This window comes from Heterodontus francisci, chromosome 3 (assembly GCF_036365525.1).
Source record: "Heterodontus francisci isolate sHetFra1 chromosome 3, sHetFra1.hap1, whole genome shotgun sequence".
NCBI lineage: Eukaryota > Metazoa > Chordata > Chondrichthyes > Heterodontiformes > Heterodontidae > Heterodontus > Heterodontus francisci.
Genome location: NC_090373.1, coordinates 106,264,767 through 106,336,855, shown reverse-complemented (window position 1 = coordinate 106,336,855; position 72,089 = coordinate 106,264,767). Strand labels below are relative to the sequence as shown.

The following is a 72,089-nucleotide window of genomic DNA, read 5'->3' as shown; positions in this document are numbered from 1 at the left end:
TGACCATCCCGTCTATATCTTCCTTAACCTAAGACACTCCACCTCACTGTTAACCACTTGGTCAATCTTTGTGTCATCCGCGAACTTACTGATCCTACCCCCCACATAGTCATCTATGTCGTTTATATAAATGACAAACAATAGGAGACCCAGCACAGATCCCTGTGGTATGCCACTGGACACTAGCTTCCAGTCACTAAACAGCTGTCTGTCATCACTCTCTGTCTCCTACAGCTAAGCCAATTTTGAATCCACCTTATCAAGTTACCTTGTATCCCAGTACAGCACAGGAACAGGCCATTCAGCCCTCCAAGCCTGTGCTGATCTTGATGCCTGTCTAAACTAAAACCTTCTGCACTTCCGGGGACAGTATCCCTCTATTCCCATCCTATTCATGTATTTGTCAAGATGCCTCTTAAACGTCGCTATCGTACCTGCTTCCACCACCTCCCCCGGCAGCAAGTTCCAGGCACTCACCACCCTCTATGTAAAGAACTTGCCTCGCACATCCCCTCTAAACTTTGCCCCTCGCACCTTAAACCTATGTCCCCTAGTAACTGACTCTTCCACCCTGGGAAAAAGCTTCTGACTATCCACTCTGTCCATGCCTCTCATAACTTTGTAAACCTCTATCATGTCGCTCCTCCTCCGTCGTTCCAGTGAAAACAATCCGTGTTTATCCAACCTCTCCTCATAGCTAATGCCCTCCAGACCAGGCAACATCCTGGCAAACCTCTTCTGTACCCTCTCCAAAGCCTCCACGTCCTTCTGGTAGTGTGGCGACCAGAATTGCACACAATATTCTAAGTGTGGTCAAACTAAAGTTCTGTACAGCTGCAGCATGACTTGCCAATTTTTATACTCTATGCCCTGACCGATGAAGGCAACCATGCCTTCAGAAAGGTGTAGGTTTATTTACCTTAAAACTCTAATTCAGCTAAAGCTACTACGAATAACATGACGTGATCAGGCTAGCATGCACACATGATAAACACACGTGCAGATAGAGACAGAAAAGGAGAAAGAATAAAGGGGAAACATTTGAAGCAATAGCTGGAGTTCATTTACTGTTTTGAGTTTGATGTAGAGTCTTTGATTGCAGTTAAATCTTGCCATTTCGTTGGGGCCCAGTGCACGCTTTCAAACTTGTTTCGATGTTGGAGTCTTCTCTCTTGAGGTTTAAATGGCTTCAGTGGATCTGGAAATTCGTGAGAGAGAGAGAGAGCCAGGGAGAGAGAAGTTCCTTCTATTTTGTTTTCAAAGTGGTCTCTGTCTTCAAACAGTAATGCAAGCACAATTCAAACCTCCAAGTTGGCCAGCAGGTTAGTAATATGACTAAGTTTTTTCAACAAACTCTCCTGGGTTTTTTGAGGATTTTCCATCTTACCAGATACTCTCAGTGGGGGGTGGATGGAATGCTGGCTTGTTCCACATTAAATGTCTGGTGATCAAAATTCATTTGGATTAATTGGATCAGGGAGCAGCTCTATTGTCTCTCCAGGCAACTGTCTCTTGGTATGCAAATGTTCCCAGCCACTGCTGTTATCTCTTTAAACAAGCCATCTTTTCAGTCCACAACAGTTTAAAATTCATATTCATATGACAAAATTAATATGCATCATTCTTGGCAGGTGGGGACTTCATGACAATAGTACCATTTAATTTAGATTGCCTCTCATTCTTCCTACCAAAGTAAATCACTTCACACTTCTCTGTATTGCATTTTATCTGCCATGTGTCTTCCCATTTCACCAGTCTGTGTCCTCCTGAAGTTTGTTACTATCCTGCTCACTGTTTACTACATTTGCCAGTTTCCTGATCAACATTGATCCCTCAACCATTCCAAGAAATGGACTAATTGACCCCTCATGTCCTTGCTACACATTTGCTGTTTTCATTCATATCAGTCACTGAACTTCAGCCATAACTGATTGTACAAAATACTTCAAAACATTTTGATCCAGTGAGGTACTATATAAATGTTATCATAGATATGGTGTAAGGTCTGGTGTGGTCCTGCTTAATTATATTGTTCAAGGTAAATGGTTAATTATGTTAAAAATAAATAGCTGAAGAGCATTGTTCAATTAAGGATATTAAGTGAATATCGAGAGAGCCTGCTGGATGCCAGGGGGTTCGGTGAACAGAAGGCAGAGATGTGTAATGCTGCACTCTGTGAATAAAGTGATTATCAAGAAAAGGATCTGCATCTAGTTTTGTTTTTCACTGTTTGGCTTGGATCCATTTGACATGGTGTATGCATTTTTTTATATGTTCATGAAAGTAAAAGTGTGATCTATACAGAAGTTTGATTTCTCAGTATACTGGAACACAATGCATAAGTTTAGTAAATCTGGCAATGAACTGTCAACTGCAGAAATCTATTCTAAGGAGCATAACAGCTTCTACTTTATTTATTTTAGATATTGTGCAATTTGTATCATTCTGCTATCATAAACCAATGGTCCTAATAAAAATGCATCTGCTGTTTTCAAAGAACAAGGAGAACTCTGACACCCACAATAGGTGCTCACAAACCACACACCTGAGCACCAATTGTCACCACCAAGACTTGAAGCAGGAGCTAGCACAGCTGCACACACTACAGAAATTATATGTAGCAATGAGGATGAGAAAGCGTATATTAAGGCAGTATTGAGTGAAGAGTTGCAGTGGTGGTGGTTGATGATGAGCTAGCTGGTACAATGAAGAGATTCAGAAAACTGCATTCACTCAATGAGTTGAATGAGAATACAGACTTTGGAGGCTGTTACAATATCAGTACTTTAACATGAAGCCACATGCTTTCACATGTATCACAATGAAAGGCAGTCTGAATTAAAGGCCTGCTCAGGTCTGCAAACGAAACCCGATCCAAGCCCGACAGAACCACATCCGACCCGAGCCCGACCCGGCTCCAGTCCTTTCATTTTTTTTCCGCATCCGACCCGACCCGACCACCAGAATAAAGTTGATTGTATTAAAGAGGTTGTGCTCTACCTTGGATGGAATCGCTCACTGCAGACTAGTGCGGAGTGTTTCCCGCCTTGATGTCCTGGCTGTCATTGTGTCAGATCCAGCCCGACCCGACCTGAGTTTGAAGGCCGGACCCGGAAGAGTGAACCGACCTGACCCAAACCCGACACATGTCATCGGGTTCAGGTTGAGTAGCAATGCTCTAGTCTGAATACTGTGCAGAATAATATTCCATTATATATTATTTTCTCCCACAAATAATTGTACGGGGCACTGATGTGAATGCTCCAGTGTGCCATGGATCCCATGGCAACATCTGTAGTAACTGTAGTAGAGATCATAGTAATTTAGGTTATAATTAAAATTGGACCATTGCATGAAAGTTCTCTCTGCTGCTATGGAAGCTTTCAAGATCAAACTCTTAAAATACAGTCACGGGTGGCTTGAAATCACTTGGAGAACAATTAGAGGAAAGGATTGAGTCTCCATTGTATTTGCTTCTCAGGTCAGTGAGTATTTTAAAAGGATGTCTTCATGTGTAGTGCAGCCAGTTGGCATAATGCCAACTGCTGCTTTGTGCCAACATGTACCTATATACAAGGGGAAGTAGAGACTGCCTGTGAAATCAATAAATTCACACAGCTACAACAAAAGAGGTTCCTAACACTGAAATAGGCCAATTCAGGTTAAAGACTAACAGAGGGCTTACATTATGACATGACACTCACGACTTGACTACGCAATTTTCTACTAGTGGTACGCTCTTGGGTATGGGAATTCATACTAGCAAAGAATGTAGAGACATGGAAAATGTTATGATGTGCAAGGGGCAAATACAGCAGTAGGTACGCTGATTAGCCGACAATAGGAACCAATCAGGCATGCTTATTTACATGAGTATCATTGTCATCCTTCAAACTTCACTTCCCTCCAAACTCATCAAAAAGGTCTCCAGATGCAAGGGCACTGGAAGAAGCTGTCATAGAAACTTGTGCCTGGACTCCACCTGCCAGCTCACATCAGTGGTGATGAGGAAGGCATGGAAAAGAAAGAAGAAAAAATTTGCATCTATAATGTGCTAGACATCTCAAAATACTTCATAGCCAATGAAGAACAGCAGCAGTATTGTCCTCTTTTGGCCACTCGTGCACTAGTCAGAAACAATGTCAAGGTCAAGGTTTGGATGGACTCCTCCATTGACCATGTTTGGGCATGCATTGCCTCTGGCATCTCTGCCAGATGTTGCTACACCTTGCTCTGCAGCTCCAGTATTCCCTTGTTGCTGCCGAAACAAAAGGCACTTCGTGAGCCTGGGGCTCAACAAGGTTCTGGCCTCCGACTGTCAGAGCGCTGGGCTATCACTGCCTCCGTCAGCTGCTCGGGTGCATGTGTGCTGTGTTCACAAGATTCTGTGCCCAGATATAAAACCACCGAGGTGCAAGTCTCTGCGGTGGTGAAGGGTGGAGGAGAATGAGGTGCCAATGGACCCTCTGAGGTTCCTTCCTTCCCCTCAGAGGTGGCAGGATCTGCAGCATTATCAACAGGTATCCAGTTTGGCACAGCTTGACCTGCATGACAGAACAAAGAAATGTAAGCATCACGGGCCTGCCAACCCTCCATGGCACACACACCCCTACAATGCAGATCTGTGGGCACCGGATGCCTGATGAGCAGCATGGCTACAATGTTGCAGATACAGTGTTGTGCCCCATGTAGACCTTACTTGCTTGGGAGGATGCCCCCGTCTCTCTGTCCAAAATGGTCCTTCCATCCAGCTCCATGGCCTCCTCCTCCATTGGCATTAGGACATATAGCACTGGTAGCCCACCTCCAGTCTTCGCCCCCTATGATTATGTGCAATCTTCTCCTGCAGATGGAGATGTTGGACCCCTAGCGACATCAATTCCAACACATAGGCTGCTGGCAGTCCTGTTGCCACCGATGGGGACACACGGACCCTCCTTCATGTGTTCCCTTCCCAGGGATTTTACGTGATTCAAATATTACAGGGGGCTTATTTTAAGGGCCACCGTGACAGGCCGCTGACAGATATGTTGCATCCCTTGTCCCTTTGCTCACGTCTGGGGAGTTGATCGCTCTCTTCCCAAGGCAACGTCCTACTTCAACAGATGGAAGGCCCAAGAGGATAAAGGGATTAAATAATACTCACTTTCCCTTCCTCTCCCTGACAGCCTGTAGTAGCACCTGGAGGGAGGCATCTGAAAAGTGTGGGGCCGCACAGGGTCTCCTGCCAGCCATCTTTAATCATGCAATGTCACCTCCTCCTCTTCCAGGCCTTCCCAATGCAGAGTTCAATGCAGGACGGGCAGCCCTTTAAAAAGGTTGCCAGCACCCGCCAAGACGTTACCTGATGCCGTGTTCCCTGCCTCTGGGTCGGACTCTGACCACACAATCCGTCCACAGCTCATTAGTCTTAATTGGTCAGCCACTGCTGAATCGGCCACTCCATGCCCCAAATTCCTTGCACTTATATTAAAAAAACTGATCAAATTGAGTAGATGTAGTAAAATGATTTGTAGAAGTGCTTGATGCTTGAAAATATCGTGTGAAAAAGCAATGAGTTGCATCCTGAAGCTCTCAGCTCCAAAGTTAATTAATTCACTGTCCTTATTCCTGCTGGATCACCCATTTAATTTAATTTAATGAATTAGTCTCTGAGATAAGTATGAAAAGATCAGCCCTAAAAACATTTAGCCTGACATAACATTGCGACATAAAAATGTCAGTTTTTGGAAAACAATGTTAGAGATTAATTGTACCATAAAAGTTAAACACGATGACATCATGGATCCCGATACCCTCTAAATCCTGGGCGTGTCACAGAAAATTGCCACATTTGATTATTTGATACAGGACCCTTTGCCTCCGGAGAAGTGAGCATACACATTGACAAACCATTATCTTTATTAAAATATCAAATGTGTGAACATTTTCCAGTAATGTATATAGCTGGATGCATTGAATACAATTCATGACTTAACAATCAACAATAATTAATTCATAACACACATCACATGGAGTTATGCAGTCAGAACACTTACTGGTTATTTATTATATTCAGTGACTCATTACTGCATATCTATTATTTAATGCAATAAATATTTCAGGTCATCTCATGATTCTGCAGCATATCTTACAGTCAAAGTATTCATTTCCTGGGGTAGGTCAAGGTACGCACTATCAAAAAAAATTCAATTTCCTTTCTGCTATTTTAATTTTATAAGTACATTGTATTTTATTTTAATCAAAATGACAATATGTTCCATGTTGTAGAAGACCTGTAAACTAATGTGGTTCCTGTTGTAAATTGCTATATACCTGCAAGCCTCGTGCTCATTTTTAACCCTTCCCCCTATGATGTTCATGTTTTACATCAATCTTGCTGTGTAATCATTTCTATGTAATTGGAGTTTTCCCATGTCCATTCACATGCGCATTTTGGCTACTGTTCAGGACTCAAGCCCATCACTTCCTTTTGCTTTTTACTGTTCTTCTTTCCTCTTTATCCTCCGAGGCCCTTCTTTCCTGTTGTCAAGCCTCCTTTCATCACCTGTCAACCAAGCTTCTGTCAAGGGCATGATGTTGGCGCAATCATCCAGAATAATCTATTGGGTACTCTGTGTCTGTATCCCCGCGCCCCGCAACCCCCCAACCCTGCCAAATCCAAACCACAACTCTTCACCATTCCTCGATCTTCCTGTTCTCTTGCTGCTGTCCCAGGCTTGGCTCCCTCTTAAATAATCCAACAGCTTCCCTCTGTGCCTCTCCTGGAATCCTCCGAAGGGCCCATTGAGGCAGTCATTACTTCTTCCTTACAGGTGGCAACCCCAACTACGCAATTCTACTCTCTCACCGGCCTTCCCACCCAGTATGCATGCTTGGGGCTAATCTTAAAATTTAAGGTGATATTTCAGAATACACAGAATAGATACATTCTAACAAGAAGGAAAAATACCAAGGGGAGGACCCACCATCCATGGTTAACTAAAAAAATTAAATATAGTATCAAAATGAAAGAAAAAGCACATAATTGTGCAAAGATGGGTCATAGGTCAGAAGATTGGACAGAATATAAAGAACAGCAAAGAATAACTAAAAGATTAATAAGGAGGGAAAAATTAGAGTACAAGAGAAAGCTAACTAAAATATAAAAACAGATAGTAAGAGTTTTGATAGATAATTTAAAAAGGAGTTAATAAAGTGAGTGTTGGTTCCGTAAAAAGTGAGTCTGTGGAATTAAAAAGAGAAAATAAGGAGATGGCAGATGAATTGAACAGATATTTTGCATCAGTCTTCACGATAGAGGATACAAGAAACATCCCAGAAATAGTTGTAAATCAGGAAATGGAAGGGAGGGAGGAACTCAAGAAAATTACAATTACCAGGAAAGTGGTACTGAGCAAATTGTTGGATTTGCAGGCTATATGGGTCCCCGGGTCCTGGTGAAATTCATCCTAGGGTCTTAAAAGAAGAGGTTAGTGAGATAGTTAATGCATTAGTTATAATTTTCCAAAATTCCCTAGATTCGGGAAAGGTTCCAGTAGATTGGAAAAAAGCCAATGTAGCTCATTTATTCAAAAGGGTGGGAGACAGAAAGCAGGAAACAACAGGCCAGTTAGCTGAACAATAGTCAGAGGGAACATTTTAGAATCTTTATTAAAGATGCTATAGCAGTGCACTTAGAAAAAATCAAGGCAATCAGGCAGGGTCAACATGGTTTTGTGAAAGGGAAATCATGTTTAATCAATTTATTGGAGTTCTTTGAAGAAGTAACATTGCTGTGGATGAAGCAGAAATGGTGGATGTACTGTACTTAAGATTTCTAGAAGGCATTTGATAAGGTGCCACATCAAAGGTTATTGCAGAAAATAAAAGCTCATGGTGTAGGGGGTAACATTTTGGCATGGACAAAAGATTGGCTAGCTAACAGGAAACAGAGTGTAGACATAAATGGGTCATTTTCTGGTGAGCAAGATGTAATGAGTGGTGTGTCACAGGAATCAGTGCTGGAGCCTCAAGTTTTTACAATTTATATAAATGACTTAGATGAAGGGATCGAACGTATTGTTGCTAAATTTGCTGATGACACAAAGATAGGTAAGAAAAGGCGACATAAGGAGGGTACAAAGGGATACAGATTGGTTAAATGAGTGGGAAAAGATCTGGCAAATGGAGTATAATGTGGGAAAATATGAAATTGTTCATTTGGTCAGGAAGAATAAAAAGGAAGCATAATGGTAAGATAATGCAGAGCTCTGAGATGCAGAGGGATCTGGGTGTCCTAGTGCATAAATCGCAAAAGGTTATTATGCAGGTACAGCACATAATTAGGAAAGCTAATAGAATGTTATCATTTATTGTGAGGGGAATTGAATGCAAAAGTAGGGAGGTTATGCTTCAGTTATACAGAGCACTGGTGAGACCACATCTGGGGTACTATGTACAGTATTGGTCTCCTTATTTAAGGAAAGATGGAAATGCATTGGAAGCAGTTCAGAGAAGGTTTACTAGACTAATACCTGGAATGGGTGGGCTATCCTATGAGGAAAGCTTGGACAGACTAGGCTTGTATCCTCTGGAGTTTAGAAGAGTAAGAGGTGACTTCACTGAAACATATAAGATCTTGAGGGGTCTTGACAGGATGGATATGGAAAGGATGTTTCCCCTTGTGGGAGCATCTAGAACTAGGCGTCACTATTTAAAAATAAGGGGTTGCCCATTTAAGACAGAGATGAGGAGAATTTTTTTCTCTCAGAGGGTCATGAGTTTTTGAACTCTCTTCTTCAAAAGGCAGTGGAAGCAGAATCTTTGAAAAATTTTAAGGCAGAGGTAGATAGATTATTGATAAGCAAGGGGGTGAAAGGTTATTGGGGGTAGGCAGGAATGTGGAGTTGAGGGTAACCAGCCATGATCTTATTGAATGGCAGAACAGGCTCTAGGGGCTGAGTTTCCTACTCCTGCTCTTAATTTGTATGTTTGTATGCCCTGCACAATTTTGTACATCTCATCAAATCTCCCCTCAGCTTCCTCTGTTCCAAGGAAAACAACCCCAGCTTATCCAATCTTTCCTCAAAGATGCAATTTTCCAGTCCTGGCAATGTCTTCGTAAGTCTCTGCTTTACCCTCTCTCATGCAATTACATCCTTTCTGTAATGAGGTGACCAGAAATGCACACATTACTCAAGTTGTGGCCTAACTAATGTTTTATGTAGTTCCAGCATAACTTTTACATTCTGTGCCTTGGCTAATAAAGGAAAGGATTCCATTTGCCTTCTTAACCACCTTATCAACTTGTCCTGCTACCTTCAGGGATCTGTAGACATACACTCCAAGGTCCCTCACTTCCTCTACACCTCTCAGTATCCTTTCATTTATTGTGTATTCCTTTGCCTTGTTTGGCCTCCTCAAATGCATCACCTCACACTTCTCTGAGTTAAATTCCATTTGCCACTTTTTTGACCACCTGAGCAGTCCCTTGATATCGTCCTGCAGTCTACAGCTATCCTTCTCAGAGGCACCAACGACATGGTATCTGCACTGAATTACCAGAAAAGTGTAGTGAGTGAAACAAAGGCCTGTACGTCACTTTCGTAAACTTCACCAAGACAATCAACACTGTGAGCAGAGATGGAATTTGGAAAATCCTTGAAAAACTTGGACAGCCACTTAGGTTCCGGGCCATGGTGAAGCAGTTTTCTGAAAATCAATACGGACAAGTCAAGCACAAAAGCAACCTCTCGAGTCCCTTCTGAATTTCCAATGACGTGAGGCAGTGATTTGTGCTAGCCCTGACCTTATTCACCATCTTTTTCAGCATGATGCTGCAGCAGGTAATGAAAGACCTTAAGGAAGGAGTTTACATACACTTCTGGACTGATGGAGGCCTTTTCAACCTTAGGCTCACACAAAGACACAAGAAATACTCATCCATGAACTTCTTTTCGCCGATGACTGTGCTCTCCTGGCCCACAGTCAGTCAGATCTGCAACGTATAGCAACACGTTTTTCCGAGGTGGCATAACTCTTCGGACTAAATATCAGTTTAAAGAAAACTGAAGTCCTGCATCAGCCTGCACCCCGAGAAGAATATAGACCACCGAGCATTGCCATCGAGCGAACACAGCTGAATGCCGTCAAGCAACTTACTTATTTGAGGAGCATCATCTCGTTTGATGGCACCATAGACAAGGAAGTGGACAATAGGCTTTCAAAAGCAAACAGAACATTTGGCAGACTGTACAAATGAGTGTGGAGCAACCACAGCCTCAGAGCACAGACCAAACTCAAAATGTATAAAGCCATAGTCCTCACCACCTTTCTGTATGCCGCCACCATCATGTATGCTTTCTAGAGCTTCTCCAAAAACGGTGCCTTAGCAACATCCTCAAGGTCCGCTGGCAGGACCCGCATCACAAACATTGAAGTCCTGGAAACAGCCAACATCACCAGCATTTAGGCCATCCTCCTGCAAGGCCAACTGCGTTGGGCAGGTCACGTTGCCCAGATGGATGACGGTTGCCTGCCCAAGATCGTGTTGTACGGAGACCTGAACACTGGTAAATGGAAACGTTTCCAGAGATTACTACCACTGAGGTCCTGCTTTTTAATGTCTTACCTAGCTCCCTAAAATCTGCTTTCAGGACCTCATCCCTCTCTACCTACGTCGTTCGTACCAATGTGAATCACGACCTGCAGCTGCTCTGTGATAGATGAGCAAATCTGCAGGGAAATCACAGAGATGTATATGAACCATAGAGTGGTGATATTCAGTGGCTTTAATTCCCCAAATATTGATTGAGATAGTGTTAGAATAAAGGGTAAGGAGGGAGAATAATTTCTGAAATGTGTTCAAGAGAACTTCTTTGACCTGTATGTTCTCAGTCCAACTAAGAAGAAGGCATTGCTGGATCTAGTGCTGAGGAATGACGTAGGCCAAGTGGACCAAGTGTCTATGGAGGAAAATTTGGTTAAGACTGACTGTTGTATCATAAGGTTTAGATTAGTTATCCAGAAGAGCAAGGAACAGTCTAAAGTAAAACTTCTAAGTTGGAAGAGGGCTAACTTCAATATGATGAGAAAGGATCTGGCCAAGGTGAAATGGAAGCTGCCTATTTCCACTTCCATAGCACACCTGTCTCCTCCACTGCCTCAGTTCATCGGCTGTTGAAACACTGATCCGTGCTTTTGTTACTTCTGGACTCAACTATTCCAATTCTGTCCTTGCTGCCTCCCATCTTGCACCATCCATAAGTTTGTAACAAGTCCTGTTTACCCAACTGTGTTTGCTAGCCTCACAGTCCCATGACACTTCAGTTTTAAAATTCTCATCATTTTCAAATGCTTAATGGCCTCATCTCTCTTGACCTCTGTACCCTCCTCCAACCCTACAACCCTTCAAGATCTCAGCACGCCTCAAGTTCTGGCCTCTTGTGCATCCCAGATTGCTCCATCATTGGCGGCCTTCAGCTGAAGCCCTGAGCTCTGAAATTCCATCCCTAAACCTCTCCACCTCTCTAACTCTCTCTCCTCCTTTAAGACACTCCCTAAAACCTATCTCTTTGACCAAGCTTTTGGTCACCTGTCCTAATATCTCCTTAGGTGACTCATGTCAAATTTTGTTTGATAATAACAGTCCTGAGAAGCACATTGGGACATTTTACTACATTAAAGGTGCTATATAAATGCAAATTGTTGTTGTTGTTTACCTATGATTTCACAAGACAAGAAGATTTGCATAATTTAACCAGTATATCAAAAAGCAGAAAAGTATAATGCATAGATCTATATAGAATATGTACCAAAAGCATACATGCAAAATGCATTCAATGAGCATCCTTAACCAACTAGTAGATGAACAATTTATTGCTAGTGTATTATAATTGTTTTGGATAAATATCCATTTCAAAGGGCCCTGTCATAATTTTTCTAATGATAAACAAGAATAATAAAAAATAAAGATTGCAGATTGGAGATAAAATATGCATAAAACTGAAAACAATTTTTAAAATTATATTGTTCCTAGATGTCAAAAACATTTTACCATCTTAACTGTGGTTGTTGATACAATTTGAATTGGTGGATTTTCATTTTGGTTTTCTGGCTTTAGGTTGTTTATTGGTTGCTAAGAGACTGTTTTCTTACTTAACACATGACTTCTAGTCACAGGGATATAAAAAGGAAACAATAATTTTCAGCTTAAAAATGTAGAACACGCTGGGATACCCATAGAAAATTGAAAATACTCCTCTAAATATTGTTCACAATCCATGCTATCTCCTGGCTGAGTCTCATAACCAAATGATTGCCATGGCAACATGCTCTACAACTTCTAAACTAAGTATGTCGGCATCCAATAGTGATAAGCAGCTAAACACAGGCCCAGGGCCTGAAAGCCTGCAGTTTGTATAAACGCTGAATAGAAACTCTTACAACAACTAGTCTCCCTGTTTCACACAAATAGAAAGCAAAACCAGCAAACTTTAGAAATCTGAAATGAATCAGAGAATATGTAGAGAGAGCAGGCAAATGAACATTTCAGCTGTAGATCATTTATCAGAACGAGGAAAAATAAGTAAATTGTTCATTTGCAATTTTTACATTTGACACATTACTTGCCTGTTCTCTTCAAATATACTGACTGACTTACTCAATGGTTCCAACATTTTCTGTATTTATCTCTAGTTTGGTGATCTTTGTCACTTTTCATTTCTCTTCCCACCAAGTCTTCCCACAAAAGCCACAGCTATCAGGAAAAGTTAAATGTGATGATCTGGAGGCCAGGGAGTAGGTGTGCGATATTTTGCTATGGAAACCACCAGAAGGGCACTTACATACGTGTGCACTGAGTCACCAAAAGCAATATTGAAGGACACTGACTGCATGGATGCATGAAGGTCTGAAAATATCAGCACACATTACACACGTACGGAATCCAAGTTCTTCCCCAGAGAGAAGGGCAGCTTCTGCACATGAAAGGTAAATTTATGGGCTGATTTATTTTCTTCAGTTTTTTTTAATGTATTTATTCTGGTTTCTTAGGGGCAGCTAGTAGAGTAATGGGAAACCAACCGAAAGGACACCGAAAGGAGTGTGAACATTATTCTTGATCTGTGGTTTGATTGATTACTCTATGGTGTCAGCTGCTTGTTGGTTGTACTATATTGGCACAAAAAATAAAGGCAATGCAAAATTTGTTTTTCAGAGAATGCTCTGTCCTGCATGGACAAATCAAGCATTTTCCCACAGATTGGATGGATTCCAGGTGCACAACATGTGCAAACAATAACATTGTACTCATGGTTTCACTTGAACTTGAAATTCTATCATTCATAGACCTGTATTCTCTTAGTCTGTTACATCATTACAAGTACTCATTGTAATTCATTCTACATGTATTATACGAACATACCAACTGATGGTTCATTGTGAGATTTTGAACTGATGGACCCTACTTGAACTTCAGCATGATCATTACAGAAAGGACACAAGTGCTTTCATTGGTAAAATAGGTATAAAAATGAATAAGAACTTGTAAAGATCGCCTAAAGCGATTATCAGTTACACAGTTCATTTATTATCTGACAAATATGTAACATAGCTGTATAAGTGTCTTTGAATATCTACCAGTTTTAACAAAAAGCATAACTTACCTCGAACAATTAGTCCAGTAGGTTTCTTGGCTGGAAGTTTCTTTGCTGGCAGTTTTACTAGTTCTGGAGCTGGTGTGACTGCAAGAGCTGCCTGATGTCCTGGAGTGGAAAGATGCATCCATTAAATAGAAATAAAGGAACTGTTGAGATTGTGATCACAATTTTTAAAAACACTTTGGAAGGCTGTTTACATTATTACATAATTCAAAGTTCAACCTCAGTATTATACTGGAGAAGCACAATAACCCTCCTGCAACTACAATGAATGTTGCACTATGCTTCACTATATCTAATTACCATAAATGACTCATCTTCTATTTTAGTTTTTACATTGAACAATATTGTGATGATGCAAAGCATTCAAACAGAGGCAATTGGTACAGGTAATTTTTACAATTTAGATCAATGACTTAGATAAGGGCATGGTAGCTAAATTTGCAAATGATACAAAGATAGGTAGGAAAGCATGTTGTGAAGAGGACATAAGGAGGTTGCAGACCATTATAGATAGGTTAAGTGAGTGGGCAAATATCTGGCAGATGAAGTATAATGTGGGAAAATGTGAAGTTGTTCACTTTGGCAGGAAGAATAAAAAAGCCGAGTATTACAGATGCAGAGAATGACTGCAGAATTCTGAGGTGCAGAGGGATCTAAGTGTTCTAGTGCATGAGTCACAAAAAGTTAGTATGCAGGTACAGCAATTAATAAAAAAAGCTAATGGAATGCTATCCTTTATTATGAGAGGATTTGAAAATAAATGTAAGGATGTTATGCTTCAGTTATACAGGGCATTGGTGAGACCACATCTCGAATACTATGTGCAGTTTTGGTCTCCTTATTTAAGGAGGGATGTGAATGTGTTGGGGGTAGTTCGAAGGAGATTTACTAGATTGATACCTATAATGAGCGGGTTGTCTTATGAGGAAAGGTTGGACAGACTGGGCTTGTTTTCATTGGAGTTTAGAAGAGTGAGGGGAGACTTGATTGAAGTATATAAGATCCTGAACAGTCTTGACAAGGTGGATGTGGAAAGGATGTTTCCTCTTGTGGGTGAGTCCGGAAGTAGGGGGCACTGTTTTAAAATTAGGGGTCACCCTTTTAGGACAGAGATGAGGAGAAATTTTTTCTCTCAGAGGGTTGTGCGACTTTGAACTCTCTGCCTCAGAAAGTGTAAGAGGTGGGGTCATTGAATATTTTAAAAGTGGAGATAGATATATTCTGGTTAGGCAAGGGAATCAAAAGTTATCAGGAGGTGGATCGGAGTGTGGAATTCAAAACACAAACAAATCAGCCATGATCTTATTCAATGGTGCAGGCTCAAGGGGCTGAATGGCCTACTTCTGCTCCTAATTCGTATGTTCGTAATGTGTGTAAACAGGTTGTGGTTTTGGTAAACAGGTTAAAATGCACAAAATAAGAAATTACCATAAAAGTATTGAGTTCTGGAAAGTCCACAAAAACTAAGAGGGCAGAATTTGATAGCTTGTGAGGGTCAATGACAAAAGTATATTAAGTATGCCATGCAGAGAAAGTGAATGACTCAGTTATTTATGACATTTTGAGAGCAAAATTGGATAGCTCCATAAGTAAGCGCGGGGATCACAAACCACAATTAACCTGCACTCAGTCCTTCCAATGCAAGCAGCTCGCAAATTTTGTGCTGCCTGCTCATTTAAATGATAGTAGCATGCAGCCCATGTTGAATGCACTGTTGAGTTGCTGCATAACTCAAAAAAGGGCCCACGCTTGTGCGAGGCTCGCACCCCTTAAAGCGAGTTGCATTACTTATGCCATCCTGTTTAGGAGAGATGCATTCTGGCTACATTAAGTGCTGGAAGTGGCTGGAAAAAAATATGACCTGCAAGAAAAGTGACGAATGACGCAACAGGGCAAATGGCATTCTCCAAGGATCTCTAACACAACACTGGACGTATTACTGGAGGGGGTGCAACGTCCTCCAGACAAACTTTGGGAAGGCAGTGAAGCAGATACCCATCGGGGTCAATGCAAGCAATGCAGCCCCAAGGGCCTGGCTGTAATGCAGGGGGAGATGGTGGTGTAGTGGTAATGTCATAGAACTAATCTCGAGGCCCAGGCTAATGACCCTGGGGACATGGGTTCAAATTCCACCACAGCAGCTGGTGGAATTTAAATTCAGTTAATTAATAAATTTAATTCATTAATTAAAATCTGGAATTGAAAGCTCTTCTCAGTAACAGGGCCATAAAACTATCACTGATTATCATAAAAAACCCATCTGTTTCACTATTGGCCTTTAGGGAAGGAAATCTGATGTCCTTAACTGGTCCGGCCTACATGTGACTCCACACCTACAGCAATGTGGGTGACTCATAACTGCTCTCTGAAATGGCCGAGCAAGCCACTCAGTTGTCCAGGGCAATTAGGGATAGGCAACATATGCTGGCTTTGCCAGCAATGCCCATATTGCATGAAACAATATAAAAGTTTAATGACTTTACGCAAGTGGGTCAAGGTCAGTGAATTTATCTTCAAATGTTATTTCCTACAACCACTGCTCCTTCACCACACCCGCTTCACTCACCTACTAAAAATTCAACCATGACTCATACTTCACATTCACAGATTCATCCTCACACATTTAACACTGCAGCTGGCCTCAAACCCGCATCTCATGCTTTCACATGCTGGCAACTATTCAACCGTGACAGCCACATAATCCAAGACATTGCATCACATTCACTGACACAATCCCTCTCTCTTGCAGGACAAGTTTGTGTACAACAGAAGACAACAGAAGCAAACCTACAGGGGACAGGCCGGTTTCATGTCCTCACCCCATGAAGCACAGGTTGTTCTCCATTATTAGAGTAGCCATGACTGAGCCCATGGCCAACAATGGGGTTGAAACCATTGAAGATGATGGTATGCTCATATCTAATCCTCCTTCTCACATCCCACAATCTCTTCTAATTTACAAACTGCAGATGGTTTAAAGATGCAACTCTTGCTTTCCGTCCTCCTTGCCTTTCATAACAACTATAACCATGTGCCTTTATCCTTTGAGATACCCAAGAACTGCAACTTGGCCTGGCAGTGGTGCAGGACCAAGAATTGGTAGACGAAGAAAAGACTGATGATGAAAAAAACACCACCACTTGCTCTGACAGCAGCAGCCACCAACTCAGATACTGAGACTGCGCGTACTTTAGAAGCTAGCATGGAGGTAGAATCTGCACATGTCGAGTGGATGCCAGTGTTGTAGATGTACTGGAACAGCTTGTCTAGGGGATGCAGCTCGTTCTGAAGCAAAAATCTTCCGTATGACAGCCAGGATGCTGTCAGGGACCTTAGCATTTGTTGTATCCAGTGCCTTCAGCTGTTTCTTGTTGTCATGTGGAGTGAATCGACTTGTCTGAAGTCTTGCATCTGTGATGCTGGGGACCTCAGGAGGAGGCCAAGATGGATCATCCACTCGGCACTTCTGGCTAAAGATGATTGCAAATGCTTCAGCCTTGTCTTTTGCACTGAAATGCTGAACTTCCCCATCATTGAGGATGGGGATGTTCATGGAACCTTCTCCTACCATTATTCCTTCTGAATAAATGAAAACTATGGATTTGCAAAATAAGAATTAGGGAGGATCATATTTGTAATTGTCAAAACTTTTAAGAGAATAGAGATGGTAAGGTTATCAAGCTCCAGGCAAACCATGGAAATTTTGAATGTTCTTTTCTCATCAATGTTCACACAAGTATAAATTAATTACGTCAGGTGCACTAGGCAAATTCTGAAGAAAACAGTTACAAGCAGGGAAATGGTTGTTAAATGATTAAAGGAAAAAATAAGTAAAGCATAATCTTCTGATAGCAAGCATACATGAATCGTAAAAGAAGTAAAGAAAAAGAAAATAGAAGGATCCTTTGCAAAAATTTTGACTAATTAATTTTGAAATATGATGGGCAAGATTTTAACTCACTCAAAATCTATTCACTTACACAGAGTTAAAATCAAGTCCATGGAATGCACTGGAGGACTACAAGTTAAGATACATCATCTGCATTTTCAAATTAAGAATTGAATGAAAAATACTGGACATTAATTATCAATAAAGTCACTGTCAGTTGCAAGATGAATTTCAAAAACCATAAATGGAACAATTTCAAAGTGTTCTTTTGAATCAAAGTTGTGTTATGGAACTTCAATACTATTGGTAATATCACAAAGAAAAATCTATAATAGCAGTCTGGCAGGCTTTACGTTTTGGACCTAGGTTTAAACAAGTAACATAAAGGGCAGGATTTTATTATTCTACCCTTGGAGATGGGAATGGAGGCAGGAGCAAATAAAAGCAAGGGGTGCCGTACCCAATGTTGTCCCAGCCCTCTGCCATTTTGTCTGGGGCGGGGAAGGCTGATGATGGCCTTTCCCGCCCCAGGCCAATTGAGGCTCTCAAGGGCCTCTTCCTGCCTCCACTCCAATTTTGGAGAGGGCCAACACCACAGAGAGACACCACCAGGTAAAGCCTGGTGGCCTCCTTGTGAACTGGAGGAGGGAGTCCCTTTTTGGGGGTAATACATGGCCCCTGGAGGGCCTCCCCAGCAGCGATGGCCTCCCCCACCACCCCCACCCCCAACAAGACCCACCCAACAGGACCCACCCTTCACCCTCACCAACCCCCTCCCCCACCTCGTTGCCAGGGCCTGCCTGACTGGAACTGGTGACCTCCAACTCCATTTGCATATGTCCCAGGGTCTCCTCCAGCTTTGGTACTGCAGAGCTTCTTGCAGTATTGGCAGTGGCAACCACTCCTGGTGGTGCTGCTGGTACTGCAGAGCTGCTAGCCCTCCGATTGGCTGGCAGCTCTGGAGGCTGGAGCTTGTCCCAGCTGCGAGCAGCATCCCTGATGGTGGACAATTAATTGGCTGCTCGCAGTGAAATTGCAACAGGGGTCTGATGGACGGCTGAGGCAGGGTCTCCCCCTGCCTTCTAGCCTGCTGCCAGAATCCCCATCGCTGGCCCAAATAGTTTGGTAAATGTAAGTCATGAAATTCAAGAAGAAATTGTATGGTTTAAAAATTAGTTAGTGAATAGAAAGAAGATGGTTATTGGTGGCATTTCTTTCATTAGGCAAACAATAAATAAAGCATAAGAACATAAGAAATAGCAGCTGGAGTAGGCCATTTGGCCCTTCGAGACTGCTTCACCATTCACCAAGACCATGGCTGATCTTCTATTTCAACTCCACCTTCCTACACGATCAACATACCCCTTAATTCCCTTAATACCAAAAACTCTATCAATCTCTGTCTCAATTATATTCAATAACTAAGCATCCATAACTCTCTGGGGTAGAGAATACCGAAGATTCACAATCCTTTGAACGAAAAAATTCTCCTCATCACAGTTCTAAATAGCCAACCCCTTATTCTGAGACTGTGACCCCATGTTCTAGATTTCTCCAGGGGAAATATTTTCTCAGCATCTACCCTGTCAAACCCCTTAAGAATTTTATATGTTTCAATTAGGTCACCTCTCATTCTTCTAAACTGCAGGGAAAATAGGCCTAGTTTACTTAATCTCTCCTCAAATCCCTCATCCCAGGAACTAGTCTAGTGAACCGTCATTGCACTCCTTCTAATGTACTTCCTTCGGTTAAGGAGACCAAAACTGCACACAGTACACCAGGTATGGCCTCATCAATGCCCTGTATAATTGAAGTAAGACTTCTTTATTCTTATATTCCAATCCCTTTGAAACAAAAGCTAACATAAAATTTGCCTTCCTAATTGCTTGCTGTACCTGTATGTTAACTTTCTGTGATTCATTTACAAGGACACCTAGGTTCCTCTGATGCAAACATTTCCCTGTCTCTCATCATTCAGAAAAAATTCAGTTTTTTTTAATTTTTCCTACTGAAATGGATAACTTGACAATTGCCCATATTGTATTCCATTTGCCATGTTCTTGCCCATTCACCCAATCTGTCTATATCCCTCTGCAGTCTCTTTGAGTCCCCCTTACCATTTGTTTTCCTACCTAACTTTGTATCATCAGCAACTTGGATGCATTACACTCATGCTCCTCATCTATGTCATTAATATAGATTGAAAATAGTGGAGGTCCAAGTACTGATCCTTCCAGATCCCCCCCTAAGTTACAGCCTGCCGACCTGAAAATATTGGTTTATTTCTGCTCTGTTTTCTGTCCATGAACCAATCCTTAATCAATGCTAATATATTACCCCCAATTCCATGAGTCCTAATTTTGTGTAATAACCTCTTGTGTGGCATCTTATCAAATGCTTACGAACTGGCCTATAAAGTTCTTCATTTTCTTTGTTCTCCCTTTCTCAAATAGCGGGATTATGTTTGCTCCCTTCCAATCCTTGAGAACTGTTCTTGAATCTATGAAATTCTGGAAGATCAAAACCAATGCATCTACTATCTCTGCAGCTACCCCTTTTAAAATCCTCGTCAGGTCCAAGGGATTTGTCGCCACTTAGTCCCATTATTTTTCCAGTACTATTTCTTTACTTAAACAGATTTCTTTATGTTCCTCATTCTCGCTAGACCCTTGGTTACCCATTATTTCCAGTAAAAGGTTTTTGTGTCTTCCATCATGAAGACAGATACAAAGTATTTGTTTAATGTCTCTGCCATTTCCTTATTCTCCATTATAATTTCACCTGTTTCGGCCTCTAAAGGGCCCACTTTTACTTTCACTAATCTCTTCCTATATAGATACCTATAGAAATGTTTACAATCTATTTTTATGTCTCTTGCTAGTTTACTCTCATGTTCTCTTTCCTTATAATGGAATTACTTGGAAATCAATTCTTGTACCTTTTCTTTTTTGATCTCATCATTAGCCCAAATTAGAGGCGTATCAGCAGAATTTCCAAGTTCATTTTTAGCAATATGATTTGCAACTCCATTCAATTTTGATTAGCACCACATCATCATAAAATTAAACAATGAACTGTACTTAAATAGCACTTCATCATATCTGTCAAAAACAGCCCAGAGCACTTCACAGACAATTAACTGCTTTGAATTGCTGACTGTTATGTTGCAAATACAGTAATCACTTTGTACATAGCAAAATCCTGCAGCAATGAATTAAGTGGCAAGTCACTCTATCTTGACAGTGTTGGTTGAGGAAAGCGAGTACACCAGGAGAACTCCAATGTTTTTTAAATAATTACAACTATTCAACATTTTGAATATCCACCTGAATAGGCAGGCAGGGCCTAAGGTTATTATCTCATCTAAAAGACATTGGGCTGGATTTTATGCAGGAGGCGAGGCTCCTGGCGCCATACCGAAAAGTCGGGGGGAACCCCGCCTCTGCATTTTTCTGACCCCCAAAGCGATCCTCTGGTCTTCAGGAGGCGGGATCCCCATTCCTTTAAACACTTAATAGAGATGGGGATCCCACCTCCAAGAGCTGTTGACCAATCATAGGGCCGGTAGCTCAGTAGTGTTGGCAACGCCACCGGGAGCGGTGGCCACTGCCGGTACTGCAGAGGCCTCGGACCCAGGCCCAGTGCTAGAACCCCAGACCTCAGGTAAGTGATGTGAGGTCACCAGGGCCAGTCAGGAAGGCCCCAGTGAAGGCAGGTGGGGAGGTGGGCATTTGGTCTAGGCTGATGGGGGTCCCGGGGGGTACATTTGCTCCTGGTGGGGTCCTCTGTGGGCCACAAATTGCCCACAAAGGAGGGTATCCCCCATAAGCCTGCAGGGAGGGAACCTTGTTTTCCATGACATTCTCCCCACATGGTGGATCGAGGCCCTCCCACCGTTGGTAAGATCCCAGCGTTGGCGGCGGGAAGAGGCCCTTAAGTGGCTGTTAATAGGCTACTTAACGGCCTAAATTGGTCTATGGGTGGGAAGGCTGTTGTTGGCCTATCCCACCCCGAGGAGAATCGGAACTGGCAATCCCAGCATCAGGTTCTGTGGTGGCTGCTGCTGCTGCTCCAAATCTCTGGACCACACCCCCCCCAACCCCCCCACCACCACGAAACCTACCATCAGGAGGAAAATAAGATCCAGCCCAATATCTGTTACTTTTTGAGTTTTATGCTAAACATTTGACTTGGGGTTAGTATCACCAACTGTCATCATAGGCACCAATATCTAGCAAAACATAATAAGACCCAGCAATTGAACAAAGAAACCCTCTTACTTAATTTCAATTTATTAAAATGTACTACAGGCGGTTCTCCTTATCTTCAGCGGACAAAGTAAATATATACTTAATCAGACCAAGACACAGACTATAAACTAAAGACGACTCACAACATTTAAGAACTATCTAGATGTGCACTTGGAAAACCATAGCATACAAGGCTACAGGCCAAGTGCTGGAATGTGGGATTAGAATAGTTAGGTGCTTGATGGCCGGCACGGACACGATGGGCTGAAGGGCCTGTTTCTGTGCTGTATAACTCTATGACTTATTTTACAAACAGTATCTACTGCAAAACATGTATTTAGGGTAAATATTGCTACCCTTCATGAAATATCAAAACAAAAATGCTTCACGGGCCATAACTAAATCCTGAAATGGTTGCTCACTTTGTAAACGATGGAATCCTAGTAATGGAGTCAAACTAGCCCTAGCCCCTCTGCTAGCTGTATATTGTAGGCCGACTGGATGCCTTCAGGCAACCTTCCCCATCAGAGGTTTCTGCTTGCAGAGCCTTTAATCTGAAGACCACAGTCAATCAGTGGCCCTGCCTCTTCTTGCAGATCTCAGATTGAACTATCAATGAAAACTATCAAAACTGGATGCTTGATCCTTTGATCAGTGACATAGGATTTCAGTGATGAATTTCAGATCCTATAAAGGTATGTACGAACAAGACCTGAACAAAGCACTTTTAATTACACAGGTGAGCTATCATTTCACAATATTCAAACACAGAGATGGAGATTTTAAACGGGGCAGATTGACAGGCAGTTAAATTCAACTCACCCACCGGTGTCCCATTTCTATCTGTGACTTCTATTTTAACCTGCTCTTCTGAGCAAGACCATCTACCTGTAACCCACAGCATCCTTCGCTCAGGCCTCACTTTGTTAAAGTTAGAAGATTAGGTGTTTGCCTTGTTCCCAACCTGCTTGTGGATAATATAGGAGTATAGGTACAGGACTAGGCCATTCATCCACTCAAGCCTGTTCAGCCATTGAATGGCTGATCTATGCCTCAACCTCGTTTATTCACCTTTGATCCATATCCCTTGATACCTTCATCCAACAAAAAATCTATTGAATCATAGCTTGAAAGCTTCAATTGACCCAGCATCTACAGCCTATTTGGAGAATGAGTTCTAAATTTCCACTACCCCCTGTGTGAAGAAATTGTTACGACCTGATGAGAAAGAGGTCTCGGGTTCCCTTTCAGCCTTCACCTGGTCTTACCGTAACAGGGTCCTATTTTAAAACACATTATGTTTTTAGCTCTCCCTTGGTGAATCCTTGTTCACCACTTTACAATTATAAGGCAAAGAAACCAGCACAAACAGGCTTTCTCAGGTTTAAAGAAGAAAAGTTGAAATTTATTAAACTTAAACTCTAATTCGGTTGACGCCTACAGATACACGATGTGCCCACGCTAGCATGTATACGTGATACACACATGCAAATAGAGACAGCAAAGAGCAGAAGAAAAATAAAGTGGAAATGTTTGAGGCAATATCTGAAGAGTTTTTGTTACGGTTCTTCGAGCTCAATGTAGAGTCCTTGATCGTAGGTAGATCTTGCTTTTCACTGGGGCCCAGTATTCTTCTTAAACCTTGTTCGCTGTACGAAACTTTTCTCTCTTGGGGTTCATGTGTCTTCAGTGGATTCAGAGGCTTATGAGAAAGAGACGGGAGCAGGCAAGAGAGATCTTTTCAGTCCAAGAGCAAACAGACACTCTCAGTTCAAACTTTTTGTACAATTCATAAAACCTCAGGTTGCCCAGAGGGCTAGTCATGTGACTAGCTGGTTTGACCATGTCCATTTGTGTGTTCAGCCATCTTAGCAGTCAACCTGGAATGCGAGCTCCCCCACCTTCAACATCTGGTGATTAAAAGTCAATTGTGGGTTGAATGTGTCAGGGAATGGTCCTTTGTCCTTTCCAAGCACTGTCTGTTAATATGCAAATGTCTTTCCAGCCAAGGGTCCATTGTGGATTGAATGTGTCAGAGAATGGCGACTTTGTCCTTCCAAACACTCTATTAATATGCAACAGGAAGGCAGATTATTATATGAACGGCTATAAACTGAGAGAGGGGAATATGCAGCAAGACCTGGGTGTTCTCATACACCAGTCGCTGAAGGTAAGCATGCAGGTCCAACAAGTGGTAAAAAAGGCAAATGGTACGTTGGCCTTCATAGCGAGAGGATTCGAGTACAGGACCAGGGATGTCTTGCTGCAATTATACAGGGCCTTGGTGAGGCCACACCTGGAATACTGTGTGCAGTTTTGGTCTCCTTATCTGAGGAAGGATGTTCTTGCTACAGATGGAATGCAGCGAAGGTTTACCAGACTGATTCCTGGGATGGCGGGACTGACGTACGAGGAGACATTGAGTCGGTTAGGATTATATTTGCTGGAGTTCAGAAGAGTGAGGGGGGGATCTCATAGAAACCTATAAAATTCTAACAGGACTTGACAGGGTAGATGCAGGAACGGTGTTCCCAATGGTGGGGGAGTCTAGAACCAGGGGCATAGTCTAAGGATACGCGGTAAACCTTTCAGGACTGAGATGAGGAGAAATTTCTTAACCCAGAATGGTGAGCCTGTTGAATTTGTTACCACAGAAAGCAGTTGAGGCCAAAACATTGAATATTTTCCAAAAAAGTTAGATATAGCTCTTGGGTCCAAAAGGATCAAAAGGGTGAAAGCCAGAACAGGCTACTGAGTTGTATGATCAGCCATGATCATAATGAATGGCGGAGCAGGCTCGAAGGGCCGAATGGCCTACATCTGCTCCTATTTTCTATGTTTCTATGTCTTTCCAGCCAAGATCTGACAATTTTTTAAAGCATGTCCTTTCTTCACTTCAACAACAGTTTGAAGTTTAATGTCCATGTCTCCTTGTTCTGGAGTCCTCTAGCAGAGGATGTAGTTACTCTATTGAATCATTTTATAATTTTAAACACCTTGATTAGATCACCTCTTCTCATACAAGCCATGTTTATGCAAGCTGTCCTCATCCACTTTTTCTTATCCTAGTATCATTATAGGATGCTGGAGCTAAAAGAGTTAATTACAAGTTCAAACTTTCCAGAATGTCTAAAATACTAATTTTTAAATGAAAAGCTTGTCCATTTAAACAATTAATATACAACTAACATAATAAATTATTATCTGAAAGCAAGTAGCAGTAGAAGTACAAATTTGGATCTGCATATGTACATTAATATTTGGTTTGACTGTCCAAAATATCTAATCATGTACTTTGCAGAACAAATCTACTGAAACCAAACTTCATCAAATAACCAATAATAAGGAAAACAAACAATAAACCAGCACAAACAAAATGACTTCACTCTTGTCACAACTTATAACAATACTTAGTACTGACTGAAGTACCAATCAAGATTATGCAGTCAAATCTAGAATGTGCTATCAACTGAGTCAATCTGACACTTAATATGGTTACATAAAGGGACTCAGCCTTGTAGAAGGTAAAAGTATAACATTTAATGATAGTGTACCACTCTCTAAAATTATCTCTAAATGTGAGATTAAACACAAAAATATTGTTAGTCTGTATATTCAGATCTGTGGAATATAAATTTAGGTAGCCAAATTTTTTGTAAAATTTTGTAAAATATAAAACGTGTCTGGTATTTGAAATGGAAACATAACACAACCATGCATGAACGAGCAGCTTGTAGAAAAAAGCAACTGAGATAAGTTGATTTTTGTCCACAAGAATCTAATCTAAGTCATTGAAATAAGAAAGGAATTATCAAAATATGTACCGTTATGTTCTTTGGATTAAAATAGAACATTAAGTGAAATTGCATGAACTGAAACTAGACAACCACTAAACATAAACTAAGGAACTATAAAGTGGTAATGTTATGAGCCTGTGCTCTTGACAGTGACTGCCTATCCTAATAGTGGGAAAAGTGTTGCAGTGTACAGCCAAGTTTTTGATTATGTGCTCCAGTATGCAAAGGTCCCTGCTAAGGGCTCACAGGTAATTTTAGATTTCAAATCTTACTTAAGTTTAGTCCCTATAGAAAATTAAATTGTATTGATAGGAGGCCATATGTTTAACATTTCCAGCTTAGCTGTCCTCTATGACATGAATTGACGGAAGTAGCATCCTGTATAGGAAATACAGGATGGCCCTAGAAAATAAATGCTTTGATATAAAAAATGAAATGAAATGATGGTATTTCCAACACTACTGAGTTGCCGACTCTCTGACTGGCTGGCAGCTTATCGAGGCAGGATCCCCGTCCTTTAAGGGAAGGGGTCCACAGCACCGGGCAGTTAATTGCCTGAGCTCCATTAAATAGAGCCGGTGGGCAGCAGTGGGGGAGGCGAGGGTCTCCAAAGGGCTGAAGCGAGGTTTCCCTTTTAGGCTCAACATCTGGACTACCGCCAGCTCCATTAAATTCAGCATGTTATCTTGACACCTGGTGATATTGAAGCAATGATTATGGGATGCTAATCAGGAGCTGTATCCCTGGTTGATTTTCCAAATTTTCAGCCTGGCGACACTGGAGCCAATTTTTATAGGTGTTACTGACCAGAAAAGTCATGCAATACCCATAACACCAGATCTGAACATCAAGTATATTTCCAGTCAGCATTATGCCAGGTGCAGGAAACTCCCATCTGAAACAGTGAAACAGGCAAGAGCCTCATACTAATAGTATACTTAATTGATCGGAACTCCATGTTTGAATCCCTCCACTCAGGTTTCCACCCCTTCCACTGTACCAAAATGGCTCTGATCAAAGTCACAAATGACCTCTTATGTAACTGTGACAAAGGTAAACTATTCCTTCTCATGCTGCTCGACCCGTCTGCAGCCTTTGACACTGTTGACCACACCACACTCCTCCAACACCTCTCCACCGTCATCCAGCTGGATGGGACTGCTTTCACCTCATTCCATTCTTAGCTATGTAATCATAGCCAGAGTATCACTTGTAATGTCTTCTCTTCCCACTTCCGCACAGTTAACTCTGATGTCCCTGAAGAATCTGTCCTTGGCCCCCTCCTATATTTTATCTACATGCTGCTCCTCAGCAATATTATCCAAAAATTCAGCGTTTGTTTTCACATGTATGCTAATGACACCCATATCTACCTCACCACCACCTCGTTCGACTTCTCCACTCGTGCTAAATTATCAGACTCGTTATCCAACATTCAGTACTGGATGAGCAGAAATTTGCTGCAATTAAATATTGGGTAGACTGAAGTCATTGTTTTCAGTCCCAAAGTCCGTTCCCTAGCTACCGGCTTCATCCTTCTCCCTGGTAACAGTCTGAGACTAAACCAGTCTGTTCGCAATCTTGGTGTCATATTTAACCCTGAGATGGATTTCCAACCACATAATCGTGTCATCACAAAGACTATTTCCACCTCTGTAACATCACGCGACTTCGCCCCTTTCTCAGCTCTTCTGCCCTTGTTACCTTGAGACTTGACTATTCAATGCACTCCTGACTGGTCTCTCACATTCTACCCTCTGTAAACTTGAGGTCATCCGAAAGTCTGCAACCTGTGTCTTAACTTGCACAAGTCCCTTTCACCTCTAACCTCTCTGCTTGCTGACTTACATTGGTTCCCAGTCAAACAATGCCTTGATTTTAAAATTCACATTATGTTTTCAAATCCCTCCATGGCCTTGCCCCTCCCACTCTCTGTAATCTCCACCTGTCCCACAAACCTCCAAGATATCTGGGCTCATCTAATTCTGGACTCTTGAGCATTCCAAAATTTAATTGCTCCACCATTGCCTTCAGTTGCCTAGGACGCAAACTCTGGAATACCCTGCATATACCTTACTGCCTCTGCACCTTACCAACCTCTTTGGCCAAACTTTTGGTCATCAGACCTAATATCTCCTTACGTGGCTCGGTGTCATATTTTGTTTTCTAATCCTCCTGTGAAGCACATTGGGACATTTTATTATGTTAAAGCTTGACACAAATTTAAGTTGTTGTTGTTGATGCCATTACACTGACTGAGGCTGGGATTTAATTCTGGGCGGATGGGAGCCAGCCACTGACTGAAAGGTTGGTGGTGAACCCGTTTCCTCCTCGCCTGGGGATCCGGCCTGTATTTTGCGGATCGCTGGGCTTTAATTGGTGTGAGGCAGGACTTCCACCCGCTTGAGGCAGGAAGTCCCGCCTAATAGAGTTGCTGGCCAATCAGCAAGCCAGCAGCTAACTGTCCCAGCAGTGCCACCGGAGCGGTGGCCACTGCTGGGACTACAGCCCAGCTTGAAAAAGATGTCGTGGAGCCTGGAAGTTTTGCTTACCTCGCAGGGAGTGATCAGTCGGGCCCCAGCGAGGCAAGGGTGGTCGATTGGGGGGATGGGGGTGTGTTGTGTGTTGGGGGTGGTTGGGGCAGTGGGAGGTGCCCGATCACGAGGGATCACCCCAGGCCATTGGAGAGTCACCTGCTTTTGTCAGATTGCTTCTCTCAGACCTGGGCTGCCCAACCAGCCACAGGTAAAATCCTTGTGCAGGCGGGAGAACGACCTTAAGTGGCCATTAAGTGGCCACTTAAGGGCCTTGATTGGCCTGGGGCAGGAGGGCCTTTTCCTGCCACCGCCGCCCTGCGTAATGTGGCCGCGAGGCGGGAGCGGGTTGGGAAGGGCTCCCGGAGTCTCCCACTCCATTTTACGCCACCCCACCCCCACTCCACCCCCACCCCGCCACCATCCCACTCTTTGGGAGAGGCGTAAAATTCAGCCCCGACTCTTTTTCAACTCATTACACCACTGTAACATCCCTTAGTAATCTTGTCCATATAAATGGGGTACTGACAATAGTTACAGAAAAAGTTTGCTGAATAAGCAAACAGCACTTTAAGTTATATTTTTTGTCCTGCAGGTGAATTTTTTAGATTTATCATTCTCTTTTTCCTTCCATCCAGCCATGCTGATGAAGGTACATTTTGGGTAGCTTTGGAACCAGACATTGCTACTCTCGACAAACCTCCTCACGCAATGTACCTATGAAATCCTGTGTGCTATTGGTGGAAGATGAAGAGGACAAAGAAAAACACATGAATGTGAGAGAAGCCAGGTTACATTACAAGAAGACGGCTCCTACCTGCCATTACCCTTCTAAACACATCTATCCACAATAGCAAACTTATTTGGACTTGTCCAAGAAATATTGAATGCGAAGGTTCATTAGGGAGCTGTGACAAAGTTGTGCTGCATGCTTTAAGATGAGCTTCAGCCAAAAATGACACCCATCAAAGGTTGAAGGTGCTTATGCTTATTGAAGGTGTAGAAACAGAATAAATGTCGGATAAAAAAGAATCTTTAAGACAATTGCCCATAGAAATCCAAAAAACTGATACCAGTGATCTGAGAGCTTGCAGGTGACTGCCCCCTTTAAATGTTACTTCTTATTGATGCTAGGTTTTACTCAGTGGATTCAGCACTGAGTAGGACTTCTACTTTTGCATGTTAATATTGCATTGCAGTTGAATAATATCATAGGACCCCAATTTACATGTAGTAATAAGTTTCCCACCTGCCTCACGCAGGCACCTAAAAACTGGTATGGTTAAGATAGCAGTGATCAGGAATCAAGCAGGGATGGGGCAGTAAGTCCTCTGATGCGAATTTAACTTTGCTGCCATCCTGCTCCTGCTGAGAGGGAGGATTCAGCTGCCCCACATTGCTTGACTGCATGTATTTTTCTGAGCCACGTAAGTGAAACTCTCTGCATGCGCTGAGGCTTAAGTTCCACCCTATTGTATTAATGAAAATGTGATGTACTTCTGATTCTGGTGCCTGCTATCCTGAGGCGTCCTCTTCCTAACGGTCTGTTATGCTGTGTGCCACCTAATCTTGCATTTCCTCTCTGTTTTACCCCCGTAACTGGAACCTGGGATGGGACGGCGGGGGGGCGGGTGGGGGGGGGGGGTGTTGGTGGTGGTTGGTGGGGGGGGTGGTGGTGGTGGTGGGTGGTGGTGGAAATAGCAGCAAAGTGATACTTTACCTCTGGGCACACTGGCCTGAGATGGTCCAGCTGCAGGGTACAGTACCATTGCCGCTGTGGTGCAGTTTGGCCCTGTCCACTTACTGGCAAATTAAGTAATGAAAGGGGTGGTCAGATGGTGCAGATGTGTTGCTATTAGCAGACACAGCAACATCATCCATTGCAAGCTTAGCCCTGCTGTTGATCCACAAGCTGTGTTACCAAGCCAACTGATCTACAGGCCAGCGAAACCCAATGCACCAATAAATTTATTTAAATCTCTCCATTCAATTGACAAACCTGTCCAAGCAACAACCATGGGTCTGTAAGGTATCTCTCCAAATATCACAAGAAATACAAAGACTGGCATCGGACCCTCTGCAGTCTTATTCTGAATTTTGAAAAAAGAAGAGGATATTGATAGTTTTATTCAAGGATTTGAATTATTAGCTGGTTGCCACAAGTTGAATAAAATAATGAGCCTGCTAACCCACAACATCATGGTTTATTCTCAAGTCAATCCTGATGAAAATATAATCTAAGTAGTTTTCAAATGTAAGATTATTAGGTTACTAAAGAGTTACTAACCAGAATTCTAATTGTTAAAATCCAGCTATTATAAATGAACAACTAATTTATTATCATAAACTAACATTTAGCTTTATTGGAACCCTTCTCTGTAGTATGGTAAAGTGGGAAAATGTAGGAAATAGGGCACAGTATAGACAAGATGTCAAGGTAGAGGTATGCTGGAAGGTTATGTCAAGTTTTAAAATGCTTACTTGCAGTAAAAGGGTGAGACCTTGAGAGCAGACAGTAAGAACAGCTTCTGTGTCTATTTGTCTCATAATGAGATAGGAACCTCGGAATGTAAAAGCATTGAGATAAAGTAGCCAACACAAAGGGGTATTACATGCATAAATCTGAAATGTTAGCAACCATCACAGAATGATCTTTGGTTGGTTAAGAAAGACATCCTTTAATACAAGACTAATCACTGATTGGCAGAAGGCAGGGTTAATTGGAAAGCTGTCAGGATAAAATAAATCTTGCTTTTGACACTGTACGGCAGAGAATTTTCAAGCAATAACGAGAGACAAGAGAGAGAGACCAACCAAAAAACTTGAAGACCAAAAACTGCAAGGGAAAAAGTTGTGCGCCTTGCCGTCCAGTCTCTAATGCAGGTAATATCTGTGTTAGACTGTTAATTGAGTTTATGACTATGGTTTATCTGAAAACGTAATAAATTTGTCTTCACCTTTATCTCAATAAAGTCGATTCATAACAAGCATTGTGCTGCCAAGTCTGTTCCCACCTTAGAAGGGGACATAAACCACACCTATCTTATCAAATCTTACAAAAACGTACTATTCTTGGAATCTATGATTTAACATCTGAAGCGTACAGGTGGAAATGTTATCTAGCTCATGCCATGTAGCAAATATGGCTAGAAAGTGAAGCTGTAACAGACTACAAAGATCTTTGCCATTTAATGTTAAGGGGCAGATTTCTGGAAAAATTATTCAAGAATCTGGTTACTTGGTAAGCAGTGCAGTCTCTCAATCAGCTAGATGCACACTGCTGATCTATTTACAGCCTCAAGAGAACTGAGGAACCATTGAAAGGAGTGTATTAGACTAAAAGAGGCGTAAAATGTTGCAAAAAATAATAGCAAGTCTGAGGATTGGGAGTGTTTTAGAAACCAGCAAAGGACCACCAAAAAGTTGATAAAAAGGGAAAAAATAGAATATGAGAGTAAACTAGCCAGCAACATAAAAACAGATTGTAAGAGCTTTTATAAGTACATAAAAAGGAAAAGAGTAGCTAAAGTAGACATTGGTCCCTAGAGGCAGAGACAGAAGAAATTATCAAGGGGGGGTAAGGAAATGGCAGAGGTATTGAACAAATATTTGTGTCGGTCTTCACAGTAGAAGACACAAATTCCATACCAGAAATAGGCAGTAACCTAGGGGCTAAAAAGAATGAGGAAATTAAGGATATTGACATCAGCAAAGAAAAAGTATTGGGGAAACTTGAGGGATTAAAATCTGACAAATCTCCGGGACCAGATAGCCTACATCCTAGGGTTCTAAAAGAGATAGCTTCAGAGATAGTGGATGCGCTGGCTATGATTTTCCAGAATTCCTTAGATACAGGAATAGTCCTGTTAAATTGGTATTTGGCAAATCTTACACCGCTTTTCAAGAAAGGAGGTAGAGAGAAAACAGGGAACTAAGGTCAGTTGGCCTAACATCAGTCACTGGGAAGATGCTGGAAACTATTATTAAAGAAGTCTTAACATTGCACTTGGAAAAGCGTAATATGATTAGAACAAGTCAGCATGGTTTTACGAAAGGGAGATCCTGTTTGACAAATTTATTAGAGTTTTTTAAGGATGTAACTAGTAGAGTAGATAAAGGGGAGCAGTAGATGTAGTATACCTGGAATTTCAAAAGGCATTTGATAAGGTGCCACATAAAAGATTAATAGGCAAGATAAGGGATCATGGTGTTGGAAGTAATATATTAGCGTGGATGGAGGATTGGTTAACAGACAGGAAGCAGAGAGTGGGCATTTTCAAGTTGGCAGACAGGGTGTTGCAAGGATCAGTGCTGGGGTCTCAGCTATTCATGACTTGGATGAAGAGACAAAGAGTAATGTATCTAAGTTTGCTGATGATACAAAGCTCGGTGGAAAGGTTAGCTGCGGGGAGGACATAGCGAGGCTGCAAAGAGATATAGACAGGTTAAGTGAGTGGGCAACAAGATGGCAAATGGAATATAATGTAGGAAAATGTGAAGTTGTTCACTTTGGTTGTAAAAATAGAAAAGCAGAATATTTTTTAAAAGGTGTGAAATTGGTAAGTGTTGATGTTCAGAGAGATATGGGGGTACCCGTACAAGGAACGCACAAAGTTAACATGCAGGTGCAGCAGGCTGTTAGGAAGGCAACTGGCATGTTGTAACTGGTACAGGGCTTTGGTGAGACTCCACCTGGAATACTGTGTGCAGTTTTGATCTCCACATTTAAGAAAGGATATACTTGCACTGGAGGTGGTGCAGTGAAGATTTACTAAATTCGTTCCTGGGATGAGGGGGTTGTCCTATGATGAGAGGCTGAGTAAATTGGGCCTACATTCTCTGGAGATTAGAAGAATGAAAGGCGATCTAATGGAGATGTACAAGATTCTGAAAAGGCAGGGTAGAAGCTGAGAGATTGGCTCCACTGGTCAGGGAATCTAGAACATGGGACACAGTCTCAGGATAAGGGGCCAATCATTCAGGACTGAGATGAGGAGAAATTACTACACTCAAAGGGTTGTGAATCTTTGGAATTCTCTACCCCAGAGGGTTGTGGATGCTCCATCATTGAATACATTTAAGGCTGGGATAGATAGATTTTTGGTCTCTCGGGGAATCAAGGGATATGGGAAGTGGGCAGGAAAGTGGAATTGAAGCCTAAGATCAGCCATGATCATATTGAATGGTGGAGCAGGCTCGATGGGCCATATGGTCTACTTCTGGTCCTATTCCTTGTGTTCTTGTGTCCTTGTGTGGGAGACCAGATACCTTACACCATCCCATAGACAAGCCCCTCAGCAAGCCGGCTGCTTGGTCTGGATCAGGCCAAAAGGGGCAGCCAAGCAGAAATCAAAGATCTGAAGTGAATGAAATCAGGTAACCAGGGTCGAATGAGATGCATCCAAGGATACTGAGGGAAGTGAAGGTGGAAATTGCAGAGGCACTGGCCATAATTTTCAGCCTTCATTAGATTCAGGGGTGGTCTCAGAGAACTGGAGAATTGCAAACGTCAGACCTTTGCTCAAGAAAGGGTCTAAAGATAAACCCAGCAACTACAGGCCAGTCAGTTTAACTTCGGTGGTGGGAAAACATTTGGAAAAAATAACTTGGGACAAAATCAATAGTCACATGGACAAATGCGAGTTAATTAAGGAAAGCCAATATGGATTTCTTAAGGGAAAACCATGTTTAACTAACTTGCTGGAGGTTTTTGAGGAGGTAACAGAGAGGGTTGATGAGGGCAATACTGTTGATGTGGTGTACATGGACTTTCAAATGGCATTTGATACAGTGCCACACAACAGAATTGTGAGCAAACTTGTACCGCATGGAATAAAAAGGACAGTAGCAACATGGATACGAAATTGGCTGAGTGACAGGAAACAAAGAGTAGTGGTTAATGGATGTTTTTCAGGCTGGCGGAAGGTTTGTAGTGGAGTTCCCAAGGGATCAGTGGTGGGACCTTTGCTTTTCCTGATATATATTAATGACCTAGACTATGGTGTACAGGGCACAATTTCAAAGTTTGCAGATGATGCAAAACTTGGAAGCATTGTGAACTGTGAGGAGATAGTGCAGAATTTCAAAAGGACATAGACAAGTTGGTGAAATGGGCAGACAGGTGACAGATGAAGTTCAATGCAGAGAACTGTGAAGTGATTCATTTTGGTAGGAAGAACATGGAGAGACAATATAGAATAAAGGGTACAATTCTAAAGGGGGTGCAAGTGCAGAGGGGCCTAGGTGTATATGTGCATAAGTCATTGAAGGGGAGGACAGGTTGAGAGAGTGGTTAATAAAGCATACAGTATCCTGGGCTTTATTAATAGGGGCATAGAGTACAAGAGAAAGGAAGTTATCTTGAACTTGTATAAGACACTAGTTCGGCCTCAGCTGGAGTACTGCGTCCAATTCTGGGCACTGCACTTGAGGAAAGACGTGAGGGCATTGGAGAGATTACAGAAACGATTCACGAGAATGGTTCCAGGGATGAGGAATTTCAGTTATGAAGATAGATTGGCGAAGTTAGAACTGTTTTCCTTGGAGAAGAGAAGGCTGAGAGGTGATTTGATAGAGGTATTCAAAATCATGAGGGGTCTGGACAGAGTAGATAGAGAGAAACTGTTCCCACTTGTGAAAGGATTGAGAACAAGAGGGCACAGATTTAAAGTAATTGGTCAAAGAAGCAAAAGTGACATGAGGAAAAACTTTTTCCCGCAGCGAGTGGTTAAGGTCTGGAATGCGCTGCCAGAGAACGTGTGGAGGCAGGTTCAATAGAAGCATTCAAAAGGGAATTAGACAGTTATATGAAAAGGAAGAATGTGCAGGGTTATGGGGAGAAGGCAGGGGAACGGAACTGAGGGAATTGCTCTTTCAGAGAGCCAGTGCGGACACGATGGGCCGAATAGACTCCTTCTGTGCTGTAACAATTCTGTGATTCTGTGAAGTGTGGCTAGATAGGCTGCAAGGAAAACCATTATTAGAAATCATTTGACATCCTAGCAAGAAGCTAGGAACTGTCGATGAACAAAGATATTTTGGGGGCCAAAAAGTACAGAAACCACTAAAAGCTAGTGAACAGGCACAAAAAATAATTTGAAAAGGCTAATGGAATGTTGGCCTTTATCTCAAGAGGGCTGGAAAATAAAGGGGTGGAGGTTATATTACTGCTGTACAGAGCTCTGGTGAGACCCATCTGAAGTATTGCTTTCAGTTCTGGGACACACACCTCAAGAAGGATACTGGAAAGGGTTCAATGCAGATTCATCAGAATGATACCATGACTAAAAGGGTTACATTATGATTCCAAGTTACATAGGTTGCATAGACTAGGTTTATATTCCCTTGTGTATAGAAGATTAAGAGGTGATCTAATTGGGGTGTTTAAGATGATCAAAAGGATTTTATAGGATAGATAGAAACTATTTCTTCTGGTGCCAGAGTTCAGAACAAGGAGGTATAACCTTAAAATTAGAGCTGGTTCATTTAGGGATGCTGTCAGAAAACAATTCTTCGCACAAAGGGTAATGGAAATCTGGAATTCTATGCCCCAAAAACTGCCAAAATTGAAAATTTCAAAATTAATATTGATAGATTTTTGTAGGCAAGTGCACTAAGAATTATGGAATCGGGGCAGGTGGATGCAATTAAAATAAAGTTCAACCATGAGCTAGTTGACTGGTGAAAGAGGCTCAAGGGGCCAAATGGCTTTCTCCTCTTTCTATGTTCCTTCCTATAAACTGGGAGGCAGTGCAAACTTTTAAGGTATAAAACAACCAGTTCTGCAGTGACTATGTCAACCCTTTTATGAAGCAGCCACCAAAGGCCCCTTCAAGAATTGCTCATTAGGTCACTCACTGCCTGGAAACAAATGGGAAGAGCGTGCATGCTGCACACTGCGTCCATTTGTACTTCAAAATCACAATGGGTCCTATAACCTCCCATCTATTTACAGTCCTGCCTGAAAATTGTATCAGATGGGCCTTGGCGTCCAAGGTGTAGTGAGGCTCCCGTCCCCACGCACCCAACGCCCCCCCCCACCACCCCCCAAAATTTTACACTGTCAGCCATTTGTTTTTCAGGTGAGAAACAGCTGGGCAGTAATTAAAAATCACCTCCATTTTTCTTTCATTTAGCCAAGGTTTAGAATTATGGAAACATATCAACATGTTTCGGTTCTTCCAGTTAAACTACTGAGACATCCAGAGTTTGTGGCCCTCAGTAGGATACTGCTGGAAATTGACTGGCTCGAACCATGCAGCTTATCAGCAGAGAGCTAGTAATTCAGTTCTATATTGTGAATAATGAATGACACAAAACAAGGGATTCAGCCAAGACTGGCATAATTTTTTATGTAACATACAAGCATTGACTCCATAATCTGCACAACACCAGCTAGTACACTACCTACAGGATGAATTGATATTGTACCATTTTCATCAAACTGACATTGCCACACTTTCATGAGTGTTTTATTGAATAAGTAAATGCTTCACCAAGTACACCTGTTTACACTGTGCATTTGTGCTTCAGTTACTCAAGGGTCTCTTCAGTGACTAAATGATTCACATAGTGAAGCACAGAGCCATAGGTACCTGGAAGGTCCCAAATTCAACAACGACTGTGTGTGTAGACTCATAGAATGGTTATAGCACAGAAGGAGGCCATTTGGCCTGTCATGTCAGTGCTGGAATTCTGCAAGAGCAACTGAGCCAATCCCACTATTTGTGTGTGCTTGTGCTTCTTTTTGGGTGTGTTTGTGCGGGTGTCTATTCGCATGTTTGTGTCTATTTGTGGGTGCGTGTTTATTTTGCGTGTATCCTTTTTCTTAATTGCACCACCATTGGCAGCTATGCTTTCAACTGCCTAGGATCTAAACTCTGGAATTCCCTCCTTAAACCTCTCCATCTCTTTAACTTTCTCTCCTCCTTTAAGACACTCCTTAAAACCTACCTCTCATCTGTCCTAATATCTTCTTATATGGCTCAGTGCCATATTTGCTTGATAATGCTCCTGCAAAACACCTTGGGAAGTTTTACTACATTAAAATACCTATGTAAATGCAGATTTCTGTTGTTGTTTAGTTGGGCTCTTCCAGGTCCATGTTTGTCTTTTGTTCCTGGCCATGTTTTTCAAAATGTTCATGTGTTTCTTACAATCCTGTTATGTTTTTAGTGACTGTGGTCCATGCATACATTCATTCTCTGAAATGGTAGAATAGCTTTACTCCCAGAGAAAACATTGTTGAATTTCATAAAATACTGGACTAGAATAAACAATTCCAATCCTGCAGTGTGTGGTTTTCTTTGTCTCCTTCTTGGCTCTATTTTGTCCCTTTAGCACTGGCAGCATATGTTGTCACATTCATTAGCCATATACCCACACAGAAAAAGTGCCTCGTTCAGAGAACAGATTTGAGTAATTTCAATCAATTTCTAATTGGGTATGTCAGCTTCCTGTCAGTGTTAAGTTAAAATGCTGTCACCTGGGAGCTAAGTTAAGGCACTTCCTCCAGTGTGATTGTCTGGAGCGCTTTGATGCTTCCGGACTGGAATATCACTCCGATGACACCAAAAAGAAAATATTCAATTATAATGGACCCTTGAGCAAACTTTGCATCTATTTTTCCCTTTACAATCATTCAGTAACCACCTTTGTAAGGCTTGGTTGTCAGGTTAATTATTTTTGACACTGAACCAGTCATATTGCAAGATACATGGACTACTAAAAAAAGGTGAGTCACAGAAGATGTTTGTCCCCTTATTCTGAGTGACATTTGAGATTATTTTTCAAATTCTCTGGTTGGATATTTCAATAAATATTAAAGGAATGCAAATTATTTATTAATGTAAATAATGTTAATGTTGCATTTTAGGAAGAAAATGCAGCCGTGACAAAAAAAAGTAATTTCTAAATGCTACGTTTGAAACCGTTTAAAAATAAAGGCATCAAAGATACCTTTTGTTAAAATTGTTTGAATCTAACGATACATCAAGCACCAAATTTCTTGTTTGTTATTAGCTTTTCTGTAACTTTCTGTCTGTTGCACCAACTATTATTAATGTTTGTGCTTATCATCAGAATCTGATAAATACTGGAAGCTCAGATCATGTGTAGTTGATTTTCTCACCACTTGAGAACAGCACTAAAGAAGAGAATGAGTGGATTAACTAGACGAAAAGAGGGTCTCCCTACAGGAGTCAACATGCTTATACAAGCCATGCGCTTCTCAAATACATGTAGGTTTATTTGGCTAGAAATTCAATGGCCTCTCTCCAGATTCCCTCAACCCCTCCCACCCACCCAATTACTTCCCCACTTCTCCCAGTTGCACCCTCTCCCTCCCAAGTAAAGGCCTGCTCGGGTCTGTTAAAAAAAACCCAACCTGAGCCCGACCCAGCCATAGTCCTTTCATATTTTTCCCGCGCCCGACCCGACCATCAGTTAACCTACCTTCCATTTTTCACTTTCTTGCTGATCTGCACAAGCTTAAACTGACTGTAACAAAACTACCTTTCTCGTCAAAAAATTTAATTAACATTGGAGTCACTTACCTGTGATATAGCGTGTCATTAAAGGCAGAGTTCAATGCAGCCCGACCTAAGCCTGAATGCCGGACCCGGAAGGGCAACCCGACCCGACCCGACCCAAGTCATTGGGTCCCGTCGGGTTCGGGTCGGGTAGCAGGCCTTTACTCCCAAGCTCCCCCACATACCTCCTGAACTCTCTGCCGCCCCCTCACCACCACCTGGCTGCAGATAGCGGAGAAGATCAGAAACCATGGGGTCACCTAAGGACCTGGATCCAGTCTCACAAGTGGCTCAATGACCTCATCCGGGCAGCGAAAGTGAGTACCTCATAAATTCTTGATCTCTTGGGCCTAGCATTTGTCGGTGGAAGAGGGTGCATTGGATGGAGAGGGAGTTCCCACCCAGACGTGGGAAAAAGGTCAAGACATAAAGACAAGCTGCCTGAGGCTTGACGAAATGGAGCTGAAAGGCAGCCGTTCGTCATTGGAGACCCTCTTGCAGTCCTTGGAAAGGGGTCACATGCAGGAGACATCTGTGTTCTCCCATAAGTAGCCGCTGGACTACCACCGGCTTGTCCCCATTCGGAAACCAACAACATTTATCTTTGTGTCTGCTGGAGAAGATAGCACACAATCGGCAAGGTCATTGCTAGCCAAGGGGCATCAAGGTTAGCAGCCAGCGTCCACTTTAGCTGACAGCATGGGGGAACATCACGTAGATGTACACACAAAAGAATAAAGAAGAGCACCTGGAAGTATGTGGGATTCACAGGCGAGAGTCTAATGTAAGTAGAAAGGTTAGCGTTTGCTGTCAGGGATGATAAAGATAAGCATCGATCTCAAAGATCTCCTTCCTCTTATTTATGGTCTTTGGGAATTCTTTTTAACATTGTCTCTGGCAAGGGGCTCGAGGTGAAGGATCATGCTGCAAGGGGTCAAGGATGGAGCCTTGCCAGCTGAGCACCGCTCACCTGTCCACTGGGAAAATGCTTCTTGAAAGAAGGAAGGCGACAACCGGGCTGCAAAAAGGTAAGTCTTTATTGGTCAACCTACAACTGGTACTAAGGGTCAAAGGAAACCCAAATCTATAAAGACATCGCAAACCTCCCTTGGACATTTCTCATGGCGTCTTCCCTGTTGATCCCAGGGTCCTTCATCTGATGATTCTTGGCCAGCTTCCTCCTCCGCATTCTCATCATCCGAGGAGGTGGCACGCTTCTTGATATCCTCATTGTTCAATGCCTTCCCCTTTGTAGTGCCAGGTTCTGCAGGGCACAGCAAACCACCACGATACATGAGACCCTCACCGGGGCATACTGAAGGGCTCCACCAGACCGATCTAAGCACCTGAATCTCATCTTGAGCAGACCAATGACCTGCTCTATGGTCGCACATGTTGTCCCAGGGCAGGTGTTGTACATCTCTTCTGCATCTGCGCATGTTTTCCTCACAGGTGTTCTGAAGCCATGTCCTCAGTGAGCAGTCCTTATGAGAGGCCAGAAAACCTCCGGCACCTGGGACTGCCTCAAAATATAGGCATTGTCGCAACTTCCGGGGAAGCATGCACAGACCTGCAGGATCTGTTAACAGTGGTCGCAGACTAGTTGTACATTGAGGGAGTGGAAGCTACTGGCTAGTGTTCTGGAGCCTTGATGGCCACATATGTGCAGTCAATGACATCCTGCACCTGGGGGAAACCAGTGATGGCCCCAAACCCGATGGCCCCAAACCCAATGGCCCTCTCAGCTTGAGAGCTGGGATACGTGCAGAAGTGCACATAGTCTCCAATTCTCCTGGAAAGGGCATTGGTAACATCTTTGATGCACCGATAGGCCGCTGACTGTAAGATCTCACACATGTCCCCAATGGATCTCTGTAATGATCCAGAGCGTAGAAGTTCAGCGTCACTTTGAACTTAAGCACCACTGGCATTGGAGTTCCACCAAGTACCCTGGGGCTCAGCTTCTCCTGCATCATAGCGCATAGATCAGTGACAGCCTCCCTTGAGAGGCAGAGTCTTCGGGCTAGATTCTGTGAAGGCAGCGGGGCTCCTGGCACCGGGCTGAAAAGTTGAGGGGAACCCTGCCTCGGCCTTTTTGAGCCCCCATTGTTCCAGAAGTGAAGTTTCTGGTGCCGGGATCTCCATTCCTTTAAAGACAGAGATCCTGCTTCCAAAAGATGATGACCAATCACAGCTCAGCAGTATTGGCAGTGCCACCGCTAGTGGTGGCCACTGCCGGTACTGTAAATGCCTTGGATCCAGGCTCCGCGCTGGAACCCTGGACCTCAGGTAAGTAGAATGGGTCACCGGGGCCAATTCGTAAGGCCCCAGCGATGTGGGGTGGGGGGTGGGTTTGAAGTCCAGGGGGAGGGAGGTCCATGGAGGTGGAGATTGTGCCAGTGGGGATCCTCCACGGGCCAAAAATTCCCCACGGAGATGCACCTCCCTCCCCTCAAAGACCACAGGGAGGGTGCCTCGTATTGCAAGGCACTCTCTCTGTGTGGCGAAGGTACCCCCGGTCACTGATTAAATCCAAACGGCAGGGGGAAAGAATTCCTTGAGTGGCCGTTAATAGGCCACTTAAGGGCCTCAATTGACTTCTGGGCGGGAGGTCTATCGTCAGCCTATCCTGGCCTTGGCAAAATCACTTGGTGATGGGGTGGCAACAAGCCCTCCATTCCCCTACCTCCTGTTGCAATTCTATGGGCCTGCCCCCCACCTCCAACCCCATTGCAGGGGGCCATAAAATCCAGCCTTTTGTTGGCACTGCCTCTCAGACATCCGTAAGTTATTGAGCCTCAACTGGCAGACCCTTTCTGAAGTGTAGCTTCTGCTGTGTGGAGCAGCCTGCTGGCTTTCCCCTCTACACCCTTCTCTATCGTCTGGGAGATAATGCCAACCCTCCTGTGAGCTCACAGGTCATTGCAGTGCCGCTGCCAGTGTCTGGACCTCCTTCCCGTTCTGCTGCACCTCCTCTTCCCCGAAGCCTGCATGAATGAGGCCCATGATAGGTGGCCTCACCTTAAGTTCAAGGCCTTCACAGCCAATGACCCCCCCCACCCTTTCCCCCACTTATCACCTCTGATGAGATGACAATTGCCCATTGCCCCCTGGTATCATGCCTCCGTACTGCTGGCACCTTTTCCCCCACTTCTCTGAGGATTCCCAATGCCCTCCCTGCACCAGCCTGTCTGGAAGTTGATGCTGCCTCTCTTGATGGTCTCCTTTTGCAGCCACCAATGAGATCCTGCCTCCACGTTGCGTCCCTCAACCAGGCAAGACTCTAATTCTCCAACGCTGTCAATAAAATTTAAAACTGAGAAAAAAGATCTCTGTCCATAGGCCTCTTAACTACCTTAATTGCCTGGCTGCCGTGCAAATGTCTGCTCTCTGCCCTTTATGTTTTCCCCCATCGATAAAATCATGATGTCGGACTTCAAGTCTGACGTCTCCTGTCCCGATTTATGCCCCGCCTCCATTCCCATCCCCAAGGTTTGCATAAAATTCAGTCCATTCAGTCTAAACTAATTGGTATTTAGCCAATGTGTAACTTTAAGGATATAAAAGGTTCTTCCAGAAAATCTGTTAATAACTGAATGTAAAGAAACCCACTTATTGCCAAGCAATTCTTAAAAGTTTACTTATTCTGAATTAAGTCAAATTCGGGTTAGTTGCATTACATTGCATAACTAGGTAACAAAAAGCAGTGACTGTGTAGTTTATGCAACTGAATTCTGAAAGATTACTTTGTGCAAAATTAGTTGTAAACTTTCAGATCAAGACGACATACAGGTTGATGGAGACATGCAACAGAACACATTATCATGTATTGTATGAACATGATTTGAACAGTACAGACACAGCAATTACATGAGTTAATATATTTTAATCACCAGATTGTTGCATGAGAACTGTAATATTTGGAGAAAGTGACTATTTTGGTGATTTAAAGTAAAGAAATCAAAGAAGCATCAAATCATGTTCATATTCAAACTTTATTGGTAGCTGAAGCTAATTACATTGCTTGTCATTATTAGAAAGAAATTCAAATGATTTAGAAAAGTCCAAATAAGCAATAACAGTAGCAAGGTCATTATAATCATTAAGAGAAGTAATCACTGGAGTTTAAGAAATTATTGAACATCTAATAAAATGCACATTTGAGTACGTAACAGCACAGAAGGGCTTAGAGAAATATAAAGCTTCCACTAGGTATGAAAAACACTTTCTGAACTCTGAGTTCATTTCTGGTTTATAAAGCACAGATCCTCTTCAGCTCAGTACCAGCTTAGAAAAAAATCAGATCCAATTCCCACTCATTCAGTACCAAAGGGTCAATTTTAACTTGGGGAGCATTCGGAGCCATCAGGGACGGGATTGGCAGAGGACCCCAATTGAATCCTCAGTTTGAGGCCGGGGCCATTTTAACACCAGGTCCTCATTCACATTTGTCTGCAGTGTCTCCCTCTCAAAGTCCATGGGCCTGATTTAAGAGTTAGCTGCTGGGAGCGGAGAATTGGATGGGAGGCCCTCAAAGGAAACTGTCCCAATATAAGGTTAGTGGGGTTCTCCAAAGAGCTTCCAGTGGTTGGGGTGGGGGTGGGGGGGTGGCGAAGAGCTGGGGAAAATCAAGGGTTCCTTGTGAAGCCTAGAGGAACACTTTTGTTCCTCCTAGTCGACAAGGAATCCTCACAAAAATTTTAAAAATAAAACTTGCCTTGGCCTCTTCTGCCTACTCTACTGCCTCCTTCTAGGTTTAGCTGGTGCCTTTGGCACCACACAAAGTTCTTGCAATTTAAAGTTAAAATTGGATCATGGGGCCTTAACGCTTCTGTATAAAGTGGGCCCTCACCTGCCTGGAGCCATGTCTGATCTGAGGTCACTTAAGATGGTGGAAATCGGGAATGCAGTGTGACCACTTCCCCGCCCAGCTAAATTAGCCTCTTGCCTGCATTGTTCTGACTAGGGTGATAGGGTTAAAATCAACCCTTGATTATCAGATACAGATTTCTTTTCACTTTGTTCTAGGCATAAGATGTCTTTTAGTCTAGATCCGCCTCTCAGATATTTACTGATGTATTGTACTCATATGCACTGGGTAAACCATGTACATTAACAAAGGTGGCTTTGAAGTCCAAAATGTAACCTCTCAGCTAGTCATTGTCCAAAATCTTCTTATATCCATTTTTAAAGAAATTTTTATATATAGTTCACACTGCATGCAGACAACAGCAGTATGTTGAAAGATCCATTCATCATGTTTATAGAATACAATTTTAAATGTATAGTATAACCTAAGCCTCTATGAACCTGATAACCATCAGCCTATCTAGCTACATAATAATTAATATTGCTGTACCTTATTATACATTTTCCAACAATGCTGAATCACTAAATTTCAAAGCCATGGTGACAAAATAAAACTTTTAATCTTTCATTATTCTGACACAAAAGTATATAAATTTAGAGTCTATGGACATTCACAAAAGTCACCAAAATTAAATGCAAATATTAATAAGATGATTCCACAGTCCAGATCATCCCTTATGTTTGCATCTGGTCATAGAAGATACTTGATCCATGAATCTATCATTCATCTCCCCAGTACAACATGGACTAATAAACCTTTTGATAAATAATCACTCAACTTACCAAATCTTTTCCATTCTAATAAATAAAAATGAATACTAAACTAGCTAATTTGGATATCCACTAAAATCTTTAGCGCACATCCAAATCTGAATGGGACATGACAAAAGGCACCAAACAGTTTAATTTGCTGTTCACACTGCATTTCATAGAAATAACAAAATAAGTGTTAATTGTTTCAGATGCAGATTTATTCTAAGTGCAGAAATGATATTTTCACCACAAACATGGTTATTATTTCACACATTCGAAAACTAAAAGTGTAAATTTGGAAAAAGAATAACATTAACCAGAGCTACAAATACAGTTGTAATTTAGATAAGGGAGAAACTTAAATAATGCAGCAGTCCCATCTTTTTGGAGCTCCTTAATTATGCCATCCAGTTTTTCCTTAGAATACAATCCCTAGGGCAAATGTCATTGTGCAATACTTGCCTTTGCACTGTGGAACACAATTAGCATTCCATAATTTACTGCCACCTGATATTTTTAATAAATACAAATGACAGGGCAGAACAGAAGAACAACTTTCTCTTTGCGTCTGCTTCCATGTTCAATTTGGTGGTGATGGTTGAATAATGGACAAACAGTGAATTAAGTGCCGAAAGTGCCTTTATGCTTGAATTGTTTACAACAAAGCAACCAAAATGAAAGACATCCAAATTCCTGTCATGCTGGAGTCTACTTTTTTCTGAAATAACATTATTAAACACTGCACTTTAATAATATAAGCTTTTGGCTTATGTTATATTTACCAAGACCTTTTACGGTTCTCACCTCAAACTTTTCGTTTCCTCCAGTGTTTACTTAAAAAGTATGCCTCACTAAAAGTATTTGTGCTGTTCTTTAAAGCCAAAAAAAAATTATGCAGGAGTTCTTTTACAGATGACAATTGTTAGGCTGCTATGCTATCTTTCCAAATAAAAACATTATGGCTAGATCCATAGGACAATATTAATTTGAAGTATTTGCAATATTTATAATAATCTCAAGTATCAGAGTCTATTAAAAGTCTATGAAACAATGACAGTGTATGAAACAAAGGGGATGAGTCAGATTTGGTTAGAAATGTTGTAAGGATTGTAAATGTACCTGGATAAATAGCCCCATGAGTGTACATGTCAATCACATAGCGACAGAACTGATACTGATCTGGCAGAGCAGAAGGGAAAAAAACAGCAATGAAGACAATGTACAATGTACAACAGTGATAGCTAAGTGGGACTGGTGGATTTGTTTCCATCAGCTTCACCTATAATAGGTAATAGAACAAGCTGTGCCAAGCACTAGCAGTTATTGTTGAGAACACTTACATTTTACATTAACTTAGCAACTGGGATGTATTGGGTTTCATTTTCCCTCAACTCAATTTTTATTAAATCCTTTAGCATCGAAAGGCCAGTCTAACATTCACCGATTTATCATTTCATATTTATAATGCAGAATAAAAAAAATTATATACAACTGAAGAACAATCCTTCATTCAGGGTATTCTTGGACTTGATAACGGAAAAAAAAATGATGCAGGATTGTAAATACAGTTTTAAAAGGTTAATTGTTGTTTACATTCTTATGTTTTCTCTTAATTGCATATCTGCTCGCCAACAAATTAACTGTCGAAAAATGCACGACAGCAAATTTAAAAAGACTAGCAAACTTATAAATAGATTCCAAAAAAATGTGTTTTCAGGAGATCTAGTGTGACTTATAAAAAGTATCACTGTACTCAACTGTTTCCTGGCAATGGCTTCCTAGACGAGGTATTGTACCATTTGGCTTAGTGAGCTTGAAAGTCATAATGGGACCTGAGTTATATAGTGAATCCTACACCCAAAATTTCTTTGAATTCTTGAAAAAGTGGCAGAATATTTGCACATGACATTAGTTCTTTCTCAGAAGTGTTAAAAGACTAATTTTTAATTCCTGAGTGTCTTTTTAAATATGTCAAAATGTAGATTAACTGCAGGAACTACCAGGAAATGTCTATGATTTGATGAGTTAAATTACTTGATAACAACGATGAGCTTTCCAAAATTAATTAACTGGACATTTTGGCAGCTAGCAATAACATATTTTGCATAGTTATAAATGTTAGGGTGAAAATGAATGGCTTCTGCTTGCAAGTAGCTTTGATAATGCAGTACATAGCTCTCCTGTTTTCCCCTAAATAATTAGGATAGTTTTATTGGTTTCACTGAATGGATTTTATGCTGGTTAAATAGACATTCTGCCAATATGTGCTGAAAATGGTAGGCTGGATTTTACCAGCCCCCCGATGTCGGGGATCATGGTGGAGGGGCCCGGAAAATGCCTCCGGGAGAGCCCCGCCATGGGCCTCAATGCTGGGAAAACCCCGCTCCATTTTACTGGCGGCGGCGAGGCCTCGTAGCAGCACCCCACCAGCCCCCACCACATGGCGACGGAGACTTAACCTAAATATGTCAATAAATTTTAATGAATGATTACTGACATACCTTGAAGCAACTGCTGCCCCACACCAATTTTGCGGCCGGTTGCCGGAGCTCCCGTGCCTTTGGACCTCCGTTCGGAGATCCGAGTCATAACACTGGTGGGCAGGAGGGAGGAGTGAAGTTCTCGGGGTGGGGGTGGGGGCAGTGGGGAGTGGGGAAAACTCTTCCTATCGGTTGCGGGGATGGTGGGAAGAGGTTGGGGGTCAAAGTTAGTATAGTTCTGGTTGGGGGGGAGGTAGTTCAAGATATGAGAAAAAGTTTTCTTTGGGGCAAGAGGGCAATTTGCATATTGATTACTCATTGGGGAGAGGGGATTGCAAGTGCAATTAAAAGTTAATTTTTTTCGGACAGTGGGACCTTTAAAAATGTAATTCTCACTGACGGGCTTGAAGCCCTTTAAAAATGGCGCCTTCCACGTCATTGGGGGTGGATGTTCCACCTCCTCCCTGTTAATGAGCCACAGCTCCACTGTGCACATTTTGCGCATGTGCCGCGTCATTCTTGAAGCTCGCCACCGGCGGTGAGCTTGAAAAATTCTGCTTGGTATTTTCTTCCATTTTCAATCTATGATGTTTGAAATCAAGAGAATATGAAGCACATCATGCAGATAATATCTGCTGAGTTTTACACAAAAACAATTTTCACGACAGACAAACAGAAAGACAAAAATAAACCCCATTAAAAGCATATTAGTACACTTTACTTTTCAGGCATCTGAGTCACACAGATGAGGCAAAAATGATATATGATGTATGGGTATGATGAATCAAGGGGAGAATAACACTATTCAGCTGCTTTACTTCACTGTCAGAATAATACTTGGTTAAGGTTGATATAAATATTGTGAAAGGATCTAAATGATTTTAGTTGTTGTATCTTACATTGCTATTCAAAATAAAGACAATAGTGACCTCAATTAATTTTTCTTTTAGACAGTTGTTACTTGTAAAAATTGACTTTATGTCCCATGCCTTTTCTTTTGATGTCTCTCAGATGCCTTATTTTGATTTTTATTGTTAACACCCTTTTTGTCAATATTTGTCTTTTCACCTTTATCCTTCGATTTCGGCTTGCATTCTTTGGTATCTTTCACTTTTTCCTTCCTTTTGTCTACTTGCTCAGACTTCAGTTCTGCAGGCTCCTTCTTATCTCTCTTTTTACCTTTTTTTTCTGTTTCAGCCTTAGGTTTTTCATGTTTCATGGGCTTCTCCTTTTTCACTTGGAGCTTTGGCTTTGTTTTTTCCTCCTCCTTAGGTTTTTTTTCCTCTTTCTTTACTTTCTGTACCTTTTTCTCCAATTTAATTGTTTTGAGCTTCTTCACTTTTTCTTCAGCTTTGGGTACTTTAACTTTTTTAACTACTGGGGAAAACAGAAGGTACTTTTTAAGTTTCTTTCTCTCTTTTAAGTCTCCCTGCTTTCAAATGGAATGATTTGCCGGTATGCTTAATTACTTGGAAAAGAAAAACTCTAGAAGTAGTCCTAAAACTGGGTCAAAATGCTGGAACTCCCTTCCTAACAGCACTGCTGGTGTACCTACACTCCAAGGACTGCAGTGGTTCAAGAAGGCAACTCACCACCACCTTCGCAAGGGCAATTAGAGATGGGCAATAAATGTTGGCCTCGCCAGCAACACCCATATCCCAAGAACGAATAAAAAAAACACAAGTAGATTTCCTGTGGTGCTGCTCAGATACTTTAGGGTATGGACCTCAGCATTCTGTATATGTAAGAGTAAATTTTCAAAGCTTTGTGTTGGCTTGGAGACTTGCATGATGGCAGCATTTAGGGGAGAATCAAACAAGTTGGTGAATGTATCTGACTCACACTGCTCACTCCTGATTTTGAAATTATTCATTTTAATCTCAGAAAATTGGTAGCCCCTCAAATCAGGCATGCTGACATCTGCGTCTGATTTTCCAATCTGCACGCCTGATGGGTAAAGCTTCACAGACAATTCCAACCTATCTATTGGTCTGTATTCAATTACTCCATCATTTTAAAAACTTCAATAATATCCCCTCTAAGCCTATGTTTTCTACTCTTTTCTCCCTCTGTATCCTTTTTGTAATCTGGAGGCCAGAACTATGTATTGTGTGAGTACTCTGCGGCTGGATTTTGTTCTCCCCCAGGTGTCGGGTTCCATGGCAGGGGGTTGGGGGGCCTGGTGGGAAGGGGGGGGGAGATAAGTTTATCAGGGGGTTGGTGGGGGGGGGGTGGAGAGGGATCAAATACACATGATGGGTGTATGGGATGGTGGGAAGGGTTGAATCTTAAACTTTGTGCAGTTTTGGGGGTGAAGGTCAGATGTAAAAGGTAAGTGTATTGTGGGGGGAAAGAGCAAACAGTTATTGTAATTGTTATTGGAGGGGTGGGAAAGGGGCGTTAGAAATTTATTTATTGAATTTTGGGGGTAGGACTTTAAAAATTTAAATTGGGCGTCAGGGCTGGCAGCCGTTTAAAAATGGTGTCAGCGTCTGCGCACAGGCAGCTGACGCCATTGCCGGGGACGGGCAACCTGTGCCCACCATGAAATTGTGCGGGGGAGAGGGGGGCGTACTGCCCCAGCTATTTAAATGAGTCACTGCACTTAAGAGCACGGCGGCTCTTTGGCATGCGGCCTGCCCCATTTTTTGAGCTCGCCGCCGAGATCGGTGGCAGGCTCTTAAAATCCAGCCCTAAGTGTGATCTAATCAAGTTTCTACATAAGTTCAGCATAACTTTTTTGCTTTTGAATTCTATTCCCCTACAATGCTAATGTATTTTACATTAATAACTGTCTTTTTTCAATACAAACTAACTCTTTAACTGATATGATTGTAAGCGCTTTCCTATTCCTTTGTGATTATGAGCAGTCATGGGCTACCACTGTCTTCTGCAGTTTGTTTGATTGCCTAATAGAGTTGGAGACGAACTTCCAATAGGTTTTCCTAAATTAGCTACTGTTTTTTTCTTCTGTTTATGACCTCTCTCAGGAGAGAGTACGGTGATGAACTGGGTGTATGGTCTACAACATTGCATCCTTGTCAGGATGAATTGGGCATTTTGGACCTGATCGTCTTTCTTGTCCTTTCTCAATATTTGCATATGAGTATATGAACTGTGAACAAATACATTGACAATTCTCCTATGCTGCAGCATAAGAAATAGAATTTTTACAAACTGAGAAAAGGGGTTTAAACACAAAACAAAAGTGGGAAAAGCACAGGAACACATACAGAAAAGTACGAGTGATTAAGATGCTACACAGGGGTCATAACTATGATATGTTGTGAACCAGAAGGACTGGAGATGCAGGTTCACAAAGACAGAAACAATGACTACTGAAATTAAAGAATAGTGTTAATAAAATAAATTCACTTTATTTGTCACGTTGTTCATTATTTGTAACTTCGGAAGATATCTATTTATTCAATAAAAATGTATATTTGTTAAAATGACTTGAAGTGTCTCTGCTATTTCCTTCAAGGCGTAAAGAGTGTTTTGGCAATCACAATGAGAGTTGGTGCTTAACGCTTTTGTCTAAATAACTCATTGGGTCCAATAATGTCATGCTGATGTATTGGAAGCTGCTTACTTTTAAGAGAGCAAGCTCACCTCACTCCATAATGCAAGATCAGCTAATTCAAATATTTAGACACCACTCCAAGTATGCTATGTGTGAAACACCGGAAGAGTGCTGAGTTTCAGAAATGTTATTGAGTACAAGCAGCTGCTAAAGGAGCTCCCTACTGTGCTTTTTTAAATTCCATATTTTGGAAAATAAAAGGCCCAATTCAGCAGTAAGGTGTTGGATGCCATGTTGCAAGAGATCCTGCAATGAAAGAAGGCTCTAGGTGGCAGAAATTTTATTCATCACTTGTCCTCCCTCTTTTATGTGCCTATTTCCGTCTAGACCATTGTTAATGCAATACAGTGGAATTATAGAGCATTCCTTGAATCATCATATGAATGTGCAGGCTCAATAATGTCCTTTTGGGTCACTTTACTATGCATATTGAGTATCTGTGCCTCATAATACAGGCATTAATCATAGTGGTGCCAGAAAGCTCAGACAAAGATGTGGGTTATATGGAACATCTTAAAAGTTGATTGAATGAAATGGAAAGGTTTAGTAAGTTAGTAAGTGAAATCTTTTCAGAACCATTTGGCTGCTGAAATCGGGAAGACTATAGGATCTTTCTGGATGGACGAACGAAGATGGCCTGAATGGCTATCCAAGAAAGAAAATAAATAACTACTTGTATTTCAAGACCTCCCAAAGCACTTCACAACCAATGAAGTAATTTTGAAGTGTGGGCAATGCTGCAATTGAAGAGATGTGGCAGCCAATTTGTGCACAACAAGGTTCTACTGAAGCACAATGAGATAATGGCCAAGTAATCTGGCCTTTTTTGTGATGTTGGTTGAGGGATAAATATTGACTAGGAGACTGGGAAAACTTCCTTGCTCTTCTTCAAAATAGTGCTATGGTATCTTTTATATCCACCTGATAGGGCAGACAGGGCCTCTGGGAGGGCAGTGCTCCCCCAAGTACTGCACAGGTGTTCCAACCTAGATATTTTGCTCGAGTCTGTGGAGTGGGACTTGAACCCTCATACGTCCAACTCAGAGGTAAGAGTGCTATCACTGAGCCAAAGTTGACACATAAGACTATCTTGTAATCTTGTAACCAGGGATGCACACAGCAATCTTCTTGACAGGACAATTGCAGTTCCTGTCCGGAATCCAAATAGCAACTATCAGTAGCTGCAGTGTAAAAGCATTCCCACGTAACAGTTAAAGTAGAGCTATAGTTTACATTCTTACCACTTTTAAGAAACTATTCTATCAAAAATAATGGGCAATGATATTGATGTTTCTTTGTTCTGACACCAAGGATAGCATCAACTTTTCACCGAAGTGCCTCTACTGGTTATGAGTGGTGTTTACCTTTTGATGGAGCTTTTTGCTTTGTTTCTTCTTTTGCTATAATCTTTCTTTCAGGTTTTTGTCTTTTAGTCTCTGTGAGTGAAAGCACATACATCAAGAATGTGAAAACAACAAAAACACAACTAAAATAATGCCTGGGAAAAGGATGTCATAAAACAAAATCCATTTTCAAGGAAAACAAAGTCTGGTAATTATGGTGCACAAAGTATATTATTTTCATCAAAATCTGATATAATTTCAGCATAAATACAAATGGATTTGAATGGATAGCCAGTAAAATATCATCACAATATAGAATATAGTACTATTTCCTCTATTGTCAGTATTGTGTTTTATGCATTAATTCAGTCAGAGTTGTAATGAAATAAACAAACTAATGAAAATATGTTGAAGGCTAAGCAAAGATTCTTACCTGGTGGTGCAGCTGAAAAAGACAAAGAAGGGGATACAATCATTTAAAAAATAATTCCATATATCATTTTTCTATAATCAAAACATGGAAATAACTATCATGTTGGCATAGCCAGTTTCTACACTGCCTTTTGCTTTTAGGCACATTGCATGGTTTCATGTGACAACGATCAGTAAAACCGGTAAAAAGGATAAGACCATAAGAAAGCGTAAATCATGGAAAGTTCATCAGCCCTCTGAACTGATCCCTAATGATGTACCTTGTACAATTTGCATTTATGTGGAGTTTATCTATTCTTTTTATAGGAAGAAATGATACTTTGTGCTATTAGTAGATGAACATTTAACTTATTCATATGAAATCCTTTTGCCTGTTACTTTAATAGGGGAGCTAATCTATTCATTTTATTTATATTTAAATCATTTATACACTAATGCCTCAATTAAAATAGTAGACAAATGAATTTCATATGAATATAACCTGTTCATCAGCTAATTTCACATGGTATGGTTACGTTGCATTATTCTTTTGATGGGGACAAGCAACATCAGGTAAAATCTCCAACACAAAAGAGTGTATTTTCCCTTTGTTTGCTATGCTTCAATGCACTTTGGAGTTCCCTTAAGATTAAGATTTATAACAAAAGTTATAAGCTTAATCAAAATTTGGTCATATATCTTTTATCAAAATAAACTTTGAGCCGCGTGTTATTCAATGCTGGCACAAGAGCATGCCATAACATGCAGTGTAGAATGCAGGTGAACACTCTCAGAAATGGTGACTTTCTAATCTTAGTTTACTTTTCGATGCTTTCTGTTGCTGGAAGGTGGGATAAGATTGGGCGGCTAGTTTTTTCAGCTGGTGCAGACACGATGGGCTGAATGGCCTCTTTCTGTGCTGTAACTTTTCTATGGTTTCTATTAGTTGGTCTCTCAAGAAGATGCTGAGATGGATGTCCAGTATTTCCCCACAGGAAAAGAAAAATGGTAGCTGGAGGGAAAATTATCCTTGTACATCTTCCGGTAGTCAGTTAGAGGAATAGTGATGGTACAGGTTTGTGAATAGGTAGCTTGCTTATCATCTTGGCCATGGAATGATTCCCTCTGCTTCCCCAGTGCCTTAGTGGGTAAATGTAGTCTTCAGCATGTAAATAAGTTATACAAGCAGTTCCTATACATGGTCCCTGACCTGTGCTGTGTAAACTGATATTAGTCCACATGGCATTAAGAGTTCTATAATAGGCCTTAGAAACCTGGGATCGGCCAAGTAAAAATCAGCGAGATTTCTGTTCCAGATTGCTGTCCAATGACCACTGATGAAATGCATGCATGTTCTGGACACTGGATGATAGATGGCCACGTCTTGGTTGTGAGTCTGCTATGTAAAATAGCCTGTTAACCCTTTTACTCTGGGCTCACACAAAAAGGCCACTTAGGTGAAGCACCGGAGGGTTGAGCACCTATGAACTAGAGACCAGCAGCATCTTCAGGACACGAGGGAAAAAATTAGAAAATAATCCCAAAATTTCACCATTTAATCATACTAAATCTAAATATTACACAGTTGACAGATTCTAATTATTTTAAGTAGAGTAAAGCAGTTTAGTAAATAAGTATTATAAAATGCATTTCCCTATAGACATGTGCATTTGACTTTCAATCTGTTTGTATGAGTAAAAGCTTCTTTGCAGCAAAACTCACTGGAATATTTACAAAGAAAATCAATCCTATTGGGATTTAAGAAAGACATGGAGAAGGAATGAAAACTGCAGGGTTTGAGATATATATCCCATGTCTGCCCTGTCAAGAAAATGTGCCAGCTAAATTGTGGAATTTCAATGTGTGCACTGTTTTCTCAGATGTGCATGTGTCGTTTAATGGAGAACTCAAATATGATGAATTCTGCGGTGGCCACTGCTGGGACTGCACCCAGCTGACAGAAGCAAGAGGGTTGCTGGCCTGGAAACAAGTTTTGGGGCCTTGCCGAGGACAATCAGGCGGACCCCAGCGAGGCAACGGGTGTTGATTGGTTGGGGGGGGGTCTTTATTTTAGTTGGGATGGTTGGGGCTTCGGAGGGTAGCCCTCCGTGGGGCACAGGGTGCCAGATCATGAGGGCCCCCCAGCCTGCAAGAAGGATGCCAGGCCTTTACCTGGTGGCCTTCTAGGGGCCTTTGCCGTCTGGCTGGTAAAATACCAGCAGCAATGGGAGGAAGCTCTTAAGTAACAGTTAATTGGCCAATTAAGGGCCTTGAATGGCTTGGGGCGGGCGGACCATTTCTTGCCTCTGCTACCCCACGTAAAATTGCAGGTGGGCAGGAAGGCTTCGGGAATGGCACCCCCCCCCACCTCCCACTCAATTTTACAGCCCCCCTACCCAACCCTGCATGCCACCAGCCCACTCTTGTGTGTAGGGCCATTAAATTCCGGCCTGCATTTTATTTTCAAAACTCTCCACAGCTGTGTTCTGTAGAGGAATCTATTAAACCTGCAACATTGGCCCAGGTTTTGTGGTGAGGCTAACAGAGCTCACTGTAATTAAACAGTAAATCAGACTGTAACTTCTGGCAACCACACATGCACTGTTAAAGCAGAAATCAGAAAGCTAGTGTTCAAGTTAACCTGCTCCCCCAGAAGCTGCACAATGACAGTATCTCGCCAAGAGAATTGTCAGTGAAACATATGGAAAGGCATGAAGTTGCTGTACTTATGTGTTAGATACCCACGTAACATGACCGGAAAAGTTAGGAGTGGACGATTCATCTCTGCCTCCTCTTGAGGTTCCCAGCATCACAGATGCCAGACTTCAGCCAATCTGATTCACTCAATGTGATTTCAGAAAACAGTTGGATGCACTGGATACTGCAAAGGCTATGGGCCGTGACAACGTTCTGGCAATCATACTGAAGACGTGCTCCAGAACTGGCTGCGCTCTTAGCGAAGCTGCTCCAGTACAGCTACAACACTGGCATCTATCCGGCAATGTGGAAAATTGCCCAGGTAGGTCCTGTACACAAAAAACAGGACAAATCCAACCTTGCCAATTATCACCCTATCAGTCTACTCTCAATCATCAGCAAAGTGATGGACGGGGTCGTCGACAATGCTATCAAGCGGCATTTGCTCAGCAATAACCTGCTCAATGAGGCCACTCACTCAGCTCCTGACCTCATAACAGCCTTGGTCCAAACATGGACAAAAGAGCTGAATTCAAGAGGTGAGGTGAGAGCGACTGCCCTTGACATCAAGGCAGCATTTGACCGAGTATGGCATCAAGGAGCCTTAGCAAAACTGGAGACAATAGGAATCGGGGGAAAATTCTCCACTGGTTGGAGTTGTACCTAGCACAAAGGAAGATGGTTGTGGTTATTGGAAGTCAATCATCTCAGTCCCATGACATCACTGCAGGAGATTCTCAGGGTAGTGTCTTATGCCCAACCATCTTCAGCTGCTTTGTCAATGACCTTTCCTCAACCATAAGGCGAGAAGTGGGGATGTTCACTGATGATTGCACAATGTTCACCACCATTCGCAACTCCTTAGATACTGAATCAGCCCGTGTCCAGATGCAGCTAGGCCTGGACAACATCCAGGCTTGGGCTGATAAGTGACAAGTGACATTCGCGCCACACAAGTGCCAGGCAATGACCATCGCAAATAAGAGAGAATCTAACTATCCGCCTTTCATGTTTGTGTTACCGTTGCTGAATCCCCCACTATCAACATCCTGGGGGTCACTATTAACCAGAAACTGAACTGGACCAGCCACATAAATACTGTGGCTAGAAGAGCAGGTCCCAGACTGGGAATTCTGTAGGGGGTAACTCACCTCATGTCTCCCCAATGGCTGACCACCATCTACAAAGCACAAGTCAGGAGTGTGATGGAATACTCTCCACTTGCCTGGATGGGTGCAGCTCCAACAACACTCAAGAAGCTCAACACCATCCCAGGACAAAGCAGCCTGCTTGATTGACACCCCATCCACCACCTTCAACATTCACTCCTTTCACAACCGAGGCACAGTGGCAGCAGTGTGTACCATTACCAAATGCATTGCAGCAACTCACCAAGGTTCCTTCGACAGCACCTTGCAAACCTACGACCTCTATCACCTAGAAATATAAGGGTAGCAGACACATGGGAACACCACCACCTACAAGTTCACCTCCATGAAACACACCATCCTCACTTGGAACTATATTGCCGTTCCTTCACTGTAACTCCCTCCCTAACAGCATTGTTAGCATACCTACAGTCCAAGGACGGCAGCAATTCAAGAAGGCAGCTCAGCACCACCTTCTCAAGGGCGATTAGGGATGGGCAATAAATGCTGGCCTAGCCTGCGACACCCACATCCCATGAACAAATAAATAAAAAACAAACTCACTGCCAATGAAACATAACTTTTACAAGTCTAGAACCTATTTCTTTAGATTTTAATGCTATTGGAGATTTTATTTTTTACTATTTTTTTCTGTAATTTTTATCTCTTAATCCCATTTTTCTTTTCCCCTTTCTGTTTCATCTTCTGTACATAATTTGACATTGAATTAAATAGTCTAACTTACATGTCCTGCTTCGGACTCTGTGGCTTATTGAGAATTCTTCAAATTTATTGGTTAAGGAGATGCACTGTTGTTTGCGCTGTTCAAACAGGTCCCACATTTGCTGTAAAGGGCATTGTCAAGGAACTATTTTTTTCCTCCTCTGTTTAAAACAGTGTACCTTTAAGACAGAGGGAGCAGTTTTAGATTCCTGAGAACAGTGTGCCACAGCTGCACCTGTTTCCTAGGCCACAGCTGGAGAGAGGGGTCACATGGTGTACTGTAACTTTTAACAGTGTGTTAAAACTGGTTAAAACCAGTTTGTACTGGGAGACTGGCGAAGCGTGCTTGCCTTGAAGGAAGAGAATTCTCTCAGAAGAAATTCTACAATGAGCAACAGGCTGTGTTAATTGCCTAAGGACAAAAAAAACCCCTTTGAAGAGAACATTTGTATTGCTGGAGGTAGCAAATTCCTTTTCTTTACTTCTAATCTAAGAAGTCTTTGCTTCAAGATTGACTCTCTATCATCTGTTTGTGTTTGCTGGAATTTTCAATAAAGTTTCTACTGAATGTCTGCCAGTTTTAAAATCTGAGTGGACACATTGTTGTGCTCCTTGTTGGGTGGCACAGTGGCGCATGGGCGGCACAGTGGCGCAGTGGTTAGCACCGCAGCCTCACAGCTCCAGGGACCCGGGTTCAATTCTGGGTACTGCCTGTGCGGAGTTTGCAAGTTCTCCCTGTGTCTGTGTGGGTTTTCGCCGGGTGCTCCAGTTTCCTCCTATATCCAAAGACTTGCAGGTGATAGGTAAATTGGCCGTTGTAAATTGCCCCTAGTGTAGGGAGGTGATAGGGAATATGGGATTACTGTAGGGTTAGTATAAATGGGTGGTTGTTGGTTGGCACAGACTCGGTGGGCCGAAGGGCCTGTTTCAGTGCTGTATCTCTGAATAAAAAACTGTATGACGCCTGCTGCAGCCTAAGTGCTTTGAATGCCTATCTAACAAAAGACTGTTTTGTCGAATTTGTGTGAAAAGTTCGAGTGGCACCTGATTGTTCTAATCTGGATACCTCATCAACCAGGAACGTAACTCACAAAAACCTACAACCCAGTTATTTATTTATTCTTAAGAAACAGCTAATTTTTAAAAACACTATTTTTGAAATCAGTTAACTGTTGATTTTGAATGTATGTACGTGAATGGGGGAGTTAGGATAAATAAGAAGTTATAAAGTCTTTAGACATAAATTTATTTTAATAGTGTTTAAGATTTAGTTTATTAATAAATAGTTAATTTTTTATTGTTTAAAGATACCTGGTTTGGTTTATTTTTATTCTGGGGGTTACTAAAGTGTTTAATTTGGCTAATTTCCGGTAGGTGGGAAAACTAATAATATGCTGCGACCTGCGGGGTATTGGGACTGAATTGACCGTGCATTACTCCCGCCTCGGTGGTAACAGCATCACAATGAAATGGATTTCTGATCACCACAAGTTCCAGTGCAAAAGCCTATAGAAAGTCAGTAGGCAAGTGTAATTGTAACAAATGCTGACCGCAAAATCTGGGAAAAGTATTTATTTCATTACATTAGTTATGCTTGCCCACTTACTCCATGTGAGTATTTGAACAAAGAGCTGGCACAGATATGATGGGCTGAATGACCATCTTTGGTGCTGCAAACTTATATCGTTCTATTATTTCAGTCTTTACAACATGTAAGGCCTGACAAGCCATGAAAGAATTCATAGTTTCCTCAGATTTCCTGTCAATGCCAAAAGACCATTTTCCTTTTACTCAATAATGCCTTAATATTCATAGTTCCTTGCTGATATCATAGGGGTATATTTCCTCAGTGTTTCTCTCAATCCACCACTTTGACTTCGGCAGAAATCCCATTGATATACATAAATTGGGTTTTTGCCAAATTTCCACTGTAGTTACAGCAGCGGAGTCAGAGACGGCCCAAGGAGATTCCCAATTTATTTATGTCACTCACTGTGATATTGCAGAATTTTGGGTATTATGATTTATTCTTTGGAACGACATCAGTTATTGATTTTTCTGTTGTTATAGTCAATAGTGAGTTATGCATCTCATATATCACATACAATTTACATGTACAGTGACAGTGTATCATAATTTATACCTTTGTATTGTCAGGCTTTGATAATTAAGAAAGCTTTGATGTATATAGTACCTTATCACATCTCTCAGCAATATCTCACCATGCTTCACACAAAATAATTTGATATTCAGTGATTGCTATAACATACACAAACGTGGCTGCTATTTCGGATACAGGAAAATCACATAAAAATAAGATTTGCAGTTAATCGACTTTTGGTTGAAGAAGGAATGCTTTGCAGCACCATTCCCTGCTCTTATCCAAATAATGCTATGGAAATTTTAATATATTACCAGTGCAAGAAGATGGGGACCACAGTTTAACATCTCATCTGACAGACATTAATTTCAATAAGATAGTAGTTCCTCAGTACTTAAATAACGTCAGCTGTGATAATGTGCTCACATCCTGCAGTGGAACTTGAACCCACAGCAACTGAAATGAGAACACTAATACTGAGACAAACTGACTTCAGTATTTTGGAACTGTGTACTGCATGATAAAGCTGATTAACTCCTCACGAGCAGTGTTGAAGAGCAGCTCCTAATGGAGTTTCGGTTTTAGTATCATGACATATAATCTGTCAGATTATTTTTTTTTTCCTGTCTGATATTCCACAGCCATTTGTGGATCCAAAATGAAGAATTCAACAATGGCTCTCCAAGGATGGGTTAAAGAAGTCTATGAATGTTAGTAATCTAAATTGGACAATTATAAACTTACTCAGAGAAACATTGTACTTCATGTTACTACAAGAAATTCTCATTCAACCTGGGTATATTATTGTTCTGTAGGAGATAATAAATGACTCGCATAACTGACAGTTTTTTCTGTTCTCTGCCTAGTCGCTCTAAATTAGTAACCACCCAGAGTTATCTATTTCATAGTGTGACAGTATGATATAATTGTGTCAAAAGTAATTTTTCAACTTCTGGAACTTCTCTTACTTTCATGAATGGTCATTGACCTGAAACATTAACTGTTTCTCTCTCCACAGATGCTGGCAGACCTGCTGAGCAATTCCAGCACTTTCTGTTTTTATTTCAGATTTCCAGCATATTCAGTAGTTTGCTTTTATTTAAGAACTTTTGAAGTGTAGTCACTGTTGTAATGTAGGAAACATGGCAGCCAAGTTGCGCACAGCAAACTCTCACAAACAGCAATGTGATATTGACCAGATAATCTGTTTTTGCGATCTTGATTGAGGGAGAAAGAAAAAAACAGGGAACTATAGGCCAGTTAGCCTGATATCAGTTGTTGGGAAAATGCTGCTAACTATTATTAAGGGAATCTTAGCAACGCACTTCGAAAACCATTGTATGATCAGACAAAGTCAGCATGATTTTATGAAAGGGAAATCATGTTTGAAAAACGTATTAGAGTTTTTTGAGGATGTAATGAATCGGGTACATAAAGGGGAACTCATGGATGTAGTATACTTGGATTTCCTAAAGGCATCCGATAAGGTACACACAAAGCTTCATACACAATCTAAGGGCTCAGAAGTTGGAGTTACACATTAGCATTGTAAGAAATGTGGATTCTGTCATTTTTACTGGCCTTTTTTTGTATTATGATCTTTAGATACTTTCATACGTATATGTTTTGTATAAGCTTTTGGTAAATGAAGAGCTCACTTTAGCTGTGTATCTTACTGGGAAAAAAAATGCTGCCTATACAGTTTGAGTCAACCAGAATTACTTTGTGATTGCTTTGGTAATCACAAGGAAAAGAACATATATCGAAAACTATGTAACAAGTCGTGATCAAAATGTAACAGAAAAACAAGATGAGTCTCATTGGAAATGGATGACCTAATAACATGAACGGTGAAAGGGAAAGAAAAGAACAGATATTTAAAACTATGTAACAAGTTATGATCAAAATGCAACAGAAAAGCAGGATGAGTCTTGTCGGAAACGTGTGATTTAATGGATCTCAAGGTTATAATGCATTGTTTTGCACGTGATCATGATTAATGTACAAATGGAAGTACTGACAAATGAAATGGCAGGACCAATCGAAACAGTGATATGTATGAACCAACCAATCAGTGCACAGGAGAATAAAAGGAGAGATCTGGAGCATTTTGGTGCACAGATTTGAAGAAGACAAAGGGAGAGACAAGAGAAGAGGGATCACGAGCTGTCTGTGCCACTAGAGCCAGTGGAGAGTAAAGGCCATCTGGACTAAGATATTGACTGCCTTGGATTTGTTAAGCATTGCTTTTAGCCTTAATAAATCATCCTGATACCACTACATCAGGTGTCTCCTTGTCCGAATTCTTATTGTCTGTTTCAAGAACAAATTATAAGTAAGGTTCTAAATCTTACAGCATGGAAAGAGGATTGGTTAACAGATAGGAAGCAGAGAGTAAAGATAAACAGGGCATTTTCAAGCAGGCAGGCTATGACTAGGATCAGTGGTGGGGCCTCAGCTATTTACAATCTATATTAAGGACTTAAATGAAGACAGTGATATTAATGTACTTCAGTTTGCTGACAATACAAAGCTAGGTGGGAATGTAAGCTATGATGAGGACATAAAGTGGCTGCAAAGAACTATGGACAGTTTACGTGAGTGGGCAACAAGGTGGCAGATGGAGTGCAGTGGTGGGGGGCAGTATGAGGTTATTCACATTGGTAGTAAGAATAAAAAAGCAGAATATTTTTTGAAAGATGTGAAACTTGTAAATGTTGATGTTCAGAGGGACTTGGGTGTACTCAAACAAGAAACACAGAAAGTTACCATGCAGGTACAGCAAGCAATCGGGAAGGCAAATGGCATGTTGGCCTTTATTGCAAGGGGGTTGGAGTACAAGAATAAAGAAGCCTTGCTACAGTTGTACAGGGCTTTGGTGAGACCACACCTGGAGTACTGTGCACAGTTTTGGTCTCCATATTTAAGGAAGGATATACTTGCATTAGAGCTGGTGCAGTAAAGGTTCACTAGACTACTTCCTGAGACAAGAGGGTTGTCCAATGATGGGAGGCAAGTAAATTGGCCCCATACTATCTGGAATTTAGAAGTATGCGAGGTGATTTCATTGAAGCATACAAGATTCTGAAATGTCTTGATAGGATAGAGACTGAGAGGTTGTTCCCCTGTCTAACACGGGAGGTTTTTTGAGATTCTTTAAGAGTACAGAGATTGTTGAATCAGGTAGGAAGGCTATTTGATGCTGTTACGACCGAAGCAGGAGGAGTGCACTGTTTATTCTAGTCCCACTTCTCCACAGGTCACAACATATTATTTAACATTTCTGACTTACTGATATGAACAATCATATACTCTATTTTTCCCAGAATAGAACACACTAACCAGGTTTCTTTAATGAACAACAAAATTATCAGTTTATTATAAAACAAGTTTTAACTAGTAATGAAGTAAAAACATAAAAACACAGATTGAATTCTCTTCTTACCTGAGTCCCTTCACACTCTCACTCACACACATATACACCAGTTAACCGAAAAATAAAAAGAGATTTTTTTTAAATTCAGAGCTCTGTTTCAGACAAAAAATATGCTTGGGCAGATTACTTGCTCATTTTTGAAGAAAACAGCAGATGAGATATGTTGCTGCAAAACTGGTATACAGTCTAACTTCTGAGTACATACAAACAGGTCACTGAAATCTTTTCGAACAATTCTTTTCAGGTGGCGTTGAGAAGTAATTTAGCAGGCTTTCTTCAAAGACAGGAGATGAGATAAATCAACACAGTGGACTTCACAGGGTCTTTAATAGACTTGCTGGAAAGCGAGCTGGGTCGTAGTCTTCTTTCCATTTTTTGGAATTCTCCAGCAGACTTGAATTTGTCAGCCATTCTCTCCAGAAGGTAAAACACAAACTGACCCAACAACCAAAAAGCTTGAGAATTTTTTTTCTGCCCATCCCAGGTGTGCTCTGCTGCTACTGGGCTTGTCCAATCAACAGATGCTTGTTACTTCTCTAATCCTGTTACCAGGGTTTCTGTTCTATCTTTAACTTGAGTCATGTGACAACCAGTAACATTGTTGCCAATCTAGTTCTCTCAGTGTCCTCTTGATGGCTCTTTATAAAAAAAAAAACTGGTCCAACATTTATTCAGTTTAACTATAAATTCCTCTAAAAATATTTTTTAACAAAAACAGAATCACTTTCATAACAACGAGCAGATCTTTTTTTGGCAACATCTGCTCTTGAAAAATTGTAACCAAGTAAAGAGTGTTATTCATAGTGGGAATCACCCCTTATCTCAGTATTACTGTTGGATGCGTTCAGAGAAAAGGCTACAATCTCTTAGATGCAGGGCATATCAGTTCTTATACATGTTTGCGCCTTTCTATATAAGAACTTTTTAACAGGAGCCTGATGAATGGATAAGGATATGCACTCAGGATGGGATTGATTGATTGATTTTTTTAAATTAATGGAATTAGTTTTTAACATATTTTAATCAAGTTAGGGTAATTTTCTTTTGTTTTATTGTTATTATTCATATGTAATTTTAATGAATGAGTGATGTACCTGAAATGAATTTCCGTATGGACAATAAACTAAATTGAATTGAATTGAATAAACTGTCAAAAAGTATCCTACATACAAACATATGGATTAGGAGCAGGAGTAGGCCTCTCGGCCCCTCGAGCCTGCTCCGCCATTGAATAAGATCATGGCTGACCTGATTGCAACCTCAACTCCACACTCCCGCCTACCCCTGATATCCTTTCGCTCCCTTGCTTATCAAGAATCTATCTACCTCTGCCTTAGAAATATTTAAAGACTCTGCTCCCATTGCTTTTTGAGGAAGAGAGTTCTAAAGACTCATGATCCTCAGAGAAAAAATGTCTCCTCATCTCTGTCTTAAATGGGTGACCCCTTATTTTTAAATAGTGACCCCCAGTTCTAGATTCTCCCACTAGAAGAAATGTCCTTTCCACATCCCTCCTGTCAAGATCCCTCAGAATCTTATATGTTTCAAACAATTCCCCTCTTATTCTTCCAAACTCCAGTGGATATAATCCTAGCCTGTCCAACCTTTCCTCATAAGACAATCTGCCCATTCCAGGTATTAGTCCACTACATCTTCTCTTAACTGCCTCCAATGCATCTACATCCTTCCTTAAATAAGGAGAGCAATACTGTACACAGTATTCCAGATGTGATCTCACCAATGCCCTGCACAACTGAAGCATAACCTGCCTACTCCTGCACTCAACTTCCCTCACAATAAATGACAACATTCTATTAGCCTTCCTAATTACTTGCTGTACCTGCACACCAACCCTTTGAGATTCATGCACTAGAACACACAGAGTAGTAGCCAATTTTAACCTTTTGTTTCCACTTCATGTGGTATCAAATGCTGGATGTTGGCATGTCTTCCTCCAGTGCCTGGCATTCTCTGGCATTTTGTGCTTACTTTTCCTGTAGGAGGAATGCACATTGTTTGTTGGCTGCTGCAGTTTTCAGATCCTTCAATCAAAAGCAGTCAGTCTTCATGGAATGGATTGCATTAAGAATAGGTTTCAGAGAGCAATGGGGCCCAGATTGTGAAACTATAGTGTGCCATCTTTCATTACAGGATGTGAAATAATGAACATGAATGCTGTCAAATGACTTTGCTTCTGAGACAATGAACAGGGTATGATACCCCAAAGGGAAATGCTTGACTACTGTTATACAGAATATCAATTTGCTTCTCTGTGATTCAGTTATCTGTCCTGTTTTTCACCTTATGAAAATATTATCTTTGCTGACCTAGTCAGGTCACTCAATTTCTCACTAAATTGCGTGATAGTCACTTCCCCGATACTCCATCAATAACGTTCCTCTATATAAAAGTATTAGCGTCTCACTTTTTTCCTTCTTTAGCTCTAGCCAGTTTAGTCACTCTTCCAAGAGTCTGCTCAGCCCTTTAATTAGAGGTTATGTTCTTGCTCTGTCCCTCAGCAATTTTTCTGGATTCCCTGGCCTACCTGGCCCCCTGCTGGACTTCCACACTTGACTCTGATCGATTTTTTTGCCGAGCATAAGGACCACTCTACCACACTTACACTGGAAGAGCAGGAACCCAAGCATTTCCATGTTACAATCTTTATCAGTGACATTTGAATGCAGCACATTCATTAATGGCTACTTATTTCACACACACTAGGAAAGAATATGGCTAGCATTAAGACAGGCAGTCTTAATTTTGCAGCAATCTCCTCATCGCTTATGGCAGATTGCAAAAGAGGATATAATTGCATTGAAGGACAGTTCAAACTCAGCAATCTATCTTCATCACTCGACTTTACTCATTATGATAGATTGTTGATAAAGTCTGGGCATAAAAGATGCATGACCAATAAATGTACTATGCAAGAAATGATGAACATGATTCCATGTTTCCATGACAACCAATATTGCTCTTTATCAGATGACAATCAAGTTTATTAAAAAGCACAATGAACTTGACAATGTCTTTATGTAAAGTAACTACTCTTATTATGACAAATAGGCTTCCTCTGCTCTTTATTGCTACACGTCCTGATTTTACCTTGATTTATTAATGTATGATATCACAAATGCGATTAATTATTATTCACTTTTATAGCAAATGATGAAATCACAATGCAGAATTTTTAATAATGGCTTTCTCTTACTTCTGCAAAGGCCAATAATGATAACAATGTCCTCTAGACAACACCATTTAGGAAATCAGCATAAAACCTCCAGATTTAGTTTCAGGCAATTAACCTTCAGTGAATTAGTCACTTACATTTTCTTCCAAAGCACATTTTTCACATTCCTTCCATTTTTCCCAACAGCATCTGCTGGCACCAGGCACTCTCCTCCAGCCAGCAATACAGGGTACTCCACCATGACCTTCATGATAGCCATTGTCAATACCAAACCACCACAGACAGGAGTGACAATTCAAATGAGGTGTATGTATTTCCCAATCAGTTATCAGACTGCAGCCCACCATGAACCAATTCAAACTGGTTTGTTTTGATTTGCTCATAATGTATCAACTTTATTATCATTACGTCACTCTGCCTTTGTGTTGTGCTTAGAGTTGGAGAGTTTAGTCTTGCTACTTCAACCAAGATTGCCATGATAAAATGAATAGATATCAATTAGGGTCATCATCCAGTGAGTTTCTTTTTGAGTTATGAGTTTCATTTAGATAATGTTTTCATCTTATTGTCACAGAACATAGGATTAATATTTGTCTCAAGGCCCTGCTGGGCATCATACAGGTGAAACAGACCGGATGCACTGAGGGAAGGAGTGGATGGGATTTCTCAACCCAGGAATGACCCTAGCATAGTCTTGCCCGGGGTTGGGAGCAGAAATAGAACCATAGCTACAGGCCTAAGAGGACTACAGTTATTCTCCTGACCAGCAGCATTGGGGCCTAGTGACTGCTGATGAGAAGACATTTTTAGGGGGCAGTCAAAGTTCAACATATCTGATGCTTCCTGTATGCTGGGACCACTACTGACCCTCCATTCTGCAGGTGTCATGGAGAAAGCCTCCCACCCCCCACCAGCTTTTTTGGGGTGCTTCTCTATTTTGGTGACCAAAGATGCACACAGAGGAGAATGAGGCAGGAGGCTAGGCAATACCCCTTCTACCTCATTAACATAGTTATGCTGGACTTGCAACTACTGGATGTTCCCCTTTTCTCTCTCCAAGTTCTTCTCTGTCATGAGCTATACCAATTGCGCCATTGGATGCCTCTCGGCCGATCAAGTACCACCTCCTCAGTGCCATGTCAGCTGACATTGTTAATGGCTTACTTAGCTTTCCCATTCAAAATCACTGTCATCAGCCCCCACTGAAAGGGCTGGATTTTGTCATGGGCTTCAGGACCCAGACATCAGGACCAAAGGAGGGTCCCGAGCCCACACTTGCCGGCAGCGAGAACGGCGGAACAATCTTCCAGGAGGCGGCCTCCAAATTGGGCACTTGCTTTCACTGTCCGGATGATAGACAGGCTCCTAATGCTGGAGGCTCAATCAGAGGACAGGCAGCTCTGGAGCTTCTGCAGCTCCACTGGGAGAGGTGGACACTGCTAAGGCAGTTTGGGGAGCCTCAACATGTAGGCACCCTCTCTGGCCAATATAGAAGGGCTGCACTGAAGACACCAGAAGCCAATAGGGGAATTGGGATGGAGGGAAAACCCATCCTCAGGCCTATTCCCTGGCAGGAGTGCAGTCTTTCATCCCCACAGAGCCATCATTGGAGCATGGAGCCTCTGGCTCTGATGGCCCCATGGCCTGTCACCGAGAGGCCACCTCAATTGAGCCAGTGACTTCAGCACATGGCGCGGGGGGGGCGGGTAGAAGCGGGGGTGTGGGCACTCTGACATAGGTATAATATCAGCGCCAGCTCAAAATGGCCCCTAAGTGGGGCCTTATTTGGACTAATTGGCTGCCCACCTCCATGGATCAAGCTGCCGAACCAGTTCCCATACCGCCTCGGGAAAGTTCCTCAGAGGTGGGAATGCATTGCAGAGCCGTCATGATGTGGTTCCCTGCTATTTTCCCAGCCCCACTTCCTCCAACACTATCTCCATGGGACCAAAAAAAATCAAGCCCAAAAAAAGCCCACATCAACCATCCGTCTTCTATAACCTTCCTTCCTCTCTTAAGTTCTTGAGTGGGTGGTGACCTCGTAATTTGTGCTCATCTCTCCTGAAACTCCCAATTCAAATCCCTCCAGTCCAACTTTCAGCCGTGCCACAGCACTAAGACTTCTTTGGCCAAGATCACAAAAGGCATCACCTGTGATCATGATGCATTATCCCTCCTTGAAACACTCTCTGTACACATTGTAAGTTAAATGCCACTGCATTTTAATTGGCCATTATGTTTGCTTCTGTTTGACACCCCATTGTACTAGACCTCCAATGCTTCTCGCTTTTCATCATTTAGAAAGCACTCTGCCCTATCCTGTCTTGGTCTAAAGTGGATGACCTCACATTTATCTACAGTTAAATCCCTTTGCAATAATTTGCCCAGAGAATCTATTAATATCTCTTTGCAGAAGGAACTTGCCAGCAATCGAGGGAGAGAAGCAGCACAGCAGATGCTCCCTCAAGCTCTGTACTCTCACACCTTATGAAGAGGCTGTGTAAAAAAACTTGGGCAGCTATCAATCATATTTATTTGAAAATTTATGTATGAAATAACATAAAAAAGCAACATCCAAAATAATTACATTTCTCTGCTTTATTTTTTCATGAGATGTGGGCATCGCTGGCAAGGCCAGCATTTGTTGATCATTCCTAATTGCCCCTGAGAAGGTTGCGGTGAGCTGCCTTCTTGAACCGCTGCAGACCATCTGGTGCGGGTACTCCCACAGTGCTGTTAGGAAGGGAGTTCCAGGATTTTGATCCACCAACAGTGAAGGAATGGCGATATAATTCCAAGTCAGGATGGTGTGTGGCTTGGAGGGGAACTTGAAGGTGGTGGTATTCCCATGCGTCTCTGGCCTTGTCCTTCTAGGTAGTAGAGGTCGCGGGTTTGGAAGATGCTGTCAAAGGAGCCTTTGTGAATTGCTGCGTTGCATCTTGCATATGGTAAACATTGCTGCCACTGTGCGTTGGGGGTGGAGGGAGTGAATGTTGAAGGTGGTCGATGGGGTGCCAATCAAGTGGAATGCTTTGTCCTGGATGGTGTCGAACTGCTTGAGTGTTGTTGGAGCCGCACTCCTCCCATCACACTCCTGACTTGTGCCTTGTAGATGGTGAATAGGCAGTGAGTTACTCGCCTCAGAATTCCCAGTCTGCGACCACCTCTTGTAGCCACAATATTTAGAGTCATTGAGTCGTACAGCATAGAAACAGGCCCTTCGGCCCACCGCGTCCATGCCGACCATAATGCCTATCTATACTAATCACACCTGCCTGCATTAATTCCATATCCCTCTATGCCTTGCTCATTCAAGTACCTGTCCAGATGTCTCTTAAATGTTGCTACTGTTCCTGCCACCTCCTCTGGGAGCTCATTCCAGATACCCATTATTCTTTGTGTGAAAAATTTACCTCTTTAAACCTCCTCCCTCTCACCTTAAATCTATGCCCTCTAGTTTTAGTCACCCCTACCATGGGAAACAGACTCTGGCTATCTACCCTATCTATGCCTCTCATAATTTTATATACCTCTATCATGTCCCCTGTCAGCCTCCTTCGCTCCAGGGAAAACAGACTCAGCCTATCCAATCTCTCTTTATAACTCAAGCCCTCCAAACCAGGCAACATCCTTGTGAATCTTTTCTGCATCCTCTCTAGCTTAATCACATCTTTCCTGTAGTACGGTGACCAGAACTGCGCACAGTACTCCAAATGCAGCCTAACCAATGTTATGTACAACTGTAACATGATGTCCCAACTCTTGTACTCAGTGCCTCAGCCGATGAAAGCAAGCATGCCATATGCCTTCTTCACCACCCTGTCTACCTGTGTTGCCACTTTCAGGGAACTATGTACTTGCACCCCAAGGTCTCTCTGCTCAACAACACTCCCCAGGGCCCTGTCATTCACTGTATATGTCTTGCCCTGGTTTAACTTCCCAAAATGCGTCACTTCGCATTTGTCTGCATTAAATTCCATTTGCCAATCCCTTGCCCACTTTCCCAGTTTATCTATATCCTGTTGTAACCATAGACAGCCTTCTTCACTGTCCACTATACCACTAATTTTGGTGTCATCTGCAAACGTACTAATCATGCCCCTTACATTCACATCCAAGTCATTAATATATATGACAAACAACAGAGGACCCAGCACCGATCCCTGTGGCACACCACTGGTCACTGGCCTCCAATCTGAAAAACAACCCTCCACTATCACCCTCTGCCTCCTATTACCAAGCCAATTTTGTATCCAATTGGCTAGCTCACCCTGGATCACATGTGTTCGAACCTTCTGGACCAGCCTACCATGCGGGACCTTGCCAAAGGCCTTGCTAAAGTCCATGTAGACAACATCCATCGCCCTGCCCTCGACAATCCTCTTGGTCACCTCCTCAAAAAACTCAATCAAATTCATGAGACATGGGCCGGAATTTTGCACTTATCGGTGGTTCCGTGGCCAATGCGCCCGAAGCGGATCAGGCCCCCGATCCCGCTCCGCGTCGCCTGGATGCCGGCATCATGCGATGATCACCTAATCAGCTGGCCTGCGGCGTAACTCCGAGAAGAAATGGCACGTGCGGGCGGGAACTTCAGCATCATTGGGGGCAGGGCCACATACGCAGAAGGCTGATTGTAAGCCCTATACAAAGGAGTACTGAAGTTAAACAGAGCAATGAGTTCTTCATTGGATGTCAAGGAAGATACAAGTGTTAGAAGTTCTGGAGATTTAAAAGGCTCCATACCTTGAAACACAGAAAGACTGGGAGACAACAATATTACTGGTAGAGGTGATGGAGGGCAGAAGCAATCGCGTTGGCCCCTGATTCTCTGATGATTCACTGCAGGTCCTCCTCCAGGCCGTTGAGGAGAGGAGAGACATTCTATTCAGTTGAGATGGGAGGAGACCCTCCGAAGTGATCAAGAGGGCCTGGTTGGAGATTGCAGAGGAGGTCAGCAGCACAAGGATGCACTGACCATTTGTACTTCTGTCACTCATTGAATCACTGTCCTCCTCATCTGATGATCCAGCTCCAGAGTGAACAATTCCCATTGTTGAACAGCAGAACAAATGCTTTGACCACAGGTAATAGCTTCCAGCTTTTGTGACTGGCTCACTTCAGGTACTTCCTTTCAGGCAATAACTAATATTAGATGGGTCTCGATCAGCAGTGCATAACATTCAGATTAAACCTTCTGCACAACCTGCAAGTTACACCCCTTGTTAGGACACACAAATAACATGAGCATTAATAAAGTTCAATAAATACATTTTTACCTCCAACTCCCTGATGATTCAATGCCTGCCGCCCTTTTGAACCTGCCGGGTTCCCGACACGCCCCACGACCCGATTAACGGCCGTAAAATCAGATACGTAGCATAAAATCTCTGTCAATTGGATTCTGAAGTACCTTAAGTACTTCTCAATTGATGTTAGTCGGGCGGTGAGCGCAAACTCGATCGCGTCGGACTTCCCACGCTGGTTAAATAGCGTCAGCCGTAATGACGCCGGGGACCCGGCCCGACATCATCGCGTGCCATTTTTCCCTCCGCACAACCCCGATGGGACCCGATTCTTACTGGTAAAATTCTGACCATGATTTCCCATGCTGACTATTTCTAATCAGACCTTGCCTTTCCAAATGCATATAAATCCTGTCTCTCAGAATCCCTTCCAATAACTTTCCCACCACTGATGTAAGGCTCACCAGCCTGTAGTTCCCTGGCTTATCCCTGCTGCCCTTCTTAAATAAAGGCACAACATTAGCTATCCTCCAGTCTTCTGGTACCTATTCCGTGGCTAACGATGATACAAAAATCTCTGCCAGGGACCCAGCAATCTCCTCCCTTGCTTCCCATCGCATCCTAGGAGACACCTGGTCAGGCCCTGGGGATTTATCCACCTTAATGCGCTTCAAAACCGCCAACACATCCTCCTTTGTAATGTTGATATGCTCCAGGATATTGCTATTTCCTCCCTTGAACTCATTAGCTTCCATGACCTTCTCCACGGTAAATACAGATGAGACGTATTCATTTAAGACCTCGCCCATTTCCCATGGCTCCACACATAGATTACCATACTGATCCTTAAGGGGACCTACTCTCTCCCTAGCTACCCTTTTACTCTTCATATACTTTTAGTTTTAGTTTTAGAGATACAGCACTGAAACAGGCCCTTCGGCCCACCGAGTCTGTGCCGACCATCAACCACCCATTTATACTAATCCTACCCTAATTCCATATTCCTACCACATCCCCAACTATCCCTATATTTCCCTACCACCTACCTATACTAGGGGCAATTTATAATGGCCAATTAACCTATCACCCTGCAAGTCTTTGGCATGTGGGAGGAAACCGGAGCACCCGGAGGAAACCCACGCAGACACAGGGAGAACTTGCAAACTCCACACAGGCAGTACCCAGAATTGAAACCGGGTCGCTGGAGCTGTGAGGCTGTGGTGCTAACCACTGCGCCACTGTGCCGCCCAACCACTGCGCCACTGTGCCGCCCTTATAGAATCTTCTAGGATTCTCCTTTATCTTATCTGCCAGGGAAATCTCATGGCCCCTTTTCGCCCTCCTAATTTCTTTCTAAAGTGTACTCCTACATCCCCTATACTCCTCGACGGATTCGCTTGATCCCAGCTGCCTATACCTGACATATGCTTCCTTCTTTATCCTGACCAGACCCTCAATATCCCT

At 42.1% G+C, this 72,089-nt stretch overlaps 1 protein-coding gene across 1 annotated transcript; it reads right to left on the bottom strand.

Moving 5' to 3' along the window:
* Positions 1–47,720: 47,720 nt before the first annotated feature.
* LOC137367130 (uncharacterized) lies at positions 47,721–64,840 on the bottom strand. The gene is made up of 4 exons (XM_068028568.1): positions 64,732–64,840; positions 52,104–52,115; positions 51,692–51,763; positions 47,721–48,118 (listed from the first exon to the last, which is right to left on the bottom strand). Exons 1-4 carry the CDS (start codon positions 64,838–64,840, stop codon positions 47,721–47,723), a joined length of 591 nt encoding a protein of 196 aa, XP_067884669.1.
* Between the last annotated feature and the right edge of the window lie 7,249 nt (positions 64,841–72,089).

Bases quoted from the DNA above. Each gene is read 5' to 3' on its own strand.
- LOC137367130 (XM_068028568.1), bottom strand. From the start codon at position 64,840: ATGGAAATGCTTGGGTTCCTGCTCTTCCAGTGTAAGTGTGGTAGAGTG. The intron at 48,119-51,691 runs GTAAACACCACT...TTTCCCCAGTAG, and splicing joins GCAAAAAGCTCCATCAAAAG to TTAAAAAAGTTAAAGTACCC.